The 72,089-nt window shown below is 40.6% G+C and overlaps 4 protein-coding genes and 1 pseudogene across 6 annotated transcripts; 4 read left to right on the forward strand and 1 right to left on the reverse strand.

The window, feature by feature from the left end:
- The first annotated feature begins 7,834 nt into the window (after positions 1-7,834).
- Positions 7,835-30,010, forward strand: LOC122017309. The gene is made up of 12 exons (XM_042574886.1): positions 7,835-8,453; positions 8,736-8,852; positions 8,965-9,154; positions 9,275-9,441; positions 9,542-9,716; positions 14,988-15,049; positions 16,901-16,982; positions 28,968-29,025; positions 29,117-29,241; positions 29,320-29,412; positions 29,485-29,555; positions 29,683-30,010. Exons 1-12 carry the CDS (start codon positions 7,981-7,983, stop codon positions 29,807-29,809), a joined length of 1,740 nt encoding a protein of 579 aa, XP_042430820.1. The 5' UTR covers positions 7,835-7,980; the 3' UTR covers positions 29,810-30,010.
- A 904-nt stretch (positions 30,011-30,914) lies between these two features.
- Positions 30,915-34,841, forward strand: LOC122017307 (protein NRT1/ PTR FAMILY 5.2-like). 3 transcript variants are annotated; one of them, XM_042574883.1, is made up of 4 exons: positions 30,915-31,190; positions 31,366-31,575; positions 31,679-31,896; positions 33,337-34,841. In XM_042574883.1, the coding sequence occupies exons 2-4, from the start codon at positions 31,443-31,445 to the stop codon at positions 34,765-34,767; spliced, it is 1,782 nt and encodes a 593-aa protein (XP_042430817.1). In that variant the 5' UTR covers positions 30,915-31,190; positions 31,366-31,442; the 3' UTR covers positions 34,768-34,841. The 3 variants fall into 3 exon arrangements, with proteins under 3 accessions (XP_042430817.1, XP_042430818.1, XP_042430819.1); XM_042574884.1 differs by having other exon boundaries at positions 31,391-31,575; XM_042574885.1 differs by lacking the exon at positions 30,915-31,190 and having other exon boundaries at positions 31,229-31,571.
- Positions 34,842-34,938: 97 nt separating this feature from the next.
- Positions 34,939-44,201, forward strand: LOC122017310 (annotated as a pseudogene).
- A 793-nt stretch (positions 44,202-44,994) lies between these two features.
- On the forward strand, positions 44,995-47,458 carry LOC122016729 (NAC domain-containing protein 43-like). Its single transcript, XM_042574117.1, has 3 exons — positions 44,995-46,338; positions 46,474-46,736; positions 46,834-47,458. Exons 1-3 carry the CDS (start codon positions 46,167-46,169, stop codon positions 47,359-47,361), a joined length of 963 nt encoding a protein of 320 aa, XP_042430051.1. The 5' UTR covers positions 44,995-46,166; the 3' UTR covers positions 47,362-47,458.
- A 14,047-nt stretch (positions 47,459-61,505) lies between these two features.
- Positions 61,506-64,314, reverse strand: LOC122017506 (probable lysophospholipase BODYGUARD 3). Its single transcript, XM_042575141.1, has 3 exons — positions 63,125-64,314; positions 62,836-63,035; positions 61,506-62,109 (listed from the first exon to the last, which is right to left on the reverse strand). Exons 1-3 carry the CDS (start codon positions 64,070-64,072, stop codon positions 61,788-61,790), a joined length of 1,470 nt encoding a protein of 489 aa, XP_042431075.1. The 5' UTR covers positions 64,073-64,314; the 3' UTR covers positions 61,506-61,787.
- Between the last annotated feature and the right edge of the window lie 7,775 nt (positions 64,315-72,089).

Raw genomic sequence — 72,089 nt, forward strand, 5'->3', positions numbered from 1 at the left:
GGCTAATGCTGAATCTGAACTGTATTCACGTAACTGATTTGTGAAGTTTTGAAAACTATTTTCATAATAGATAAAAATAATAATCATGTTGCTGATGGGCCCGACAACTATACTTGTTATGCGCGCATCCCTAACTAGACCCGAGATAGCTAGTCCCGAATCTAGTAGGGTTTACTAGGTTATCTAAACCTAGGGACGACTATGGGAGCCCAACCCAAGGACAACTGAGAGTCCAGCATACTAGGTTATCTAAACCTAGGGACGACTATAGGAGCCCAACACAAGGACAACTGAGAGTCCAGCACAGTGCCACTAATAAAAGTAAAATATTGATTTATAAGATGATTTATCTTAATTACTTCTTCTTTAAATGCGTTGGCATTTTAACGAGAACCTTGTGTGCCAAAATCCCTAAAGTTTTGACTTTGGGATCTACTTAAGGCCTTGACCTTTTTCTTTCTTTTCTTTATCTTTCTTATACTTGTTAATACCTCTAATAAAAGAATGCTTCTTTAGAAACTGAAATGTTTAAACAAATTCTAACTTTGAAATGCATAAACAAAAATCTGCATACTATGCTAATGAAAATTCTGCATAGTATACTAATCAAGATTCTTTATTCTATGTTACACTATTTCTGCATACTATGCAAACATAAATTATGCACTATAATCTTTTTCTTTAAAAACTGCACTATAAGTTCCACAAAAAATCGGTACTACAAGTTCCAAAAAAAATCTGCACTATAAATTCCACAAAAAATCTGCACTACAAGTTCCACAAAAAATCTGCACTATAAACTTTAAAGAAATTTGCACCATAAGCTCTTAAGAAATTTGCACTATAAGCTCTAAAGAAATATGTTCTAAAGAAATCTGCATTTTAAGCTCTAAGAAATATGCACTACAAGCTTAATTAAAATCTGCACTATAAGCTTACATAAAAATCTACACTATAAGCTTAATTAAAATCTGCACTATAGACTTAATTAAAATCTACACTATAAGCTTACATAAAAATCTGCACTATAAGCTTAATTAAAATCTGCACTATAAGTTCCATCAAAAATCTGCACTATAAGCTTAATTAAAATCTGCACTACAGGTTTAATTAAAATCTGCACTATAAGCTTAATTGAAATCTGCACTACAAGTTTAATTAAAATATGCACTATAAGCTTACATAAAAATCTATATTATAAGCTTAATTAAAATCTGCACTATAAGCTTAATTAAAAGTCTGCACTATAAGCTTAATTAAAATCTGCACTATAAGCTTAATTAAAATCTGCATAAAAATCCGAATTTCTAATTACAAGGAAAAACAAATCTTGGATCTACTCTAAATTCCCAAGCAATCACAATCCTTTACAGCATATTCCGAAAACTAAAAGAAACACTAAATCAAAGCTCGAAACTACCCTTATCGCAGGTGAGTAGCACTTACCTTGCTTCTTGGACTCACAACTGAACAAGAAGGGCTTTTAGGACCTTGGCCGGCCGCCGGAGACGATGCCCTAACTCCCTTTTGTTTTCTGCTCGAGCTCCGCCGTCGCACGCAGAAGAGAAGGAGAGAATGGTTTAGGTCACGGGAATAAAACCCTCTCCTAACTTATCCCTTTTATAACCTAGTATTTTTGTTATCCCTTTTTTTTAAACAGAACCGCTGCTTAGATTCTTGGTTAGCCAAATCTTTGACCGGGTCAGAGGTCACGAGTTCGATTCCTCAGCCGAACCCTTTTTCTCTTATTTATTTCCTATTTATTAATTACTGCTTAAATAAAGTTCGTTCCTTCTTTTAATCAGCATCGCTCGTTGGAACACTTGGTCAGCCGTGCTTTTGCTAAATTAGAGGTTGCGGGTTCGATTCCTCAGCCGCCCTTTTTATCCCCATTTATTTTTCGTTTCCTATTAACTATTACTTAAATAAATTTCATTACCCTTTTTAATCAGCAACCTTCGCTGGGACACTTGGTATGCTGCACCTTACTTAAGGTTTGGCTCATGGGTTCAAATCTTGGTTGCAACCTTTTTCTTCCTATTATTTCCTGTTATCAATTTCTACTACTTAAATACATTTCATGCTTCTTTTAATCAGCAATGACTGCTTGCACACTTGGTCAGCCGGACTCGCTTAAAGCTTGGTTCGCCCAGAGGTCTTGGGTTCGAATCTCGGCTTGGACATTTTTTTGTCGAAACTTCTTTCGTTTAGTAAAAATACCAAATGACCTCCAAAAATTACATAAAAATACTCTAAAAATCTCTAGAATATTTCTAAAGTATTTCTAAATATTTTTAACCACTATTAGGACTCGTAATGAGAAATTTTGGATTGTTACATACGAACGCTCGACCCCGAACGGGGGAGATAGAATATTCGAAGCTGGTCCGAGACCAGTGATGAACGCTTGACCCCGAACGGGGGAGATAGAATATCTGATAAGTCGGTCACTCAACCCCGAACGGGGGAGATACATGCTCTGACAAGCTCGACCCTGAACGGGGGAGAAAGGACATCCGATGAATTGGTCCATGAAGTGGTCTTCAAGCCGGGGTTTTTATAGTCGCCGGTTCGACTATAGAGTTTAACGTCGCCGCTCGACGGTCTTCAAGCCGGGGTTTTTATAGTCGTTGGTTCGACTCTAGAGTTTAACGTCGCCGCTTGACGGTTTTCAAGACGAGGTTTTTATAGTAGCCGATTCGACTCTAGAGTTTAACGGTCTTCAGGCCCAGCCGATCGGCAGGGGGTCTTCGACATCGAGCCCGTGACTCAGATAATATACGCTCGGCCGATCGGCACGAGGTATTCGACATCGAGCCCGTGGCTCGGATAATATACGCCCCGGCCGATCGACGCGGGGTCTTCGTCAACGAGCTCGGGGCTCGGATAATATACACCCGGTCGATCAGCGCGGGGTCTTCGTCAACGAGCTCGGGGCTCGGATAATATACGCCCGACCGATCGGCACGGGGTCTTCGACATCGAGCCCGTGGCTCGGATAATATACTCCCCGATCGATCGACGCGGGGTCTTCGTCAACGAGCTCGGGGCTCGGATAATATACACCCGGCCGATCGGCGCGGGGTCTTCGTCAACAAGCTCGGGGCTCAGATAATCTACACCCGACCGATCGGCATGGGGTTTTCGTCAACTAGCTCGGGGCTCGGATAATATACAACCGATCGATCGCGCGTGGGAGTCCTCAATCAAGGAACTAGGGCAGATCATATAACTGAAAGAGGAAAGATAACGCAAAAACTGACCAAGGTCATGAGGATGGTAGAATTTTCCGGTGTCGTCCATCATCACGTTCCCGACTAGGTGCGTTCCCACAAACAGCGCCAATTTGATCCTGTCGGGAATATGAGAAAACGAACCTGTCGGTGTGACGTATCTGGAAGGTTGACTGCATCCCTATGACCCAGTGGGTGAGCTGTATCCCGTGTTGACCAAGTCGCCTGGAGTTAGAGCCGTCAATTTGGGTTGGGCCCGTCGGGTTGGCCCGCCCCGCCAAATAATTTAAGCGGGTTGGGTTGGAATTTTATCAACCCAAGTCCGCCGTTGGCCGACCCACCTAGGCCCGCGACCCGCGCGGGTCGGCCCGCTCGGGCTTGGGTTGGCCCGCGGGTTGGAAAACATACGTAAGTTAAGTTTTAGATTAATTTATTATCTTTCTTTGTTATAATTTTGAAATAAAAATAGTAATTTTCATCCAACATAAGTACTCGTTCATGTTCATTTATATTTAAAATATATGTTTATGTATACATTTAATTGTAGAAAACTTTGTCGAAGTAAAATATTGAAGATATGAAATATTTTTTAATTTTTTAAAAAATTTTTGATGGGTCCGCGGGTTGGCCCGCCAAACCCGCAACCCGCCTTAGAATGGGTTGGGTTGGAAATTTCCCAACCCGCCAATTTGGCGGGTTGGCCCGCCCCGCCCCGCCAAATGATTAACCTGCCACGGGCCGACCCGCCCCGCCACGGGTTGGCCCGTCTGACAGCTCTACCTGGAGTCCTCTGGTCAACAGTACCTGTAGCCAGTGACCAGGTTGCCCTGGTCTCTGGTACCTCGATGCTCGAGGTGGGTCCCGCGAACATATGAGCAGCCAGATAATAATAGAGAAATAAATGCATGAATAAGGAGTACGAGAACGTACCCTGGCCCCGGGGGCGCCCTCGGATGGATGAGTGAGCTGGTCGGGATACTGACCGTGTCGTCGTGACCCTGAATAGTAGATAAATGTCCACCAAGTGAGTAGCTGGCTGGCTTCGGTGGCTTGGAACCGGATGTGATATTGATCCGTAGGACGACGCACTATCCGACTACAGCCTCGGCTCATAGGCCGGAATGCAATAGCGGCACGAATGCCGAACACTTCATCGGCTCGCAGGCCGGGATACAATGGCGGCATGAAGGCCGAACACACTCTCGGCTCGCAGGCCGGAATATAGGCATAGTACGATACCTGAGCCCTCGGACGGCGGCTGCTCGAAGGATGACGACGGCTGCCAGGAGGTGCCGGCAGCTGCAGAAGTGGCTGCTAGAGGTGACGGTGCTAGACTCTGGAGGCGCTAGCCACTAGAGGTGGTTGTGTCCGTGGCGGCCAGAGGTGTAGATGTTGGCTGCCGGAGGCGGCTGTGGCCATGGCTGCAGCGGGAGATGCCGGTGACGGTAGCAGCGGGAGATGCCGGCAGTGGCAGTCCCTGGAGGATGCGCACGACCGACGGGAGGTGCTAGCGGCCACTGAAAGCGGTGACGTCGGCCACCGGAGGTGGTGTCCGTTGGAGACGGAAGCGACCTTCTCCGACAGGGTCTGAGTCGGCGAGGAGATGAGGTAGCAGAGAGGGAGAGCAGGGGAGTTATGCGGCAGCGACGCGTGCGACTAGCGATGTCGCTGGCCTCTCCCTGTGGCGGCTCAAAACCTCCCTGTGGTGTGGCGGCAGCTGGCGCGAGAGGTAGAAACGACGGCAACCGACGTAAGGGAGAGAGGCGATGGCGCTGGCGCCGAAGGAAAGGGGAGGAGGCGTCCTTGAAGAGGTCGTCGTTGGTCATGCTGTTGGCGATCTCCGACGAAGAGTGTGAGGAGAGAATACTCCCTTGGCGGCAGCCAGAAGCTCGACCCCCCCCTCTGTTGCCCCGATGAATAGTGATGCTTTATAACATAAAACCTAATCACACTAAAAGACCAAAACACCCCTCTACTTTTCCTTAATTCCTTTTGGGCCCCTTAACATATCCGCATCAATGTTTAATTGACTAACTACTAAAATATTTAATTATAATTAATGCTTTAAATAGTTACTCAAACATTTTTTTATTTAGAATTTTTTTTTACAAAACTTAAAGTTTCTAAAATTATTTATGTTGCATTTTTTTAAGTGATATCAAAATTATTTTCAAAGTTTTCAAAAACTTGATAAGTTTTTCAAAATTGTTGGAAAACGAGAGTTTTTTTTTAACTCTCTTATTTTTGAAAGTTACCTTTAAATTTTTTTTTGTATCCCATTTTTTTATGTGATTAAAGGGGGAGAAGTAAAAATTAAGTCTAGGGGGAGGTAGCTTAATTTATTTTTATTTTTTACTTTTTGCACTTAATTTTAAAATTTATTGCTTTTACTTTATGTTGGTTTACCCTAACTTAACTCGGGTTGCTCACATAAAAAAGGGGGAGATTATTGGTATCCTAAGGTATTTTGATGTGATCAACCAAGTTAGGTTATGTCATGTTGTGTTTAACTCTGTGTCTAAGTGTGCAGGAACTTAGGAGCACAGGGCGTCGAGCAAAAGATGCAACTAGCGAAAAAAGACGGCACAAGGGAGAGCCGACGGGCTCGGTGCGTTTGAGGGACGAGGTGCTGCGGAAGAGTAAGCGGGCGAACGAGAATGAGGTGCACGACGTTTCCGAGGGACGAGAAGTCAGAGCGGAAACTTGCTCGAGAAGGCTGGAAGTTGGGTTCGTGTGAGCCCTATTCCAGATGGCCGAAATCACCCAAGCGAGTGGAGTAGGAGCGGAAGACCCGGACTGATGTGAGCGGAATTGAAGAAAGAGGTCGGGATAAAAAATCAGCAAAGGGCTGATTTTTGGCCCCAGGGTGCTTGAACTTCAGGTGCCCGGAACGCTTCCGGGCACTCGGAACTCGATTCTTAGCCATTTCGACGTAGCGTTTAAACGTTGCGTCTGAGATAGAATTCTATCATATTCCGGGCGTCTGGAATCCTTCCAAACGCCCCGAGCAAGGCTGTATAAGCAACTCTGCTCCCAGAAGCCTAGAAGAACAAGAATTACAAAGGAACAACACTTGTGCTTGAGTTTGTTTAAGTTTAGCTTTGTTTTGTGAGCTTTGAATGCTGTAAGAGGCTTCTTCACCCAGAGGAGATTTTTAGTGCGTTTTTTTATCTGACTTGGATTAGCAACCTCCCCGGTTGTAACTAAGTAAATCCTCGATACCTCTTTCCTTTTAATTTCTTTATTAGTCTTATGTAAGTGTTCTTTTAATTAAGTTATAAGTTCGAGAAAGGTTGTGCTTGCTTATTTTGTGCAGGGGTTATTCATCCCCCTTTAGCCGACCGCCAAGGGTCCTAGCAGCATATATCTGATATGACAGTGGAAGCTTCGTCGTTCAATTTATCGATGGACCATGCCCTGTTGTTAGCAACACTAACTCCTATAAGAATATGATGAGCTACGCAAGGGGTCCCACTGTTTGGCCGAGCGAGGGAGCCGCTCGACTAGGATTCCCCCGCTCGATCACTCAAGGCTGTTCTTCTCCATGGTTGCTTAACTCAGTAGGTCGTTCCTCGCTCGACCGGATAGGTGGTCAGGTCGGACTAGCCTTCATTTGGTTACTGTTTTGAGCATTTTATGTCATCTTTATAGTCGTCACGATCGGACGAGCAACCTACTTAGATAAGCCTCTGGGTCGATCGGACCCTTCAGGCCGACTCGATTTGTTGCTACTCGCTCGACCAACTTTGATGACTCGACGATTTCTTACCTTTGAATATCTTGACTTGACCTCTGTGTCGACAATTGTTCCTGCCTTTAACTTATACTTGGTAGAGTTCCTTTACCATCGCATCACAAAAAAGTTCATTATTTGATTTTGCTTAGACAATTTTCTAGGAATTGTTATTAAGTTTTGTCAATTTTAGAGTTTTGTTTTTTTATTTATTTACTTTTTTTATTTCACGGATGATGATGATGATGATGATGAGTTAAGGGATAACATTATTCTTTTTATTTGATCCTATTTTATTCCTCTTATTTTTTAATTTTATTTTATTTAAAAAGTCAAAAAATTTAATATATATATATATATATATATTAAAAATTAATATTAATATATATATATATATTAAAAATTAATATTTAGATTTATTTTAAAAAATAAATCAGGTTATCAGTTTCAAATCGATAAAAAGTGAGGAATTTATTTTAAAAATAATATTAGAGATCTATTTTTTTTCCGCCTAAATCCTTAAATAAATTGGGGTTTGATTAAATGGCTCAAATAACTATAATACCAGTTTACTAGTAAAATAAAATGAGAATAAAAATAGAAATAAAATCCACCTCTTATATGAGTTTATCGTATTCCCATAAATCTAAAATTTATTATCAAATTATCTCCAAAGTCCATAATCTAAATACGCCATTCCATTCTCCCATTCCTAAATTCATTAATCAAACACCACTTAAGTCGGCCATGTGTAACAAAGATTTTCACGAACCAAGTATCCTCTCTCCTAATCTCCTTCATGTGCTTCGCAGCGACGCTCGAACGAAAATATCTTATATTTAAAAAAAAGGTAAAACGCAACAAGAAAAAAGGGTCAAAAAAACATAAAATAGAGAAAGGAAACGAGAGAAGCTGCCTCTGTGGACTTCGGTGAAGAGAAACCCTAATGGCGATTCCCGACCACCGGAATGGGCCGACTCCCCCATCACCCTAGCCGATCCTACGCGATGATCCATGAACGGCGGCCGGGTCGTGCAGATGTTCTCCTCCTCTATGGCCCCGGCTCCGCAGTCGCAGCCGCCGCTGCCGCCGCCGCTCTCGCTCCATTCCCATCCTTCTTCCTCCCTCTCGCTCGGCCTCCATCCCCTTCCCCTCCTCCCTGCTCCTGCCGCCCGCCACCCTTCGGGGCACGACTCCGTGGAGCACGTGGCGCCGCCCGTCGCGAAGGTGAAGTTGGAGGACATTGTGCCGTTCGAGGGGGTAGCCGATGGGGTGTACTCGAAGGCGGTGGAGGAACTGTCAGGGTCTCTGATGAGGCACAACGCCGTGCTGATTGAGCTTGGTTCGGACGAAGCTGTGATTTTGAAATGTGCGTTGGACTCGGCGAGGACTTGCTTCAAGGCCAGGGCCATGTGCAATGGTGTGGGCGTCGGAGTTCATGTTTGTGGGAAGTCAGGCAAGGGTGTTTATACCTACCGTGCTGGAAGGTGAATACTTTATACAACGTTTCACTGTTGAATACAGCTAAATATGACTGGACGAGTGCACTCTATTGTACCAGTAGTGAGGGATGTTATATTTTGAGCTCTCTTACATATTTTAGAACAATTACTATGCATTATTTTGCTTCGATGCCTTCTTCATCTGCATCTGACTCAATTACCACGGCGTCCTCTACATCATTGATTGATAACTCAGTTCTAACTCAGTTATTTTATCTCAACGCCGTATGATCTTGTTAAGTCATAGTTTATTATGAATTTTATTAGGACTTTGGAAGATGGAGACTTAACTCCTGCATGCATGGGAGATGCCTTTAGATGTATGGGAAAGGCAGCTCGTGCTGCACTTTGTGCGGTAGCAAGACATCTTCGGCTCCGAAGCGAGTAAATGCCCTTTTTGTTTATATTAGTTTTCTACTCTAGACTCTAGTGTCTCAGCAGGTTGCTATATCTATCCGTGACTCATTCAGTTAATACTTGCTGAAACAACTTTCAGTGTTTTTAACCATTTGCTTGATGATACACCCTTGCCTGCTACTGAAGTTTCATCATCAGTTCTGATTGCCTCCTGTTCTCAAGCTTCATACTGTAATGGCAAGGACCAAGTTGGAGGTGGAAAGTCTTCCATCACTGAAGTTGAAAAAGGTTTTTTGACATTAATTGCTTCTGACAGTCCTGGGATTCAGGTAATTAATCTTATTGTTTCTGTTAATAAGAGCAATATAATTTGTATTGGCATATTTGTTCACTTGGATATTCCTATTCTGCCATACTTTGGCAAACTCATCTATTTTACCTTTTGGTAGGTTTGTGATCCAAATGATCGTTGGTTCTTAGCTGATGGGAGTTCAGGACCTGGCAATCTATTACTACTAACTGGAAGGGCTCTAAGCCATGCTACCGCTGGACTTCGTCCAGCTGCCTCATATAGAATGGTTCCTGAGTGTTTTCCTAGCACCATAAGCCGGGGAAGGTCTGAATCTCTCTTTCATATATTTGTAATTTATTTTTATTATTTTTTGCATTTGTTGTTTGGGTTCCCACTTGTCATCATGGAATTGCTCTGTTTGTAGGTCATCACTGACATTTAAGCTCATGCCTCAGCGTAATGCAATATTGGATTGTTCACCAATTGCTGCAGCTGGACATGTTATACCACAGAGTTACCAACCAATATTAGCAAGCCAATTAATGGATGACTTATCTACCGAAGATGATCTCATGTGCAATTATCCTGATAATGTCTATGTGAGTTAACTATTCATGTATTAACTTGCTTGCCGCATATAATGTCTATGTGAGTTTTCTACATTAGTATTTGAACAATAATAATAAAAAAAAGCCAGCTCGGTGCATGAAGCTCCTGCCAATACGGAGTCGGGAAGGATTTACGCAACCTTACCTTGCTTTGTAAGAGGTTGTTTTTGAAATTTGAACTTGTAACCTCTAGGTCACATAATAATAATTTTACCGTTGCGCCAAGGCTCCCCTTCAAGATAAAATTTTGACCATCTCTATTACTCCAACTGCTTGGCATGTTTACCCGCACAAGAAATATATTAATTTCAGTGTTAATCTAGATAATATTGCAATGAATCAACAATAATATTTTGAAAATTTGCTAACTTATTTGTTGGAGAAGCCTCTTGTAACTTTTTTTAGAAGAAAGTCTTAATAATACCTGAAGAAATCTTGCCATTGTGTGAGATTGAGTTTTTTGCAAGAGTGAGGTTAATCACATTTGTCTTCAAGGTTCATATCAGACATTGTTTTCAAGTCATTCAGTAATGGAGTTGGTTGACATCAATGTCTGTTGGTTGAAGTTTGAAGCCTTAACTTGTACTAGCATGATCAATAGTGATATTGACCAAGGTTTAAAATCTTGACTTGTGTTGAGGTTTTGGTTCTAGACCGATACATTTTCAATATCATGCCGTACCGATACGGTTTTAATATTTTTTTTATTTATATATAGTAATTATTAGATAAATATGTTTATTGTGTATAATTTTAAAATAAATTGTATATTGATTTTATATAAATTTTCCATTATAGAACAATTTAATATTGTTAGAAAAAATAATTAAATATATATTTTTTAAAAAAATTGATCTATTAATGAGTCGAATTAAAATTGATACATCATAATATATTACCTTAATAATACCAAAAGGAGTGGCGTGAATAAGAAGGAAGCATTGATTCTTATAATATTCTGCTTAGGTTAACTTTATAGTTCTCCAACGTTGAGATTAAATAATCATGTTGCGTTAGGTTGCCGGCCAACGTCAAAATTATGGCAAATATTCAATGAATGGATCCATTAATCTATTGTGTTAATGCTAGGTTGTTCCCTGGAAGGAACCCGTTGCAGGGTCCGACTGTAACGTCTCCGCAAGGACCGCTATATCGCCAGAACTCGGGTGTAGTGCTAAATATGCAAGAGTTCGCGTTACAGGTTCGACTGTAACGTCTCAGCAAGGACCGCTACATCTCCATGAGAACTTGGTGTAGTGTTAAATAGGTAAGAGTTCTCACATCATAGGTTGGATAAGAACAAATATGATAGGAAAACTAATAATCTAAGATTTGGAACATGGAACATAGGAACTCTCACTGGTAAATCAATGGAGGTAGTAGATATGATGATTAGGAGAAGAATTAGTATTTTGTGTGTACAAGAGACAAAATGGACAGGCAAGAAGGCAAAGATGAAAGAGAACTCGGGTTTTAAGTTCTAGTACACTGGAAAGAGTAAAGCAAGAAATGGTGTGAGTATTATTGTAGATAGTTTGTTAAAGGATGAAGTTGTAGGAGTAGTTAGAAAAGGGGATAGATTTATAACCCTTAAGATAATAGTGACGAAAGAAACTATGAACATAATTAACGTATATGTACCACAGATAGGATTAGATGAAACTACCAAATCAAGGTTTTGGGAGAACTTAGATGAAATATTATAAAATATTCCACTAAATGAAATGATTTTAATAGAAGATGATCTAAATAAACATGTCAGAGTGAAAAATGAGGAATATGAGAGTACATGGGAGTTATGGGTTTGGAACGAGGAATAAAGAAGGGAAAACTATATTAGATTTTGCGATAGCATATGACCTTATATTAGCTAATACGTTTTTTGAGAAAAGAGAATAACACTTAATCACATTCAAAAGTGGGAATAATAAATTGCAAATTGACTTTCTTATGGTTAGGAAGAAGGATATAAAGATTTATAAAGATTGCAAAGTCATCCCTGGAGAAAGCTTAACTACCCAACATAGGGTAGTAGTGTTGGATATATGCCTCAAACATAGTATCAATAGAAAGAAAATGTATACGGTTCCTAGAATTAAGTGATGGAAGTTAAAGGATGAGAAGCAAAATATATTTAAGGAGAAGGTAGAAGTACAAGCATTAGGTGAAATATACAATGACTCTAATACAACATGGGATAAGATGGTATCAAAGTTGAAAATACTAGCTAAGAGTGTACTCGGTGAGTCAAAGGAACATGCACCACTAAGTAAAGAATCTTGGTGGTGGAATGAGAAAGTACAAGAGAAAGTGAAGGAAAAACGAATAGCATATAAAGATTATATATTTGTAAGAACGAGGAAAACTTAAAAAAATATACAATAACAAAGAAAAAAGCTAAGAAAGTAGCGAGGGAAGAAAAAAATGAAACTTTTGAACGATTATATCAAAAATTGGATACAAAAAAGGGGAAGTAGACATTTATAGAATAGCTAAAGTGAGAGAAAGGAAAACAAGAGATCTTAGCCAAATAAAATGTATTAAAGATGAATGTAATAGGGTATTAGTAAACGATGAAGAAATAAAAGAACGGTGGAAGAGATATTTTCATCAACTTTTTAATCAAGGTTTAGGTGACCAACTTAACTTAGGTAATTTAAGTAGGTCAAATGAGCATAGAAATTTTAATTTTTATCGTAGAATTAGTAAAATAAACTTTAAATGAGATGCATAAGGGAAAAATCGTTGGACCAGATGATATTCCGATAGAGGTATGGAAGTGCTTAGGGAAACAAGGTATTGAATGACTTATAAAATTATTTAATATGATATTGAAAACGAAAAAATGCCTGATCAGGAGGATAAATACTCTAGTCCCCTTATATAAGAACAAGGGAGACGTACAAAATTGTGCAAACTATAGGGGTATTAAACTAATAAGTCATACTATGAAACTTTGGGAAAAAGTAACAGAAAAAAGATTAAGAAAGAAGACCATAGTGACAGAAAATCAATTTGGGTTCATGTTCGGAATATCGACAATAGAAGCTATACATCTTCTTAGACAATTAATTGAAAAATATCGGGAGCAAAAACAAGATCTACATATGGTATTCATTGACTTAGAAAAAGTTTATGATAGAGTCCCAAGAGAAATTATATGGAGAATTTTAGAAAAGAGAGGTGTTAGCGTAACATATATTGAACTAATTAAGGATATGTATGAGGATGTAATGACCAGAGTAAAGACTTCAGGCGAAGTAACTGAAGTTTTTCCAATAAAGATAGGGTTACATCAAGGATCAACTCTATGTCCTTATATTTTTATACTAATTATGGACGAACTCACTGCGCACATTCAAAACACAGTATCGTGGTGCATGTTGTTTTCCGATGATATTATTTTGGTAGATGAAACACGTGAAGGAGTAAATGTTAAACTAGAATCTTGGAGGGAAACACTAGAAGGGAAATGTTTTAAGCTTAGTAGATTAAAGATAGAATATATGGAATTTAAGTTTAACAATATTAGAAGTAATGAAACAATTGTTAAGATAGGAGAGGACGAGTTGCCCGGAACAAAGAGATTTAAATATTTAGGATCATTTTTTTGTAAAACGATGGAGGGATTGAGAGAGATGTCTTACATAGAATACAAGCAGGATGAGTGAAATGGAGGGGAGCGTCGAGTGTTTTATGTGACCGTAAAGTATCTCTTAAACTTAAAGGTAAGTTCTATAAAACTGCAGTTAGACCTGCTATGTTATATGGAGCTGAATGTTGGGCTATGACTCAAGCACATGAGCAGAAGATGAGAGTTGCAGAGATGAGGATGTTAAAGTGAATGTGGGGACATATGAGGCTGGACAAAGTAAGAAATGAGAGCATTAGAGAGAAAGTCGGAGTTGCATCTATAGAGGAAAAACTACACGTTTAAACGGTAGAACATGTATTTAGACAACCAATAAATGCTCCAATTATACGATGTGAAACTATGATAAATATGCATATCAAACGAGGGAGAGGAAGACCAAAAAAGACTTGGTTAGCAACAATAAAACAAGATAAAGTTTATTTAAATATAGGTGATGATATAATAGGAGATAGAGCTCAATGGCGTAAAAGGATTCATATAGCCGACCCCACCTAGTGGGAAAAAGTTTGGTTGTTGTTGTTGTTTGTTGTAATTATATAAATTAACTATTTATTCATTTAATTAATTATTAATTTAAATAATATATATTTAAAATAGAAGGGGAGCCTTGGCGCAACGGTAAAGTTGTTGCCATGTGACCAAAATGTTACGGGTTCGAATCCTGGAAACAACCTCTTACAAAAAGCAGGGTAAGACTACGTTCAATGAATCCTTTCTCGGGACCCCGCATGGCGGGAGCTTCGTACACCGGGCTGTCATTTTTTAAAAATAATATATATTTAAAATAGTAAAAAAAATATTAGAATATCAATTAAATATTAAAATAGTAAAAAAAAATATAAAATAATAATAATTAAAAGTTATGAGAATATAAATTTGATTTATTATAATTTTTAAATGAAATTTAAAACAGTAAAAACAATTTCAAAATATCAATTAATAAAATTAATATATTTTTATATATTTTATTGGGATAACTTAATTAGGATTTATGAAAACCTAGTTGGGAATTGTTTGAATTAAATAAATCACAATTTTAATTTTGCATAATGATATCACTTGCGGGCGCCTGCGCTGCCGGAAACATCCTGCGATGTCTTTGGGACGCTCTATCGCGTGATGCGCGTGAAGCACACACGCGAAATTAGGGAGCTTACTGTGCCAATTTCGCTCCCCAAGCGGAATGGTAAAAATTATCTGTCCGGCACGGAACAGTATTTCAATTGTTGGCATTGACACTATGATGTGCATAAAACTCAGAGCTCAGATATGTGACACGCAGCATTAATTGATGAGTTATTTGTAACTACTGCAGTCCTAGTTGTAAGTGTTGTAATCCATCTATAAGTATGCAATGAACAAAAATAATGAGATGCAAGTTTACAATGTCATCTTCTTTGTTATTTCCTGTCATATTTATCAATATTAACGGGTTCTCTCATAGACAATGATTCCATGGCCTTCTTCACTCGTGATTGATCCCGTGTGCTCGAAGCAATATTCCTTTCTCCTTGTGTATGAAATATGATTTTGCATGCAATTCAGCATGCCAATTTGTAGCTTTTTGGTATTTTGATTGGTCCTTATTTTAAGCTGTTATGTTGCAGGAAACTCAAACCGACCTTATTAAGGAACCATCTCTCAGAAGCATACTTTCAGATCCTTTGTCGTAGGTCTCCAGTCTCCTATATTTCCATCAGTTATACTTCCTTCATGTTTGAATATTGTGTTTTAATCTAAATTATTTTTGGATTGTTATAATTTGAAATGCTATTTTTTCTGTTTTCATCTGCTTATGGAGGACCAGTTTGATGAGTTTAATAACCACTTAAAATAGTTGATATTGGTTGGAAAGAGTCTTTAATTTTGAACAGATATTTAGGGAGAGAATTTGGTGAATAAAAAGATATGCATAGAGGTTTTACATTTGTGAAAAGCAATAAAGTGGCTAGTAACAAACATTTTATAATGAGGTTATATTTGTTAGAGATATTGCAATTTATTTTTATTACAACTGAGCGTAATTTAAATCCTGGTCCTTTTACCTAAGTTTTTCATGAATTTACTAATCACTTAATAATTAATTTGTGTTGTATGTGTTATTTGCAAATAATATTGCATTGAATGATGGGATTTTAGTAAATTATAAATTTGAGAACTGAATTGTGGAAATCAATTCAGAAAACATATAGATAAAGTAGATAACAATAGCACAAAACCTTGAGTCCTAACTATTAGGAGTCAGTTACATAAATCATAATCCAATTATACTCAACATAAGGGGAGCTAAAGTTATTGTCATGTGACCAAAAAGGTCATGGGTTTGAATCCTGGAAACAGCCTCTTGCAAAAAGCAGGGTAAGGCTGCGTACAATGGATCATTCTCCGGAATCCCGCATGACGGGAGCTTCGTGCACCGGACTGTCCTTTTACTCAACATAAGGCTCCTACAACACCAATGGCAGCCACATGTTTAAATCACATTATTGTCTGTGAACATGTTTATACCATCTTAGCCCATCAGAACATGCCTATACCATATTAAATTATTTTTTCTTATTTTATCATCTACACCTAATTGTTCCTCAGTAATAGTTTTATGATTTATATTTATAGTAACACTGGGCATCTATTTTAGCATTCTTATCTCTGCATAATAAGTTAATGAATTGTTTCTTGCGGCTTAACTCTCTTGATTGATAAAGTATTACTGGTTATATTATAGTCTTATGTTTTTTCCTTTTTTTTTTTCTTTTTTGCCTAAGAGGTATACTATCATCACGCAAGACTCTAAAATTCTATTTTACATCTCTTTATGCTATGAAGGAATATTAAGATAGATGGACAACCTTTTTGCAAGAGTTTTAAATTAAAACTGGAAATTTAGAATGGAGAGTTTTCTGGGATCGTTACATGCCTTCCAAGTTAGAAGGAAAATTTTTAGATAATAATTTGATTTAACATATTATGTATCTGAGTTTGGATGGTTAAGATTTAAGAAACAAGTAGTGATGTTCAGGTTCTTGCGTGGATGTGTGTGCTGATTAAAAATGGAATATTTTTATTGACAGTAGATAGTTAGGCTCGATAGATTATAAAATGAAAAAATGGTGTTGATGATATTGATGTGTTCAAAAGAGGACAAAATCTATAGTTAACAAGCTAGATCAAATAAAATTGAGAGAATTCTCTAAATTTGGAAAATGTTGAAATTTGTCACTCTCATCCATCTTACATCTAATTTTGATAATTGTTCACTTTCCATTATAAATTTGGCAAAATTAACATTTCCCACCTTTTAATGGTTTTCACAAGTCCAACAGTTGCAATGCATTTTATTGTGTTTTCTTCACCATTGCTTTGAATGTAAATAAAGTTGCTAATGTTGTTTCTCCTCAACGCTAGTACTATTTTTTCCTTCTTTTGGTTGAATTTGAAAGTAGTTTTCTTTTTTCCGTACTTCCATATGTTTGTATTTTGTTAAGTTTCCATACTCATGTTTTATCTTTTTCTGCGTCAGAGGTGCATTTCTTGAGGATGCTATGGTTGTTTCTTGTGGGCATTCTTTTGGCGGTCATATGCTGAAGAAAGTAATAGAAATGGTATGCATAGGTATTCCATGTATTTTTTTATAGGAGCTTCTGAGGCAAACTAGCTAAGTTATTTCTAAGTAATCTAATTGTTTTTTTATTGATCTTTTAAGTTAGGAAAAAAATCTAAAGCTTGCAACTCTGTTTTGAATCAAATTGTTGAATCTTGAAGTCTTGATATTGTCTTTTTTTGAGAATCTTATGGTAGTGATATCCATGTATTAAAATTTTGAGCCGTTTCGCTTGATATAGGCGAAACTTTTCATTCTGCATGTCGACCGATATCGTCACTCCTCCGGTGCTAGCGTCCCTGGAGGCTCCGCGGGTGCGTCGCGCAAGCACAATGACATGTCCAGAAGAGTAACAAGAGTTCGACGACGTGTCTGAATGAGTCATGCGATCTCGACGATGCTTCGAGATGCGTCGTGTGATCCTGAACACACCTTCGGACACGTCTCGCGAGCACGGCGATGCCTCCGGATGCGTCGCGCGAAGACGGTGGAACAAGAGTGTGATGCATCTGGATGTGTCGGGCGAGCCTTGCGACACTTCGCGTGAGCCTGACAATGCATCCTTAAGCATCACGTGAGCCTAGTGACGCTTCAAGTGGCGTGGCACGATCTCGGGAGCCTCGTGGAACACGGTGGAACAGGAGGGGTTTAGTGTTTAATTAAAAACTTAGATTAATAAATTTAATTAATTCCTAGATATGATTGGGATAATTTAGATTGACTTAGTTAAAATCTAATAGAATTATCCCATTATATACAACAACAACCAAGTCTTATCCCACTAGGTGAGGTAGAATATATAGATCCTTTTATGCCATTGAGCTCTATCTCGTACTATATCATCTCTATACTTAAATAAAATTTATCTTCTTTTATTGTTGATAATCAATAAAGAGAAACAAGAGGAAGACCTTTTTTGGCCTTTTTCTTTCTCGTTTGATATGTATATTTATCATAGTTTTACATCGTCTAACTGAGCATTTATTGGTCGTGTACATGTCCGTACCATATTAAACGTGTCTCTCGAAGTTTTCCCTCAATATATGCAACTCCGACTTTCTCTCTAATGCTTTCATTTCTTATACTGTCCATCCTCATACGTCCACACATCTATCTTAACATCCTCATCTCTGCAACTCTCATCTTCTGTTTATGTGCTCGAGTTATAGCCCAACATTTAGCTCCATTTAGCATAGCAGGTCTAACTATGGTTTTGTAAAACTTTTCTTTAAGTTTTAGAGGTACTTTACAGTCACATAAAAGAATCGACCCTCTCTTCCATTTCAATCATCCTGCTTGTATTCTATGTAAGACATCTCTCTCAATCCCTCCATCGTTTTGCAAATATGATGCTAAATATTTAAAGCTCTCGGTTTCGGGCAACCCATCATCTCCTATCTTAACAATTGTTTCATTACGTCTAATATTGTTAAACTTAAATTCCATATATTCTGTCTTTATTCTATTAAGTCTAAAACCTTTCCTTTTAGTGTTTCCCGTCAAGCTTTTAGTTTAGCATTTATTCGTTCACGTGTTTTATCTACTAAAACAATATCATCTATAAACAACATGCACTATGATACCATATATTGAATGTGTAGTGAGTTCGTCCAGAATTAGTGTAAAAGATAGAGACTTAGAGCTGATCCTTGATGTAACCCTATCTTTATTGGAAATGCTTCAGTTACTCCGTGAAGTTTTTATTCTGGTCATTACATCTTCGTAGATATTCTTAATTAGTTCAATATATGTTACGCTAATACCTTTTTCTAGACTTCCAAGTCAATGAATACCATGTATAGATTTGGTTTTTACTTTTGATATTTTTTAATTAGTTGTCTAATAAGATGTATAGTTTATATTGTTGACCTTCCATGCATGAACCCAAAAGAATTTTCGTAATAGAGTCATCATATATTTTACCTAATATTTGTACTCCTATCTTCTCCTTAAATATATTTTGCTTCCCATCCTTTAACTTCCATCATTTAATTCTAAGAGTTGTATATTTTTTTCTATTGATTTTATACTTGAGGCGTATATCCAATACTACTAACCTATGTTGAGTAGTGAAACTTTCTCCAGGGATGATCTTGTAATCTTTATAAATCTTTCTATTCTTCTTAACTATAAGAAAGTCAATTTGCAATTTATTATTTCCAATTTTGAACGTGACTAAGTGTTCTTCTCTTTTCTTAAAAAATGTGTTAGCCAATATAAGGTTTTATGCTATCGTAAAATTTAATATAGTTTTTCTTTCTTCATTTCTCGCTCTAAACCCATAACCCTTGTGTGCTCTCTTATATTCCTCATTTTTCACTCCGACATGTCCATTTAGATCATCTCATATTAAAATTGTTTCATTTGATCGAATATTTTATAATATTTTATCTAAGTCGTTCCAAAATCTTAATTTGGTAGTTTTATCTAATCCTACTTGCGGTGTATATACGTTAATTATGTTATTTTTTCACTACTATTATCTTAAGGGTTATAATTCGATTCTCTTTTCTAATTACTCTTACAACTTCATCCTTTAATAGACTATCTATAATAATACTCATTTCATTTCTTGTTTTACTCTTTCTTGTGTACCATAACTTAAAATATAAGGTCTCTATCATTTTTACCTTCTTGCCTACTCATTTTTTCTCTTGTACACACAAAACACTAATTTTTCTCCTAATTATCGTATCTACTATCTCCATTAATTTACATTGAGAGTTTCTATGTTCTATGTTCTAAATCTTAGACTATTAGTTTTCCTATCATATTCGTTCTTATCTAACCTATGGTGTGAGAACTCCTGCTTATTTATTACTATACTTAAGTTCCTATGGAGATGTAGCGGTCCTTATCGACACGTTACAGTCGGACTCTACAACGCGAACTCTTGTATATTTAGTACTACACCTAAATTTTAGGGATATAGCGGTTGATGCGGTGATAAAGGAGGGCCCACTAAGTGCGGGTCAAGGACGGAGGTAGCAATCAACGTGGAGGTCAAAATCAGAGCGGTTAACGCCAGAGAACCAACGGGCTTGCCAAAGGTGGGCCGTGCGGAGGCTTACTACAGTTGCCGATCGGGCATGAAATGTCTGATCGACAAGTGGCTTGTCCGAACAGAACGCCTGGACAACCAAGAGCACTAGGGCTAGAACATCAGATGCTCATCACGAAGTGGAGGAATGCTAAGGCAACTAGAGTGCTGGTTCGGTCAGGCAGAAACAATCAACCAAGCCAAGGGATTATGGAGAAGATCGATTGACGTTGACAGGGCGGGGATCCCCGGCCGAGCAGTTCTCTCGCTTGGCGAAATAGTGGGACCCCTTTCATATCTCTTAATATTCCTTTGGGAGATAATGCCATTGACAACGAGACATGATCAATATGCGGATCATACGACAAAAGCTTCTACTATTTCATCAGGAATTTGCATGCACTGTTAAAGTATGGTGTCAGAGATACTTTTCTGATAGGTCCTTTCATAGGACGATTAGGGAAGCGTGTTAGCGCCTTGAGATGCGTGCACGTCTCCTACTCGGGCGCTATATAAAAGGGGGATCCATGCACCGGCGGAGGTACGCATTATTCACTATTCACGCCTGTGCTTATTGTTGCTTCGCTTTCTTTCATTTTTCTGATGACTAACTTGAGTATCGGAGGTCCAACATCAGGGACCTCTTCCCTAGCTCGGTACTAACATTTCTTGTGTTGCAGAGCGGAGCGTAGTCTACATTTGGTCAACTTTGAAGCCACATCGCTAGCCAGCCTTCTTCATGATTTTCGGATAGGATCATATTGGCGCCATCTGTGGGAACGTAGTCTGTATTCGAAATGCGAAGATGGAGGACACTGGACGACTCACAACGGTGACATTGACAAAGGAGGAATTAGTACAGAGATCGAGCGGAACATGTATTCGTTCGGGGGTAGAATAAGAAGCCGATCGACATATATGGGGACGCGCCCAATGTACCTATCCCCTTTCATTGCGCGTTATTCCAGACTCCATCAGAGGAACAGTGCCGAGCGGATAGGGATCTAGATTCCTCCTTCGACGACGCACCCGTTTGGGATACACGGAAAGGGAAAGCACCAAAAAATGATGATTTGCCCGAATATATCAACCGATAGTTCTCTTAGGGGATCTTAGATGACCCCTGTGGAACAACTGATCCAGATGACCATCTGGCTAAGTTCGATAACGCGGCCACGTCCATCAATACACCGACAGAGTGAAGTGCCGGGTCTTCCTCACCACTCTTTTAGGATCAGCGCAACGCTGGTTTAGACGTCTGTCGATTGGATTAATTCATAGCTTCAAAGATTTCCGAGCGGCATTCTTGCATCACTTCGCTAGTAGTCGCCGTTATCAGAAGACAAGTGTTAGTCTATTCGCAGTGAAGTAGGGGCCCAAGGAGGCATTGAGGGCCTATATCAAGCGGTTCAACCAGGTGACTATGGATATTCTATTGGTCTCCTCGGAGATATTGGTAAATGCCTTCTCCCAGGGGCTCACCGAAGGAGAATTCTTCTGCTCCCTCATCCGGAGGCCACCAAAAGACTTCGACCACGTACTTAGGCTGGTCACTGAATATATAAACGTGGAGGAAGCCCGAGCGGCGCGGAGGAAGTGCCTGTCGAGCATACTGCTCCCTCGGAACAGCGGCCGACCACCAATCATTAACCACCAAAGGGCCCACGATCGGGAGTAGCACAACCACTCCAGGAGCCAAGAACGCATGCCGTGTAGCATGTAGCAACAGGTCGGTCCAAAGCCGCGAAAGGCAAGACTTGGGTGCCGTTGTTTTTCTCGTTTCATCAATCGGCGATGCATAAGACTCAGGACTGTTATGACTTGAGGTCGATTTCCAGCCGATCAGCTCCTCCAGGATGCCGTCGTCGCTCATCGACTCTCGAGCGACGACATCGACGTCTGTCTGACGGGCGAAGAGAAGAAGACAGACTGGCGGACGAACAACGCCATCGTCAGTCTCAAAGAAGAAATAACATAAGTCTCGTACGAACTTCTACTAAGTGGACTAGATCCTCAACTCGGGAAGAGGAGAATCGAAGTAATGGCACTCAGGGCGAAATTGGAATGATCGTCTATGGGCCAACTGACGATGATTCCAGTCGAGCAAGAAAGTCGCACTCCCGATGACTGGAGATACACGCTGTGGGATGCAGCAAAAAGAAGGCCGAGGGATCAGAGATCAATTTCGGCCCTTGAGACATAGAGGGAATAGAGATCCCTCACGATGATGCCTTGATCATCTGGGCAGTAATAGCTAACTATATTATTCACTGAACTTTTGTTGATACAGGTAGCTCGGTGAATATAATATTTAAGAAGACGTTCGACCAGCTGCAAATCGATCGGAGCGAATTGCAGCCTGTGACGACCCCGCTCTACGGGTTCACTCACAATGAAGTATTGCCGATTGCCCAGGTTCGGTTGGCCATATCGCTCGGAGAAGAACCTCTCAAGAGGACTACAAATTTCATTGTGATGGATGCGTCCTCCGCCTACAATGTCATATTGGGTTGAGCGGCCCATAATGAGTTCCGAACTGTGATGTCCTTCTGCCAGAAGAGCATGTTTCCGATAGACAATAAGGTGGGCGAAGTTAAAGGCGACCAGTTGGCCGCTCGGCGGTGCTACGTCGAGATGGTCAAATCCGAAGAAAAGGCCGCACGGAAGATCCCGTGTCTGGAAGTGAACACCATCATAGAAGAACCTCCCGCGCTGGTCTATGAGGAAAAGGAGGAGGTTCAGATCCATCCTAGCCGGTCGGAAGCCACTACATTTGTCGCTGTCGACCTGATAGATGAGAAGAAGGTTGTTTGCCTTAGGCGAAATCATGATGTGTTCGCTTGGTTGAACACGAGCTCCCGGGCATCTCTCCAAGTGTGGCTCAACACGAGCTTCATGTCCGACCAAACGCTCGGCCGGTGAAACAGAGGAAGAGGTACATGCCTGTTCGGAGCAAGGAGTGGCCGCTTCTTGGGCTATATCGTCACCGAATGGGGGATCGAGGCGAATCCGAGTAAGGTGAAGGCACTGCAGGACATGCCCCCACCCCACAACTTAAAAGAGGTCCAACGGTTGATCGGACGGATCACCGCAGTATCGAGATTGATCTCCAAATCGTTCGATCGGAATCACCCGTTCTTCAAGATATTGCGCCGAGAGACGAAGTTCCAGTGGGACGCGGAGTGCGACAAGACGCTGGAGGAGCTCATGGAGTATCTTACCTCCTTACCTGTATTGGTGAAACCTAACGCCGACGAGCCACTCTGGATTTATTTGTTATCCACAGAGCATGCGATTGACTCGGCATTGGTGCGGCAAAACGGCCTTGAGCAACAGCTTGTATATTTTCTAAGTCATATATTAAAAATCCCCCTACACTAACTTCGAAAAATTGGCATATACGCTAGTACTCGTCGCTTGGAGACTTCATCCATATTTTCGCTTACATCCGATTGTGGTGATGATCAATAGTGCATTGGGAAGAGTTCTCCTTAACCCAGAAGCGTCCGAACAGCTGATCAAATGAACCACCGAGCTAAGCGAGTTTGACATACAATATCAATTGCGAACGACGATTAAAACATAGGACTAAGCGAGTTGGATGTGACTTGGAAGATTTATGTAGATGACTCGTCTATCCGGCGAGGTAGCAGGATCAACATCCTTTTGATTTCACCGCGGGGGGACATGATGCAATTGTCCGTGCAGCTGAATTATCGGGTTACAAATAACGAAGCTGAATATGAAGTCTTGATAACTGACTTACAGGTAGCTCGGCATGTAGGAGCCACAAAAGTCTTCATCCATTCGGATTCTCAGTTGGCAACTCAGTAGCTATTGGGCACGCTCGAGATAAGTAATGCTCGACTCAAGCTATACGCTGAAATTTTCTAGAAGCTGAAGGCAAGCTTCCAAGAAGTGGTTATATAGAAGATCCCTTGGTTGGACAACCAGGCTACTGATGAGCTGGCTAAGTTAATCAGTTTGTTGTCGTCGATCGTCATTGATAAGCCGATCGAACAAGTCTCATTGGTGACAAACATCAACAGGACGGACGGAATAGAATTCCCGAGTGATTGGAGGATGCCATTGATAGAGTTCCTTCAATCGTACGTCACACCAGTCGATCAAGAGGAAGCTCATTTGTTGAAGAAGAGGGTCCGACGGTTTACTTTGGTTGGCGACCAGTTATATAAAAGAGCTTTCTCAAGGCCGTTGCTCAAATGTGTCGAATCGGATGACATGGAGTACATCTTGCAAGAGGTTCATTAAGGCTCCTGCGGTAGTCATTCGGGCGGCAGATCACTAGCCTGAATGATCTTGTTGGCGGGGTACTTTTGGCTCACATTGTAAGATGACGCCGCTCGGATGGTTGTCACTTGCTTGTCATGTCAGAATATCATAACATCCCGCATCGACCCACCGAGGAGATGAAAGCATCCATGGTGTCATGTCCGTTTGACCGGTGGGGCATGAACATTGTTGGACCATTTCCATTGGCGACCAATCAATGAAGATTTCTACTCGTCGCAGTAGATTATTTTTCAGAGTGGGTGAAAGTCAAACCGCTTGCCAAGATAACCGAGCATATGGTTATCAAATTTATATGGCAAAATATCTTGTGTTGGTTCGACATCCCTCGTCGGCTAGTCTCGGGTAACGAAAGATAGTTCGCAGGATGGAAGCTCAAGGAGTGGTGTGAAGGTTATGACATTGCATAGGTTTTCACCTCAGTGGCTTATCCCAGAGCAACGACCAGGTGGAAGTCACCAATTGGGAAATTATCAGAGAGTTGTGGGCTCGGCTCAACTACGTTGGAGGCAACTAGGCCGATGAACTCCCCAACGTATTGTGGGCTCATCATACCACACCAAGAGAAGCGATCGACGTCACCCCGTTCCATCTGGTGTACGAAGGTGAAGCAGTGGTTCAAGTGGAAGTCGGAGTAGAGTCCAACCGTGTGCAGCTCTACGACGATGAAAACGCCGAGCGTAGACTCATGGAGCTCAACCTAGTAGATGAAGTACGGACTTTCCAGCTCATGGCGTACAGACAGCGCATGAAGCAGAGCTACAACCGGAGGGTAATCTCGAGGTTGTTCCAGATCGACGACTTGGTATGGAAAAGAGTGAAGTCGGTCGGCGACGTCACTAAATTAAAAGCCTCGTGAGGAGGATCCTACAAAGTCATTCAGAAACTCCGCTCGAGAGCTTACTATCTGCAAGATGAAGATGGGAAAAAGCTCAAGCAACCCTAGAGCGCAAACTATCTTCAGCCTTATAGGGCCGGGTGAGAGGTGCATCATTAAATTCAAATTAAATTGTATAAACGTATGTTATTTACAGGTGAACAATGAATAAAATTCACAAGTGTCTCAGACTTTGGCATCGATCGGCCAAGTTAAAAGTCGAGCGACGACTATAAATCCTTATCTACGCAACCAAAAGTTGAGCGGTGACTATAAATTCTTGTCTATGTAATCAAAAGTAGAGCGACGACTATAAACCCCCTGTCGACGAATCAAAAAGTCGAGTGACGATTATAAACCCTTGTCTATGCAATCGAAAGTCGAGCGACTACTATAAACTCTTGTCTACGCAATCGAAAATCGAGCGGCGACTATAAACTCCTGTCGACGAATCAAAAGTCGAGCGATGACTATAAACTCTTGTCTACTCAATCAAAAGACGAGTAGCGACTATAAACCCTTGTCTACGTAATCAAAAGTCGAGCGACGACTATAAAAAAAGTCGAACGGCGACTATAAACCCCTGTTGACGAATCAAAAGTTGAGCGGTGACTATAAACCTCTGTCGATGAATCAAAAGTCGAGTGACGACTATAAATCCGAGTCTACGCCAACTAAAGTCGAGCAGTGACTATAAACCCTTGAGTCTACGACAATAGCTGAGCGACGGCTATAAACCCGATTTTATGCCAACTAAAGTCGAGCGACGACTATAAACCCTTGAGTCTACGACAACAGCCGAGAGTCGACGACCACAGTAGAGTGGCGGCTATAAATCCGAGATTAAAATTAGTGATAAGTCATTTGGAGACTATGAACACCGGTCCTACTACCGATTGATAGATATGATTTTCGATTACAAAGGCAGAGAGGTCGTTCGATATATGCTGAGATGAGCGGTTGAATGTCTCGGTGACTAGTTACAAAGACGAGCGGAAGCGCGAGAATTCATACTTTGGAAATTTTCACATAGAATTACAAGATGGTTAAAATGTCGGACAGCTTCACGGGAGCCGAACGGCGATGCATGGAAGGACACTGTAAAGTATAACGAAAGCGGAGAAGCGCCGAATGGGTGTAGATTCATTGACACTTAGAAATTTTTTTACAAAAACTCAAAAGGGGGGAAAAAGGATGACAAGGAAGTAGGAAAAAAGCTACTCCTGATCTACAACAACTTCTTCATGGAGCGAAGCCACGAGCTCGTCCTTTCAAAAGGATTCAATGGAAATGTTGGCAGATAAGTGGCCGCTGTCCTTTAGCTGTTGGACGGTGTCCGCTATGCCCAAGTCAAATAGCCATAGAATTCGATCGGAGAAGAGCCGGTTGAAGCCCTCCGAATGAAGGTATTTGCTTGGAAGTCTTTAAGCCGGGCGGGCTCATCCTCCTTATATTTGGCCAGTTGGGCCTTGGATGCCTCCATCTCAGCCTGTAGAGACTTCAGCTCGGCTTCTTGATCTGCGATTTTCTGCTCCGCCGATCAACCCAATTGCTCTTGGGCCAAAGCTGTCTTGGTCTCCTTCAGTTTCTTGTCCAGGGCCCGAGCCTCCAGGTTTTTCTTCTCTAGGTCCTCTATTGTGTGAAGTTTGCGGGTGCTCGTTGATCGGACCATGGAGCCAAAATCCCTGGCCTGCTTGTTGAGCCGCTCGAGCTGTTGAGCTTGCTCCTAACTCTTATCCTTCTCCCAACTGTTCGGAGGTCTTCTCCAGATGCTCCTTCATCCAAGCAACTTCAGTGGAGAGTGCTTCAGCAGCGTCTCGGGATGCGCTTGCTCCGCCAGTCGAATCCCGCAACTTGTCATGCTCGAGGAACGCCAGTCTTTGGCACAAGGCCAAGCTCTCCACCTAGTATTGCACAGGATGTAAGTCAGAGCGGCCACGTACAAGAGGATAACTATATTTAGAAAACGTACCATGGTGGATTTCCGTGTAAAGTCGTAAGCTAACTCCTCGGGTGGGATTGCCAAGGCCCTGCGTTGAGTGCCCGCCCAAGTTTGAGCCAAGAGACCCTAAATGTGGATAGTGTGCTCAAGTGCCCGGGGCGTGGCATCCTCGGGAGAAGGCTCGATATCAATGGGTAGGTGGATCAGAGCGGAGATGAGTCAGCGACCGACCGGACCATAAGGCTCTGAAGTTGCCTGACCTTGGGAGTTGGACTTTGAGGTACGGATGGTGGAGATTGTGGTCTCCATACTGGCAGGTGGTGGAAAGAATGATGCCGGTTGTGCCAAAATGGTGCTGGTCAGCAGTTCCAAAATTGATGGAGTCCAATCGGATGATAGGAGCGTTGGCAAGACGACCGTCTTCATGGGAGCGACAGAAGACAAGCTCTCGCCCCACTCGGACGGAGGCCGAGAGGTAGGCACTTCTATCAGCGCTGGTGTCGAGGCGCCCTAGCGGGAGGTCCCTTCTGAGCTAAGCCTCTTCCTCCTCTGTCTCTGAAGCAGCGGTTCCCTTGAACTTGCCGAGTCGGTTGGCTGCGACTTCGAAGGCACGGTTACCAGGACCATGGTGGGCCGAGCAGACGGAAGCTCACCAGTATTAATGCCCGCACTACTTCCTGCCGCTTGCCTCGCCTCGCCTCATCAGTCAGGTCCGCTGAATTGCCAATTGGCGTGATCTCGCGACTTTCCAGCTCGGCGGCACCGCGAATGTTGATCTTAGTGGTAGGGAGTTTGCTTTTGCCGCTCAGTAGGGACTTCAACTTGACTTCAGCTGCAAAAACGAAAGTAAAATTAATTAGATTTTAAGGTGATAGAGGAAGAAACAATTTACCTAACGAGCCGGGCAGCCTTGAGCGATGGGGACTCAGTCCAAAAATGTATAGAACGCTTTCGTGTAGCAGCTTGTATATATGATATTTTTTACTGAGAATAACCTTGCATTTTCATAATAGTTTAATGGATCCATTCATTGAATATTTGTTATAGTTTTTACGCTGGTTGGCAACCTAACACAACCCTCCTTTATTCGGGCTTGGGATCGACTATGACTAGTTCGTCATAGGCAAAGCTAATTATCCCATTATATATACACACACACTAAAGTTAGCCAACGGACCAAATTTACGGACCTGCCGTATGGACCATGCATTTCAATTTTTTTTCCTTTTGTTTTATTTTTTTTAAAACTTTTGGTTATTCCAATAAGATTTTGCCTTTAGAGTTTAGGAGTTTGATTATGTATAGGTTTGCTATTCTGCGCACCTCGCTTGCGCAATAGAGTGAGGCAGTAAATTTTTTATTTTTAATTAATATATTTTATATTTAAAAAGTATGGACACGATACGGTACCAAAATTATATCGTTATGGTCCGAGACCGAAACCTCGATATTTATGATTTTAAACCAAGGTAATATCATTCTAAGCCTCATAAAACTTCACAGTAAGTTAAAATTTTTAATTGCTTGTGGTATTGGATTAATTAGTAACTTCTAGGAAATATGGATACAAATAATTTTAAATAGAAATAAAAGTGGTCTTTCTTTGCAATAAAAAATACTCTCCTCAGTAATAGTCACTGCTAGTGCTGGTTTTCTGATATCGATTAGCGTGATCTGTATCATTGTTTAAAATTGGGGATGTTATTTGGTTGTCTTGATTCCTTATACTTGTGCAACTTTCTTACGAGCTTTTTTGATTAGTCACAGCAAGTAATGATGATGACTATCATTTGTTCTTTGTTTGTTTTCAAATCAGGCCAGATGTAATATATGCAATGAAGAGATAGAGGCAGACACGTTGGTCCCTAATTATGGTAAATTATGCTCAAGTTTTAGGAAATTCTATAACAAATTGAGCCTCGTCTAAGATATAAATGTATTATTTTTTTGGACGTTTCCTTTCAGCTTTGCAGGCTGCAGCTTCGACAGTAAAGCTGGAGGATGATAGGAAACTCTTCCATAATGCTACTCTGCGCAAACGTAGGAAGGAAGTTGGTGAACAAATGGAAGCAGTGAAGAGATTATCCAAAGTTCATGTCTTTTGGATTAATAATACCCATTCATTCATTTTTTCTTTCTTTTCCTATATGTTGGTAATTTGTCTACAGGACAATGGGGAGATTGCGACAGAGTATGACAGTACCAGACACCTGAAGGGAGTTCAATATCCATTTGTAGTCAATGAGAAAGTTTTGATTAAAGTATAATCATCTCAAACGTCAAATTAACCTACGCTCAATATGGAAATGAAACTGATGTCACCTTATATTCAGGGAAACAAGAGAACTCCTGATAAATTTGTGGGACGGGAAGCAATAGTTACGTCTCAATGTTTGAATGGCTGGTACGTTCCCCGGTGCCTCCAATCTTTTTAAATATAGATGGCAAATATTCTAATAAGCAGATCTCTGCTGCATAATATCAAGTCTAGAAATTCTTGTTCGGTTACATTGCTAGTATGCAATCTGCAGGTACTTGCTCAAGATTCTCGGCAGTGGAGAAAGTGTACGTTTACAGTATCGCTCTCTTCAGAAACTTCGAAGTTCTCATAGGGATGATAGAGCACAATCACAACCCTTGATGAAAAACAGCAGCTGAGTTACATGACGTGAAACTACTATGGTTGCAACTTGGCTAAGGCCTTTCTGATATAGCGTTTGTTCGCTTGCCTCCCCCCCTCTTTTCTTTTGTCCAGGTTTCACGTGTACACTAAGCCTGAAATCTTTGTCTTACAATAGCAACGGAAATGTTGTGTCGAAGGGCAGTCCTCATTATATAAAGAAGCAAATATGTTGATAAGTGGGCAAACGGTGTTTGAAATTGCTAATGATTCAAACCTATATTCTATTACTAATGGAATCCTTTTACACCCGTTGTGCTCATTGAGCACTCGGGTGCTACCTAGGATGCCAATAGAAAATACAAAGGAAGAATAGGAAAGCTTGCCCGTGCCCTTCTTTCCAGTCATTCGATCAATGTACGGAACCAGTCGGGAAGACCATTACATATTCTTGAGCCGGATGATCAGCTGTGCGGCGTCAGGCTTCCAAGCTCAACCTCACATAGCCGGTCGACCAAGGGCAGGTGCCAATCTCATCTATCTTTTTGCTGATGCCGCCACCATGCTACTCGCCTCGCATGTTCGATATGACTGAGATGGACAGGTGGAGAACATTCTGCGAACTTCATTTATGATCCTTCAAAGGTGGATGACGAGTCAGGTTCCAACTGTCTGATGGTTAGTCTGGAAGTTGTTTAATTGTAGCCAGAATTTATGGGATTCCTTTGGTTGTTTCGGTGGTGTCCGTATCAGTTCAGAACAACTCGCTCTCATCTATAGTTATAGCATTGTTCGATTAGTGTTCTACACTACACTGTAATTTGACTTGAATTCAAGTGTCAGAAAAATGAATGGTGTGAGATGATTGCTTTTGCTTTATTATATTCGTTATTCCATTGAAGAAAGCAGGAGCATATGACCACAACTGTGATTAGTGCTATTCCATAGTTGACTGAAGGCAACGTTTCAGCAGCAGATCAACAGATGATGTGGGGTTACAGCTCATCCATTATACTTGCAATTAGCTATCGCCAGTGTAAGTCAATTTACTTTACTCATCTTGTAATTGAGTGGTGCCACTAACTTCGTCTCACGTGCATACATATATTATCATTGGTCCCCTTTGCCATTTTTTCCAATAGCGTGCAGGGTGTTGAGCTTGTCAACCCCTGATTAAGCTTAGCTATAGCTTAATATCCATATTCAGGTCTATAAATAATAAAGCAGGAAGCTAACAGCACTATACAGCATATTGACCATGTCCTACTTATTCGAGGTTAACAACAGGGTTTTTCATCACCAACCAAAAGTATCAGCAGAGAAGGATTACGCTCAGGATGGCTCAGTGGACCTCCAAGGCAACCCTAAATATCTTGCGATCCAAGAAGGGACGATCGTTTGCTTGTTATTTTATTACAGGTAACATTTTATATATCTTCATATGTATCACTTTCTGTGAAGTGGTGCCATCTTGTCTAGTCCCTTGTTTTTGAGTGGTGCCATCGACTGTACCCACCGTGCATTTACATTATATTGATCATCTCTGCCAATGTTTTCAATAGCCCATTAGCTATGACTTAGTATCCATATCCAGGATCTATAAATAATGAAGCCTGTAGGTAACAACATTGTACAACATATCGACCGTAGTCAAATCATTGGAGGTCACCAATGGCGGGCTTATCATCATCACCAAAAGTACCAGCAGACAAGGATTACGCTCAGGATGGCTCTGTTGACCTCAAAGGCAACCCTGTTCTACGATCCGAGAAAGGAGGATGGTTTGCTTGTTATTTTATTGTAGGTACGTTTATACTTAACATTTTTATATTGCATATGCTGCTTCACATCGATAGCTTTTTTTTTCATTTCTGAAACAGACGAGCCTTAATTTAAAATCTGTGCAGTTTATGAATTTTTTGAGAGGATGGCATACTACGGGATAGCATCGAACTTAGTTCTATACTTGACGAGGGAGCTGCACCAAGGCACCGTGGCTTCTGCGAACAATGTGACTTATTGGGTCGGGACTACGTTCTTAATGCCTGTTCTTGGTGCCTTTGTGGCAGACGTATATCTTGGGCGATACTGGACCTATCTCATCTCCGCCGCACTTTATTTTACGGTAATAATTAATCTATCTTCACTTATATAGACAATCGCCATAATATAAGATAGATTCTTTCGTGTTTCAATTGTATTATCGAGAGATTTAATTTCCATCTAAATATAAATGGATATCGTACTTGCCCTTCTTAATTAATTTCCATTTGCTAGACCTAGAGCATCCACGGTAAAAAAATGTATCTCTTAAATATCTATGATCCCACTTTCACGCCATTCAAATATTCGACTTTTTAACTTATTTTAAATTTTATAATTAAATATTTAACCTTGATGCAGTCGTTTTTTTTTATTTTTTAAATAAAATTTTCCGGACATAAAATTGTGCTGGTTGAATTTAGGGAAAATTTACATGTAGTCTCCGTTAACAAACATAACTTTGCATGGAGTCCCTACTTTCCAAATTCTTTGTTTTCACTTTCTAATCAAACATATTTACCTAATTACCCATGATATTTTTAGGTATAAAAACTTCAAAAATCAGTATAATTCATCTTAAATTCAGTACATTAAATTTAGAATCTAGTATATTTTTTATCAAATTGAGTACAATTCTTTTTTCATCTTAATTGGATGGAAAATATATTAGATTTTCTTTAAATGATACTCAATTGGATGAAAAATATATTTAAATGATAAATAGTGCTGAATTTAGGAGGAATTATATTAAGAAAAAAGTTGTGCTCAATTTAATAGAAAATATACTCGATTCTAGTTTAAAATGCTGAATTTAATAGGAATTATACTCGTTTTTAGACTATTTGTATCTAAAAAAATATGAGTTAATTTTGATAGAAAATATACATGATTTTCTTTAAATGATACTCAATTGGATGAAAATATATTAAATTTTGTTTAAATGGTACTGAATTTAGGAGAAATTATATTAAGCAGGGAAAAAATCATGCTCAATTTAATAGAAAATATACTTGATTCTAATGTAACATACTGAATTTAACAGGAATTATACTCGTTTTTAGATTTTTTATACCTAAAAAATATGAGAGATAATTTTGATAAAAAATATACTCGATTCTAGTATAAAATGCTGACTTTTAAGAAGAATTATACTCATTCTTGGACTTTTTATATCTAAAAAATCTGAGGGCAATTAGATCATGATATTTACATGAGGAGAGTTGAAGCAAAGGAAACTTTACATTTAGGGAGTGAAAATAAAATTTTTTTGGATAGAGGGACTACATGCAAAATTAAGAATGAGATTAAAGATTTTTCTCCACTTTACTGTTAATTATTTATAATGACCTTCAAATTAACTAAGAGCAGGAGGGATAAAAATTAATCCCTTACTTTATTATAATAAACTTATCGTGAAATTCTATCTCTTTCACTCAGATCCATGGCCGGTAGTTTAGAGATTTTCTTATCATTATTATTTACAGAGGTGTTTGAATACTCACCAAAGTTAATTAACACGTAGGGGATGTGTCTCGTGACGGTGGCAGTTTCTGTCCGGTCTCTAAGGCCACCACCCTGCAACGTTCATGGCAATGAAGCCACTGCCGAGTGCAAGCCAACCTCCACATTGCAGCTGGCCGTATTCTTCTCCGCCCTCTACATTATTGCATTCGGCTCCGGTGGAACCAAGCCCAACGTCGCTACCATCGGCGCCGACCAATTCGACGACTTCGACCCCAGAGAACGAGCTCACAAGATCTCCTTCTTCAACTGGTGGTTCCTGAGCACCTTCCTCGGCTCCCTCTTCGCCCACGTCTTCCTGGTTTTCATCCAAGACAACGTCGGCTGGTCCGTCGGCTACGGCATCCCCACCGCCGGTCTCCTTCTCTCGATCTTAATCTTCCTCGCTGGCACCCCTTTCTACAGGCACAAGAAGGTCCACGGCAGTCCGCTCACTCAAATGGCCCGAGTCCTCGTGGCCGCCACCAGAAAATGGAGCGTGACTGTCCCTGAGAATTTGGTCCAACTCCATGAACTGAATCATCACAAGCTCAGAATCCTTCCCACGAATTCCTTGAGGTTTCTGAACAAAGCCGCTGTAAAAGTTGTTGGTCAGATGAGGACGCCATGGATGCTCTGCACGGTTACCGAAGTGGAGGAGACCAAACAGATGCTGCGCCTGCTTCCCATATGGATTGCTTCCCTCATTCCGTCCTCCATTGCGGCTCAAACGCACACTCTCTTCGTCAAGCAATGCACCACCCTCGATCGCCACATCGGCAAACACTTCCAAATCCCTCCGGCCAGCTTCGCCACGTCCGTGACAATAGCCATGATTGTGACCACTTTCCTCTACGACCGCTACTTCGTCAAGATCATGAAAAAGTACACTGCGAATCCGCGAGGGATCACCCTGCTGCAGAGGATCGGCTTCGGATTCTTCCTCCATATCGTCGCGATGCTAGTCGCGTCGCTCACCGAGAACCGGCGACTGCGGGTTGCGAGGGATCTAGGCCTGGTGCAGAGCGGGAAGGAAGTAATCCCCCGCACCATTTTCATCCTGCTTCCGCAGTTTGCGCTCGTGGGAGTAGCTGATTCCTTCACGATCGTTGGAATGATGGATCTCTGTTACAGCCAAGCTCCTGAGAGCATGAAGAGCCTCGGCACCTCCTACTCCTTGACTTCATATGGAATTGGGAATTTTCTCAGCAGTGTTCTGCTCTCCTCTGTCTCTAATATCACCGTGAAATTCGGCGCTCGAAAGGGATGGATTTTGAACAATCTTAATGCTTCGCACCTGGATTACTACTATGCGTTACTGCTACTTCTCAGTTTCTTCAACTTCCTCTTCTTCCTCTGCGTCAGTAAGCTGTATGTCTACAAGGCTGAGGTTTTTGACCAAGTAGTTGAGGAGGATTGCTCAGCTTATGCGGATAAAGTTATTGGTGCTTGAATCAGATCATATGCGAGTGCTATGTAATTACAGATTTCTGGAATAAGAAAAATGCTCTTTTGATTTTCTGCCAATTATTTTAAACTATAGAGGCATTTTGTAAAATGTACGTGATGATTTTTTTTTTTTTTAGAATTTATAACATTATTACAATCTCGCCCTTTTCCGCCTTCCAGTGTTTCGCTTCGTTCTCTGCAAAGGCCACCAACGGCGGGGTAGGTAAAGAGGGTGCGCAGAAAAATAGCGAGAAAAAAAGCAGCAGCGATGGAAAAGGAGGATCTGACGGAGCAGCAAGTGGTGTCGATGAAGGAGGCGTTCAATCTGTTGGACGCGGACCACGACGGCCGGATCGCAGCGTCGGAGCTGGCCATTTTGATGCGCTCCCTGGGCGGCAACCCCACGCAGGCCCCGCTCAAGGACATCGCCGCCACCGAGGGCCTCACCGCCCCCACCGAATTACCCCGGTTCCTCTAACTGATGCAAAAATACCTCCGCCCCGAGCCATTCGACGGCCAACTGCGCGACGCTTTCCGCGTCCTTGACAAAGGTTCCACCGGCTAGGTCGCCGTATCGGATCTCCACCATGTCCTCACTAGCATCGGCTAGAAGCTAGATCCCAACGAGTTTGATGAGTGGATCCGAGAGGTCGAGGTCGGCTCCGCCGGCATCATATGCTACGAAGACATCATCCTCCGAATGGTCGCTAAATGATCCCTCTGTCTGTGTCGGCGTTTGAACGAGGTGATTCCTGGATCTTCTTTCGGGCATTTCTTCTGTTTATTATTGATTGATTGATTTATTCATTCATTTTTCATGATCAATTCGTCTTGGTTGGGATTTGGCCTTTTTTCAGCATGTTTATTTATTCTCTCTGAGATCCGTATTTGTATCCTAGACAAACCTCAATTGTCTTTCGTTAGCGTTTCAATTGTTAGATGATTACAATCTGGCTTGCACTTTTTTAAAGTGTCATAAAGGAATGATTTTCCTACAGTTTCATTAACAGATGTTTGGAATAGAGTGTTAGGGTTTTCAAGATAACCGAGTTTAGTTTGACGTTTCAGGAAGGTAGTCCGTGATTTGCATCAATGTTTCTACTTGATTGCACCATTGTGTTTCTAACAATTAGGACAATGGTTTTGCAACTTAGAAAGATGGGTTTGTGTATGAATTGCTTGTTTTGACACAACGCATTCATTTTTTCTCCGTTTTAATAAGGTTTTGTGATCATGTGATGAATTATTAGGCTTATCTCCAATGCTAATACATATCTCAATTTTTGAAGATACCAACCTTTTACATTTTAGAATTTATTTGTGCTACATTCACTGGTATATAATCTAATATGTAGGATCTTCAGTATCATAAGAACTATGTTACATGTTTAGTTTAAAGATATAAGAAGGACAAGAGACAAACAGGGACGGATCCATGAATTAGAGTTAGGGGGGGGGGGGCTTTGAAGCCTTAAACTTAATGTAATAAATTATATAGATATATAATAAAAAAAAGTTATTACATTATACTGTTCAACAAAGTTGTGCCTTACGAGATTTTGAAACATAAAATTCATCTATAATAGAACCGATATCTATATCCTTAGCTAAATCTCATTCAATATAGAGTGTCAAACAATCTTCAAGAAAATCATCCTCCATGTTATTGCAAAGTACCGTCTTCACATGCTTCATTACTGAAAAGGCTCGCTTAGTAGTGGTAGTAGAAACAGATAACATCAAAACGAGATGAATCAATCTAGTCAACATAATGTAAACCTTTGACTCAGTCAATTGCTGACACAATTCAACAAGTGTAGAAACCTTCAAATTTTGCATCACATCAAGTTTATAATGTACCAATTCATATTCTAAAGTAATGATGTCTTGATTTGTGAAATCTTTAGGATAAAACTTCTTTGCAAGTTTGCAAATATCATCACTGTTAATTGAGTCAAATGGATTTTTAAGATCTAAAGCCGTACTAAGAGAAAGAAGTCCCACTGATGACTCATTGAACTGAGTATTTAACTCCATCAGGATAAAATCTATTGCTACATTAAAAATATCAAAGTGGTAATGATGCTCAACTGTAATTTACTGACGAGAATGACTGATCTTATATAGGCAATTAAGGTCAGGCACATCAATATCATTTCTCGAACAAAAAACTCACTTCATGAAAAAATTCTTCCCACCCGCATTCTCTAAGTTCTTGAACGATGATTTTAGTAGTAGAGACAAATGTAATAGAAGTCAAAATGTCTTGAGATTTTCTTTGAAGAATTAGAGTATTTGTTGTTCTCATAATTTTATGCATTAAGTGCAAAATGAACACAAATTCAAAGCTTGCCATGTTTATATAAATTCCCTGAACTTCAGCCTCAGCTCTTCCATTTGGAGAATAATCACTAAGAACTTCAAAAACTTTGCAAGTTGCATCGTACTTACCAATCAGGCTTTTTACTAAGTCATAGTGAGAACTCCAATGAATGGCTCCTGCTTGCGGCAAATTACCAATCTGATTGGCCCCACTTCTATAATCAAGTTTTCCAATTGCCAATGTTCGATTTCATTTCTTTGTGCAGTATGTAACTCAGCAATGCACTTAATAGAAGAAGTAACAATATTAACAATATTGTCCAAATAAGGAAAGAATTCTCAAGTAACACTGACATCCTTAGCAGCAGAAACCAATGTTAGTTGTAGTCGATGAGCAATACAGTAGACATAGTATGCATAAAGACCATCTTTGAGACATAATGCCGGGAGTCCATTCCACGCGCCACGCATATTGTTAGCATTAGCATATCTTTGGCCTCTGATTTTCTTAACTTGTAGGTCATGATGAACAAAAACATTTGATATTTTTTTTCCAGATTTAATGAGGTATTATCACTAACACTTTTGATGGCAAAAAATCTTTTTGTCAAAATCCCATGATTGTTCACAAACATCAAGATAATGATCATTTGCTCTCATTTAGATATATCTTGTATTTCATCAACAAGAATACAGAAGAATTTATCTCCAACTTCTTCTCAAACCATCTGTCGTATTCTATTGGCCATAATATGTAAAATATCTTTCTAAATTTCTGGAGCGATATATTGGGTATTTTTTTGAAGCATTCTCAAGTACAATTTTATCAATTTCCGTACTCATTTTTGCAAAAGCCTTCACCAATTTAGGAAAATTCCCATGATTAGATGAATAGAGAGATTCATCATTACCTCTAAAGGCACAACCTTGAAGTGCTAGCCATCGAATAGTGACAATTGAGGTCCTCAAATGCAAAGGATTTTTCTCCTTTTCCTCTTTAGCTTGAACATGTATCACATTATCAATATGCCGACATAAAATTTTCAGCCCTTCTCTCACACATAGTATGAGGTGAAGAAGCTGCAAAACCAATATGGGCAAGAAATGCACATGTTTTTCCTTGGTTTACCCTTTTCCATTTATCAAATCCTTCATTGACTAGTGCTGAGATATTAGATGAATTAATATAATTCAGAAAAAGAAAACAATAAAAATAATACGCCTTGTTTGTTGAAGGCAAATACTCCAACTAATGAAATTTCTGAAATCGACGATTTTGACTTCCAAATTTTGTAGTCGGATACTCCAACATATCTGATTGATAATGCCTCATCCTTAGATATGAACGCCTTATCTTATCTCGTATATTAACATAATATTCATATATTTGTTTTCTTTTTCCCGGATCTCGTTCAATACAAGCAGAGGATGATTGATGGTCTTCACTAGGAGAAGAAATTAAAGGAATTTGGACACTAGGAATGAAAAGACTTTCACTAGATTGATTTTCCATTGTAGTAGGAATTGAAGTGCTTTCACTAGTTTCACGATTTCTCTTTTTAAAGAAAGATGATATTAATGTCTTTCCTTTCTTTATAGCAGATTGATGTTCCATCTTGAAATAATTCAAATTAAATCCCTAAATAAATAAACAAGTAATAGTTCACTAATGGCTCAAAGTACAATGAATTAGGTAGGGAAATAGCTTGAGATAAAATGTAAATTATTATCTTATTCTAAAATAATATGCTAAAAGCTAAAGCCAATTGAAAAATATTGATAAAATCAAATCGTCAAATAGTGTTATTGTAAAATGATTTTATGTAAAATAATGAGTAATGACAATCCATAAAAAAACAAATTATAAATCAACACGGCAACGTCATTTCACTTTCACCAATAATGTGATTTATGAAGCTGGCTTTGACAAAATGCCAAAACCAACACGACAACGTGACCAACGCCATCACGCCAATACGCAATGCTTTGGTAGTGAAGCCGGCAAGCCACGACATGCTTTGGCTACTCAATGGTGGCCACGACAACGGAGTTAGGATGCGATTGCGAACATACAGTAGAAAGGAGAAGGAGAAAATAGTTAGGGATTTACCATTTAGGGTTACCTGTCCAAACTCCAGTTGTCTGTCCTCTAAGAGATATCAGATGCGCATATGCTGTGAGGGCCGGTGCGGCGGTGCCGATGCAGAGGAGTCACTCTGATGTCGGACGGTGTGCCTTTGCGGTGGCATCAGTGATCGAATGACACACACGTGTTGGAGATGGGAGCGAGTCGAAATTAGATATGTCATATTACACTTGTTTTTTTTTTGGGTTGGTAGGGCTGGGCTATAGCCCAGTATAACCCTTGAATAGATCTGTTTCTGATGACAAATAAAAAGACCCATCTAGAGACCTCCTTGGAAAATTCATCAATGTACCCTACTTTAATTATGCTCGACAAGTTTTCATGTCATGCCTTGTATGAGCTAGGCTTGCCATGACATTAGCTTCGCTTTCTGTACATGAATTGTAATAATATTAGAGCAAAATATAGAAAAAAAACTAACTAAACTACATGCATACCTCTGAAGTAACTCTACTAATGTTATAGCACTAACCTAAAGGCCAAAGAAAAAAAGAGAGTGAGTACAAATTACAAAGTGGAGATAAGAAGACGTGCATGAAAATATAATCAAAGAGAGCAACATGATTTACAAATTATATTTCCATATCATTTGTCTTTTGATTCTGAAGCGGAGCCTTGACGCAACGGTAAAGTTGTTACTTTGTGATCAAAAGGTCACGGGTTCGAATCCTGAAAATAGCCTCTTGCAAAAAAGCAGGGTAAGACTGCGTACAATGAATCCTTCCTCGGGACCCCGCATAGCGGGAGCTTCGTGCACCGGACTGCCCTTTTTTATTCGTCTTTGATTCTCTTCTTAGTTGATTTTGTTAGTTATCCTTAATTTCTCATTTTTCAACATTACCCATATTATGGTCTTTTTTTATCCGACAACTCAATATACTTTATTAAGTTGGTGAATCACATATGTAATATATTCATCAAGGAGGTACCATATAAATAAAGATGAATGACCTGCAATCCACTTAATACGAACACATTATGTATAAATAAAAACATCGAGGTGAGCGACCTACAACCCACTCGAGAAGGATGTATTGTATAGGAGAGTGAACAACCTGCAATCTACTCATGACGACAATGTATCATATGTATGCACCTATACATACATAGATTGGGTGAATGACCAGCAATTCACCCGAAAGAGATGTATTGTATGTACATGGGGTGAACGACCTCGCAATCCACCCAATATGAAATACATGATCATATGAATGCACATATACAAACACATATATATAGGGTAAACGACCTGCAATCTATCCGAAAAGTGTCTCACATATAAAATATAGGATGAACGACCCACAATCCATCTCATGAGGTGCCTCACATAAAAATAGGGTGAACGACCTGCAATCCACCTTATGAGGAAAGAAAATCATATTAATTTGATCGAAGCCTATGAATGTGTGAAAAGACTCAAAAGTCCTCTTTGAGAACGGAGCCAACTGCTCTATACTACAAATAATCACACAACTCTTAATGAGGAAAGCCGAAGCTCAATAATGTAAGTAATACATTTATTATCTTAACAATTTAATGTCAAGGGTAATGCACTTCTTTCAAAACGTAAAGTCAAAAACTCTAAATATAAATATCATATCTATTATTTTGTTAATTAATATCAATGTTAGCGTAACTCCTTTTGGAGGGCAGTGCTAAACTTTATGATATAATTTGTTTATCATTTTATTAGTCAGGGACGAAGCCCACGAACACACAGAAAGATTCGAAGGTCATGTTTAAAACACGAAGCAAATGCTCTTTGTGTTGCAAGATACAGAGTGGATGTTTCTCACAAGTAGTATCTAGGTAAAAGGTGCCATCAAACTTTCTAGCACATGAGATGGATAGGAAAACACATCTCCGCAACATCGATACATGAAACACATCATGAACTCCTCTTGCTAGTGGACGTGGTAGAGCAAGCCTATAAGCCATCGGTCAAGAATCTGAAAGGGTCCAATACATCTAGGTACTAACTTTGCCCTTAACACCAAATCTCTTTACACCCTTAATAGGCGATACACGAAGAAATACGTGATCTCTTTGAAGAACTCTAGTTCTCTACGTCTCTTATTTGCATTGCTTTTCTAACTACTCTGAGTTGTCAACAACTAATTTGTCTAATCATCTTCACCATTTATGCATCCCTTTAATCGTACTTTTGCAAAAAGGTCTAAATTTTTTTAAAAAATTTCAAACGCACCCTTATTTTTTTAATTTTTTTAAAAGATATAACATTTCATGTCTGAAATAATCTAGAATCCTTATCTTTTTGGTCATGATTAACATCATAATAGGCAACTGTATGAAAATTTAATTGACTACTCGGTAAACAAGTAAAATGTGATATAGAGACACTGCACCTTCAAATTTGCTCTCTTCATGTTCTCATGAAGTTTAAAATTTTGGAAAGCAATTAAACTCTTCTGCAAAGTTTAAAATCTCATTCCAAATTGGAGTTTCGGCTCCTAGTCACAACAAAATTGCTTTATGTCAATGATGTCCATCAAGGAAGGGGAGGGGAAAGACAAGAAAGTGATGCAGGGCTAACGTAGGAGTACCCAATTTTCAACGAGTCAACTTTTTACTCATTTGCTCTCACGCGTGCAGAATTTAGAGATATATATTTGTTACGGGGAACCGTAACTACCAAGTTTCGTGCAAAAAAATACCATTTAGAACATTTTCGGAGGATCCAAACATCTTTTTTCTATTTTTAGTATTTTTTGTTTTTTATGGTATTTAGAGTATTTTTGGTATACGGGAATTTATGAGTTAGGGTTTTTCTATATAAGCGTTTGTTTAGTTGTTTGAGGGATTATCCTCTATTTTTAATAAAATTTTCTTTTTTTGGTAAAACCTAGAGAACGACGAGTTTCTCTTCATTTTCAATGGTTTCTCTTCTTGTCTTCTTCTCAATTCCGGATAATCACTATCCTGTCCGACCTCAAAGAGGGGGAGAAGGAAGAAGAAGGGGAGTAGCCATTTTTGATGTTAGAGAAACATGAGTTGCAACATGTCTCGAATCTCCCTAGCGAGTCAATGCTAGAGGAGGAAACTTAACTAGGTTTCAACATGGAGGAGGAGCCAACGTAGAGCTTCTTGTGATGAAGGATGAACAATACAGAGCTACTAGTGGCGAACAATTCACTTCTTCTCATGGAGGACATCAGCAAAAGATTGTGTAACACTGAAGACTGGGTTGAGTGATCCAGAGGCACAAAGCTTCTTGCTTAAGTCTTTGGCAAAAGATTGAGAAACTCAGAGCTTCTCGTAATGAAAGCAGCCATTAAGTTCCATTTGTATACGTGGGGTTTTAGTAAGCATCTTGCCTATTAATCAGCGGAAGGAATAGAAAAATTCACTCCTATTGGTTGACGTGGCTCAAGATTTTAATCAGTAGTCTTTTGTCATGCTAGTCTTTCACGGAGCGTACAAAAAACAAAACCTTTACAAGGAGAAATCTCATTTTCTAGCTAAATTCTCATGTTTATATAGCTGAAATTATGAATTTAATATAGTTGATGATACAATGTGTAATTAGTCTAAAGCTTGAGAATGGGAAGGGAATGAATGGTCAGATGCTCATGAAAATGCAGTCTTCGGATGCCCAATACCCCACTATTACTCTCTGCCAAAATAGTTGCATTGCACTCTTATGAACCACATGTAAATAGTTTTATAAAATATGGTGTCAGACATCTAGATCCAATTCATATTGGATATTGGTCTCCTAGTTCAAGTACCAATTTTTTTTTGTCTAAGTTTTATCCTGCAGATTCTCGTGAAAAAGTCAGCTGACCCCACTTAGTAGGACAAAGGGTTAGTTGTTGTATTGTGAAAACATTGTTTGCTATAGTTTTTAGTGGTTGTGTATGCATATCCAAAAGTAAGCTTAGTTGTTCGACCTGTCTCACATATCTAGGTTTTATCCTAACATCACTTTGTTTAGGAGTTCGTAGGAGTGTCTCTGCTGCATTGCAAGTTACTTCATAGGAGATGGTATACCATGGGTCTGAAGTTACATTGGCTCGACAGAACTTGGCATGAATATGATATTATCTAGAATAGGAAATTTTTCTTGGGATTATACTTAGCAAGAAGATCGACTATGATGCTATTCTCACCTAATTGCTTGCGTTTTAAGTTTCAATTTTTTTATGTTCATATGATTGGACTGTAAGATGCATCTCCAATTTGATTTATCACATATATTCCTGCTATTTGTTCTTTTCCTCTTGTCTTCACTGTTTTTCTCTCACTTTTTGTTTATATTTATTGTTTTTTAGAAAATAAAATTTAAAAGTAATTTTAAAAAAATTATTTGATGTGAATGATGCAGCAAATAATTTTTTCCCCAGTTTTAATGATTTTTTTAGTGTTCTAAAAAGTGAAAACTAAAAACAGAAATTTTTAATGGCTCTTCCATACAAGTAGGTCGTCCGCATAGTTTGGATACGTCAAATATTCATTTGCTTTTGTTATCTATGCTTGAATCTTGCTTTGTCATATATTAATGTCCAAATATCTGTTTAGCAAAAGGATTTTTTTCTTGATTGACTTGGTTCAGTAATAGGCTAATCGCATCTTAATTGTTAAATCTAGATATGTGACATTGTATCTTTTATTTACGTTTTTTTTTTCCCTTTTCAAGCTGTCTTAATGATTATATAAAACAGCTTCATCATTAAATTTACCCTCCATTTTTTTTTTCTTGTTTACATCCCATTTACAAGTGGAATGAAGTTGCTGAACCTTGCTATTTTTTTCACTACTGCAGATTTTTCTTGGGAGGCATAGAATTTCTGGAAAAACTACCGGTTATGGATGATGTTCCCATCAGGTTGGTTGATTAACTTCCGTATTTTATGATGTGGAACTTTTTAAGCAATAATTTCATTAACAATGGTCCAGTATTTGAAAGATTAAAATTTGTCGGGTTCTTTTTTCTTATAATTATGTACCATGCCTCGTTTTTTTTTTTTTTTTTTTTTTGTCTATGTCCCTTAGAAGGGGGTAATTTAGCCATAGTATGAACCATACTTCACAGAATTGTAATCTTATGTAAAATCGATTTAGGGTCAAGATTAAATCGATTGGAATTAGATTGTCGATCTTATCAAAAACTCTTGAAATTTTATAATATATGATTAATAATTAAAAAATCTAAAAAGATCATTTAGATATAAATAGATTAATAATTATATTTATATATATATACCCTCGACACATTATGATATTATTATATGTATAAATTTAAATTAACTAGTAATTTAATTTTTTTTCACAAGATGATTAAGTTTAAATGCCAATAAAGTAATTGACGTAGTAGGTATTGAAATCTTTGATTCGAACATGAATATCAAAAAATAATTTTCTAAATATCTATTAATACCACATAATATTAGGTAATATATATTTAAAAACTCATCATTTGAGAGAAAATAAATAACAAAATATTATTGCTAAAAAACTAACTAAAAATAACAAAATAAATGTTTAAATAGTTTCTAAATAGACATTTAAATAGTCTCATAACCCTAACTTAACTTTGCATTGACGAAAATAATCTAAATTATAAAATTATCTAAAAGATAATAAAAAAAATTAAAAATTTTTAGGTTTCCAAAAAAAACTTTAAATAATATTTTTTAGATCAAAAACTAGATGATTACGTGTTTCATTCAGTAATTAACTCTAGATCTCTGAATAGATTTTGATTTGATATATTATAAATTTTGTAGTTCAATTCGAGTCAAAAGTTATGATCTCTTAAAACTTCTACCGATCTTATCGATCCTGCTCATCCCGATTCTACTATAAAAAACGATCTATCTATGATCAATTTGGTGTTCCTGATTATAGAATCGATTTATCGGGGATGACGATTTTGCAAACATAGGCATGAGCGTAGTAGATCATCTAGAAACACGTTCTTGATTAAAAAAAATGACTTATGCCTTTGCTAACAATATTTTTGCCTCGTGCGTCTACCTCTACAAGCCGACCTGCCAAATAATTTTGGGACAAATTGGTTGGCACATGCAATCAATCAAACAAGAAAGTGTAATACTAGCCATAGCCATATACACACAGACTCGATGGCCGTGTACTTACGTGAAATAATCAAGTGTGTTTGTTATCACCTGATCTTGCCCCATATATCAACGCATACCAGTGGACACCCCGAAAGCGCTGTTCCTCCGAACTCCCCATCATCTCCTTGGTCTCTCTTTCTAGAACGCCTTTTCTCGTTTCTGTGGCTAGCTACTCTCCGGCTGCTGTCGTTGATTGCCATTGCCGTTCTTGTCGTAGTTGTTGCGGAAGTTGTTGTGGCACCGGAGCAGCTGTAGATGATTACGATGGGATCTTATTCTTCCTCATGCCCCTAATTATGCTGGTAGTTTCGTTTGTGCTTTTCGTGGAGATTATAAGGTCAGCTGTCATGCCTTTCAGATGTTGCCACACTTTCTTGAGCTTGCCCTGCTGCGCGCACTTGCACGTGCGCGATCGTTGTATGCACAGGTTGGGCAGGGGCGGTGGGTGGCTTGGCTTCTTCTTTGTAAACTAACCCCCACCTCCAACCACAAAGTAAACCAGCTATACTAGTGACCAAGACATGGAGTATTGCTAATTCATTGTGGCAAAAGGCGAATATGTTTGTATAGAGTCCCCGTCCCAAGATCAACACGGAGGAGGTAAATCACGGACGACTACTAGCCTTTGGAATAGTGACTAGCACATAAGGGAGGTATTTACCTCGACTTTGTCGAGATTCGAACCCCAGACCTCATTGTGACAACACCTCATGTGTTAGTCACTAGATCCATCCGAGAGGACGAGTATTGCTAATTCATGCTCATATATATGTATGCACTCTCCTGTGCAGCTGTGCTCCGCCAGTCCTAACAAAATTTAATTAGTTGCTGAAGATGAGCATCACAGTGAACGGGCAGTCGTGGGTGCCGCCGGGCTTCCGCTTCCATCCCACAGAGGAAGAGCTCCTGAATTACTACTTGAGAAAGAAGGTGGCGTGCGAGAAGATCGACCCCGATGTCATCTGCGACGTCGACCTCAACAAGCTCGAGCCATGGGACATTCAAGGTATATATATATATATATATATATATATATATATATATATATATATATATATATATATATATATATATATATATATAGATTGAGGCATCGTGCATCTAAAGCTTGATTAATTTGATGAATAAATGAACTTTTTAGAGGAATGCAAGATCGGAACAACGCCGCAGAACGACTGGTACTTCTTCAGCCACAAGGACAAGAAGTACCCGACCGGGACGCGAACCAACCGAGCCACGGCGGCCGGGTTTTGGAAGGCCACCGGCCGCGACAAGGTCATCTACGCGGGCGTCGGACAGATCGGGATGAGGAAGACGTTGGTGTTCTACAGAGGCCGCGCTCCCCGCGGCCAGAAGTCCGAATGGATCATGCATGAATACAGACTCGACGATGACTTAATCAACGTACGACGCCGTAAATACACAATTAGCTAGCATTTTACCAAAATTAATTAAGAGAATACAGAATTAATCTTGATGTCCTTGTTGATTAATTGATCAGGCGACTACTGGATTGGCTGGAGAAGTGTCGGCAAATCAAGAAGACTGTTGGGTAGTATGCAGGGTGTTCAAGAAGACGAACGTCGTCGCCAGCAGCAGCTGCCAGCAGAAGAGCTTCGACGTCGTGAACTGCGACGGCGGACTGCGCCGGATACTCCACTACATGGACAGGTCCTGCATGGAAGAGTCGACGTCGACGGCGAGCGAAGTCACGAAGCTTCCGGCCGCGCTGCAGAGTCCGACTCCCCTTCCGTGGCTGATACCCGACGACGACTGCGCCGGGCATGAAATAGTTCAAGCGGAGGAGCCTGCGGCCGGCATCAAAAGCTACGGCGGAGTCGCCGGCGGATCATGGTCCGCTCTCGACCGGTTTCTTTATACGTCGTCGGAGATGGATCACGCTAACCAAATCCCCTCATTTGAGGGCGCAGCGGGTTTGAGTGGAGTTCTGCGCTCGCCTCCTCCGAGCTTCTTCGCCGTGGACTACGACCAGCTTCACATTAATGGCGATGCGTCCCTTCAAAATTAAGCGATCGTAGCATCAATCGCTCGTCAGAGTCCGCATTTTGTTAGTTGGGCTGGCGTTACGTTGTTAGAGAGCTTTAATCGTACAGCGCTTGTTACCCACCGTTATATATATATATATAAATAAAGAATGCTGTTAGAAGAAGAAAATAAATCTCTAATATTTAAACTAGTAAGAAAAAAAATTGAAAAATACATTAAAAGTTTTGGAAGATAAAATCAAAATTTCACAAATCTTTGGTTAGATAATTAATGGAGTGCGGTGTGGATTCAATAATTTATTCCGTCCTTTAATGGTGTTGACGAAGATAAACATTAATATTTTTATCTTAAGTTGAAGCAAAATTAAGGTAAACAAGTTGATTGGTATTACGTTTGCTATGATGTCATGTGACTATAACGAAGTTGAAAGAATGGGAGGGACGTGGAATCGGTTTTGTCAATTTTTTTAATATTAAATAGAGCATTCATAATCCACTTTTATTATAATATTCACCATCTCATCAAAAAGTAAAAATTTATTATCACATATTCATTATAACAATATAAATTTTTTACTCACATACCTTTTAACATTAACACTTATTATTTATGGGTCTCACAGTCCATTCAATTATATTAAAATTATATCATATTAAATAAATATATTTTTAAAATATTTAAATTATTATTATTTTTTTAAACAATAATCTTACTTTTAAAAAATAATTTTAAAATCAAATTTTTATCGCTTAAAAAAAATGAGAGAGGGATGAACGACGTTCCCTCTGAACATCCCTCTCTTTCTCTCTCTCTTATGAGTCGGTATTGTAATTACTTATTCATAATGGAGAGGGGAATTAAATACGTATTATAATGTCCATTTAATATTTCATTGGGGGTGTCCTTAGTTGATTCAATCGATTTAGCATCAATTTGTGTGCTAGAGGTCGGTATTGAATTTAGACATCTAAATTTAATTTATTTTTTTTTAAATCAGCATCTCTTAAAAAAAAATACTATAATTCAGAGGAGTAAAATATAAATCCATTATAACTCAACCCTTAAATTTTAAATACATATAATATATACTCCATGAGAGAAGTCTGAAACTAGAGAGAAAATTTTATCGACTCAAATCCATTATAACTCAACTCCTAAATCCTAAATTTTAAACCATAAATACATATAATATATCTAAAAAGTAAACAAAAAATAAAAAATTATTCTCATTGAATAAGGGCGCTTGGATTTAACCTAGGGCATCTGGATTCCAGGTGCCCTGGATGCGGCAACGAACCCGTAATATATATATATATATTGAGCAAAAGGCGGGTCCCGCCGCCCAGCGGCCCCCTAGGCCTGGCCCCACAGGGATCCTAGGAGGAGGTAAATCAGCGGTGAATGCTGGCCCGGGTAAAGCGTGGTGTCTCCGGAATTTAACACAGCCGGCCCAGATTATTCATCCAGTGCGCGTCCGTGGACCTTCGACCCTACGACTCATTGTGCAAGGATGCCACGCCTTAACCGGTTGATCCAGCCCGCGGGGGCTATATATATATATATATATATATATATATATATATAGAGAGAGAGAGGAGAGAGAGAGAGGATATATCCATACTTATTATTTTTTAAAAAAAAAAAATCAATCCTGAACAAGCATATGTTTTAATTTTCTGGGTCCAAATTAAACAATCGCACAAGATCATTCACCAAAGTTTTCTAAACAGTTCGGTAAGTGTTGGATGGTACGTGACGTTCTTAAAAAAACTTAGAACTAAGATTTTATTTTAATGTAAAAAGGTAGAGGATTGAATGGTAAATGAGTTAAGTTTGTTTGACTTGATTTTTTTCAAATGAGTTGTGTTTGGTTCCAGACTTAAGTTTAAATGTTATCAAGTTTTTAATTCAAAATTATTTAATTATTTAAATTTTTTATTTTTAAATATTATTTTATTAATTATTAAATTTGATAATAGAAATTTATTTTATCATTCTATTTTTTTATTTATCATATTGATAAAAGTTTATTGATGAACATAATTTATAAATTTTATTAGTAAATATTCTTCATCAATTATTCATAATTTTTATTTATGAATATCAATTATTCATAATTCATTTCAAGTCATGGATGGCTCAGATTGTTGACACCGCTAACGGAGGATATGGCCTCAGCCTATTAGGTCGTTGGCTGGTCTAGGCAAGGGCGTTGTTACTGGGCAGCAATATCGGCCTGTTGGCCTAACAGAGAGCCAGAAGCCCAAAAATCTTCACCCAGCGAACTGCTGCTATGTTGCTTTTGTCTTTCATCTGATGCTCTAATATTAACCTTTTCTTTCATTGTGATTTAGGCAAGACATGGCCTCGCGGATGTAGCCGTATTATACTTCGCAGGACTTGTTATCAATGAGCTATGATTTGATTCCTGATAGATGTAAATATAGTTTTAAATTATCCCATGCCCCATGTTTAGAAAAGTCACTCGGCTAAGGTTGAATAGACTTTATGATTTATGATCGATGTGGTGATTAGGATAGGGTTCATCCTACTATCATGGCAGAAGTCAAAGTCAACGGATGAACGGTGTTAGCCGATCGGGTGAGTCATAGGTTGATCGGAGATTAAACACCGATCCATCGTCTTTGACATAGGGAGTAATCATACCGACACTCAAAGGACGCGCAGAAGCTGAGCCAAGCGGCTACTCCGCTCAGACTAGCAGCAGGCTAAACATCAGCTGAGCATGTAGATAGTGAACTACCCACTGAGCGGCTATCTCGCTCGGCCCGTCAATCGAGCATATGGACAGTGGGCTCCCGACCGAGCGTCCTTCCCGCTCGGCCCGGCAACGACCGATACGTGGACAGCGGACTCTCGGTCGAGCGGCTATCTCGCTCGGCGTGACAGCAGACAGTGCGAGGATAGCAGAATTCCGGTCGAGCGGTCATTCCGCTCGGCCAGACAACAGACATAGCGGGATATCCTTCGACATCCTTTTGGGAGCTAGTGTCGCTGACAGGCGGCATGGTCAGACAGAGGATCGTACGGCGGAAGCTTCCACTATCACTTTAGATATATGCTTGACCCGTTAAGGTACTGTGTCAGAGATACTTTACTGACACATCTTTTCAGGAAAAACTTTGAGATGTGTGCTCGTCTTGGGAAGCATGCACACGCGCTTCTGGGGCTCTATATAAAGGGGGTCCAGAGGTATGTTTTTCTCGCGATTTCTACTGTTGCGCTACAGTTCTTGCTTCTTTTCGTTTCTTCTTGCTTCGTTGGAGACTGACTTGAGTGTCAGAAGGTCATCGTCGGGGACCCCTTCCCTGGCTCGACACTGACGTTGCTTGTGTTGCAGGTAGGAGCGAAGTTCACCGGAGGTTAACAAGAGCGCCACGTCCCCAGTATCCATCTCTTCGACTTTTAGACAGAATCATATTTGGCGTCGTCTGTGGGAATGTCACCTGAATCCGAGCCGAAAAGATGGAAAACGTTGGACAACTAACCATCGTGACATTCACTCAAGAGGAGCTGAAGATGCTCGTGCAAGCACGGGGCAACAAAAATGATAGAGCAACAACAACAGCAATAAGCGCTAGCCGACCGACCAGCGTCGCAACTTGCAACATCGGCGGTCGATAGGCGAGCGGGGCAAGAAGACCGAGCAGAGCAACTCTCCGTATGAGGGCAGAATCAAAGGTCAACTGACACCCAAGGGGAAACGCCGCCTGCGCCGATCCCCTTCCATCGAGCTCTGTTCCAAACCCCCTTGGAGATAGCCCAAGCACATCAAGAGCGGGGATCATATTCCGACGATGCGCCCGTTTGGGATGCGTGGAAAGGAAAAACGCCCCGAAGCGCCGTGTCTCCCGAATGGATCAATAGGCAGTTCTCATAGGAGATCATATAAAGACCCTCTGTTTCGGCACTACACCCCGTTAGCGATCGGGAGGTACAACGAATCGACCAACCCAGATGATCATCTGGATCGGTTTGACAATGAGGCTACGCTGCACCAGTACACAGACGGAGTGAAGTGTAGAGTCTTTCTCACGGCTCTCTCCGGATCGGTGCAGCGCTGGTTCAGAAGACTGTCGGATGGCTCGATACGAAGCTTCAAAGACTTCCAAGCCGCCTTCCAGCACCACTTCGCTAGTAGTCGGCACTACCAGAAGACAAGCGTCAACATCTTCGCCCTGAAACAAGAGCCCAAGGAAGCGCTCTGAGCGTATATTCAGCGCTTCAACCAAGTGACCATGAACATCCCCTTGTTCTCGTCTGAGACCATGAATGCCTTCACCCAGGGGCTCGCCGAGGGAGATTTCTTCCGATCACTCATCCGGAAGCCACCCAGAGACTTCGACCATATGCTCAAAAAGGCCAACGAGTACATCAACGTGAAAGAAGCCCAGGCGACCAGGAGAAAGGAGGCGCCGACTGAGCATTCGGCGCCGATTAAGCGTCGACCGGCTAACAACCATCTGCTGCCCAAGGAGCCGAGGGCTGAGGGAGCACGATCGTACCGGGAGACCAGGGCACATATCGTACAACGTGTGGCATCCGGTCGGCCCAAGGCATCGAAGGGCAAGGTATGGACGCCTATGTTTTGTTTATTCCACCAGTCGACGACGCATAACACACGGGACTGCCAAGAACTGACGCCAATCGTCGGTCGACCAATCCCCAGAAGATATCATTGTCGCTCCCCATCGCCTGATCGACGAGATCGTCGTCGCTCAATCGAGCGGCGAGAGGAAGAAAGATGGGAGCCCGAGCGTCATCGCCATCAGCGAAGGAGGAAATTGATCCCTCCAGGATCCCAGCCGAGTGCAACATGTCATCCGCTCGGGAAGAGGAAAACAAGAACAACACTTCCCGGGGAGAGATAGGTATGATTGCAGGAGGGCCGACCAACGGAGACTCCAACCGAGCCAGAAAGTCATACGCTCGGTGGTTGGAGATCCATGCCGTGAGGTGCAGCAAGGAGAAGGCCGAAGGGCCTCAGATCAGCTTCGACCCCAGTGATTTGAAGGGTGTCAAAATCCCTCATGATGATGCTTTGATCATCCGAGCGATGATCGCCAACTACACCATTCACCGGACCTTCGTCGACACGGGGAGTTCGATGAACATCATTTTCAAGTAAGCATTCGATCAATTGCAGATCGATCGCAGCGAGCTGTTGCCCATGGCGACCCCGCCCTACGGATTCACCAGCAACGAAGTTTTGCCGATTGGCCAAGCATCTCGCTGGGAGAAGAGCCGTTGAGGAGGACCCGAACTACTAACTTCATAGTAGTAAACACGCCATCAGCTTATAACGTCATCTTGGGTCGACCGACCCTCAACGAGTTTCGGGCAGTAGTGTCGACCTACTAGCAGAAGGCGAAGTTCCCAGTGGACAATCAGGTGGGTGAGGTCAAAGGCGACTAACTGGCTGCTCGGCGCTGCTATGTGGAGATGATCAAAACCGAGGCCAAACAGCTCGGAAGACTCCACGGCTAGAGGTAAATGCTATTACCGAAAAACCTCCCACCCTTGTATATGAAGAAAAGGAGGAGGTGTAGATCCACCCGAGCCGGTCGAAAGCCACGACCTTCGTGGCCGCCGACCTGGAGGAGGAGAAGAAGGTCAAGCTGATCGCCTGCCTCAAACAGAATCATGATGTGTTCACGTGGTTGACACATGAGCTGCATGACATCTCTCTGAGCGTGGCTTAACACGAGCTTCACGTCCGACCGGATGCTCGACCGGTCAAGCAAAGGAAGAGAGATTTTAGCACGGAGCAGAACGTGATCATCCGGGCGGAGATAGAGAAGCTATTGGAGGCCGGGCATATCATGGAAATCCAATTCCCGAGCTAGCTAGTTACTATGGTGCTAGTCTCCAAGCGGGGCAACACATGGCGGGTCTGCATCGACTTTCGTGATCTCAACAAGGCTTTCCTAAAGAATTTCTATCCGCTGCCCAGGATAGATCAAATGGTAAACTCAACGGCGGGATACGAGCTGATCTGCATGCTCGACATGTATCAAAGATACCACTAAGTGTCGCTCGCCCGGGAGGATCAAGAGAAGGTCAGCTTCATTACGCCCAATGAGACATACTGCTACAATGTCATGTCGTTCGGACTGAAAAATACTGGAGCTACCTACCAGAAGCTAATGAATAAAGTATTCAGACGGCATATCGGTCGTAATATGGAGGTATACGTCGATGACATACTCATCAAATCCCTCCGAGTTGCTGACCTATGCGTAGATATCGACGAGACTTGTTGGACGTAAAGGGCATACGAAATAAAGTTGAACCCGAGCAAGTGTCTGTTCGACGTAAATAGGGGTGGGCATCGACCGATTTGGTCTGGCTTTACTCTACTACGGTTTGATTTTTTTGGTTTCGGTTTTGAAAATCTTTGATCTAAAACCAAATCATATTATTATGGTTCGGTCCGATTTTTATTGTAATACGGTCCAATTTATATGGTCGGTTATATACGGTTAATATAATGAATTAAATTGATTTTGTGCGACTACAAATATTAGTTTAGAGACCAAGAAAAAGTATCAATTTATTAAAATAATTATGAATTTAAAGTAATACTAAAATTTTGTTATCAGATAACAACAAGTAAATATATAAATATATAATTTGATTGTGCTATTATATTACAAATGATTACAGGCTTAATCCACTTGTATGACCCAATATCCATAAAATCATATTTTAAGTATAATACGGTCGGTTCAGTTTATTCTATTTTTTGGGAGTCAAAACCATAAACTGAACCGAATAATCGAATTTTAAAAACTTAAACCGAAACCGACTGAAACACCGAAAAAACCAAAAAATTTTAGTTCGGTCGATTTTTCCGTGTTTAACCGAATTATGTCCACCCCTAGGCGCAAAGAGTGGTCGCTTCCTGGGCTACATCGTCGCCGAGCGGGGCATTGAAGCCAATCTGAGCAAGGTCCAAGTTTTGCAGAACATGCCTCTGCCTCGGAATTGGAAGGAAGCTCAGATGCTAACCTGTCGGATCACGGCGCTGTCCAGGTTCATGTCCAAGTCGTCCAATCGGAGCCTACCATTTTTCAAGACACTGCGCCGAGCTACAAAATTCCAATGGGACGCTGAGTGCGACCAGGCGCTGGAGGAGCTGAAGGAGTATCTAAACTCACTGCCTATCTTAGCCAAGCCAGTCACGGGTGAGCCGCTCTGGATCTACTTGTCATCTAATGAGCATGTGGTCGGGTCAGCTCTAATTAGGCATAACGGTCCAGAGTAGCAGCCTGTGTGTTTTTTGAGCCACATATTAAAAGATGTTGAGTCCCGCTACACTAGTTTTGAAAAGTTTGTTTATGCATTAGTACTAGCCGCGCGGAGGCTTCGCCCGTACTTCCTGGCGCACTCAATAATAGTGATGACTAACAGCGCTTTGGGAAGAGCCCTCCTCAATCTAGAAGCGTCCGGACGGCTGATTAAGTGGACGACAGAGCTCAGTGAGTTCGACATTTAGAATCAACCTCGGTCGGTGATTAAGGCTCAGGCCTTGGCAAATTTCATCACGAAAATCCAAAGTGATGAGTCGACAGCAACATGGAAGATATATGTGGACGGTCCGTCTACTCGGCAGGGCAGCAGGATCGACATATTGCTTATGTCGTCTCGAGAGGATCGAATGCGGCTGCCCGTTCGGCTGGACTACAAAGCCACTAATAACGAAGCAAAGTATGAGGCACTGATAACCGACCTATAGGTAGCTCGACACGTGGAAGCAGTTAAAGCCCTCATCCACTCGGACTCCCAGCTCGCCGCTCAGCAACTATCCGGGACCTTCTAAATAAGCAACACACGGCTAAGGCTCTATGCAGAAGATTTTGAGAAGCTGAAGGCCAACTTTCAGGAGGTTGTCATAAAGAAGATCCCCCGATTGGAGAATCAAGCGGTGGACGAGCTAGCAAAGCTAGCCAGTTCGTTATCGTTGATCGTCATAGGTCAGCCAATTGAGCAAGTCTCGCTTGTGGCGCACGTCAACCGGATGGAGGGAATCACCTTCCTGAACGACTGTAGACAACCCTGATAGAGTTCTTGCATTCGAAAGCTACACCTGCCGATCCGGAGGAAGCTCGCTTGCTAAAAAAGAGAGTCTGACGGTTCATGTTGATCGGTGACCAACCTTACAAGAGGGCCTTCTCCCGGCTCCTCCTCAAGTGCATCGGACCAGAAGACGTTGACTACATCTTAAAGGAGGTGCACTAAGACTCTTGCAGAGGTCATCCGGACGGCCGCACATTAGCTCGAAAAATACTCCTAGCCGAATACTTCTGGCCGACCCTCCAGGAGGATGCCGCCTGGACAGTAGCGACTTACTTCTCCTGCCAAAAGTATCACAATCTGTCGCACCGATAGACCAAGGAAATAAAGGCGTGCACGGTATCATGCTCGTTCGACCAATGAGGCATGGACATCGTTGGGTCTTTTTCCATGGCGACCGGTCAACAAAAGTTTCTACTCGTGGCGGTGGACTACTTCTCGAAGTGGGTAGAAGCCGAGTCGCTGGCAAAAATCACCGAGCAGATGGTCATCAAGTTCGTGTGGCAGAACATCCTTTGCCGATTTGGCATCCCACGCCAACTCATATCCGACAATGAGAGACAGTTCGCTGGCCAGAGACTCAGAGAGTGGTGTGAAGTCTATGACATTCAACAAGCCTTCACCTCGGTAGCTTACCCTTAGGGCAACGGGCAGGCCGAAGACACCAATCGGGAGATCCTCAGAGTCTTGCATGCTTGGCTCGACCACATGGGAGGTAGCTGGGTCGACGAGCTCCCCAGTGTGCTATGGGCTCTCCGCACGACCCCGAAAGAGGCGACCGGCGTAACCCCATTCCAGTTGGCATACGACAGCGAAGCAGTTGTCCCCGTAGAGGTCGGGATAGAATCTGATCTGGTACCGCACTACGACGAAGGGAACGCTAAACGAAGGCTGATGGAGCTCAATTTGGTGGACGAAGCAAGGGTAAAAGTCATCGTTCAGCTAGTGGCGTATCGGTAGCGAATGAAGTAAAACTACAACCGACGAGTGATCCCGAGGTCCTTCCAGGTCGGCGACCTCATCTGGAAGAAAGTGAAGCCGATCGGCGACATCGCCAAGCTCAAGGCACCATGGGCAGGACCATTCAAGGTCATGCAGAAGCTCCGATCGAGTGTGTACTATCTGGAAAATGAAGAGGGGAGGCAGCTCGAGAGGCCATGGAGCGTGAACCATCTTCAACCCTACAGGCTGGATGATAGCTGCGCAAATGAATCCTGTACTTTGTATCTATGGTATGTTTGCCAAACGCAAGGCAAAGTTTGAATAAAAAGAAAGCAAAGGTGTCTTAAGTGCAACTCCTACAACGGTTGAGCGACGACCTTAAACCCGGGTGTTAGTCCCCACCAAATCGTCTAGCGGCGACGTTAAACGCGAGTCTGCACCAAATCGTCAAGCGGTGACGTTAAATGCGAGTCTTCACCAAATCGTCGAGCGGCGACATTAAACGTGAGTCTCCACCAAATCATCGAGCGGCGACGTTAAACGCGAGTCTCCATCGACGGTCGAGCGACGACCTTAAACCCTTATCTCCATCGACGGCCGAGCGACGACCTTAAACTCGAGTCTTCGTATATTCCTCAACAATGGTCGAACGACGACCTTAAATCCTTATCTCCACCGACGGTCGAGCGACGACCTTAAACTCGAGTCTTCGCATATTCCTCAACAACGGTCGAGCGGCGACCTAAAACCCGGGTCTTCATCAACAGTCGAGCGGTACTAGTCATGGATCAGCATACCAAATCTTCTATCTCCCCTGGTCTCGAACCAACATGCGGGATTCCTTGTCTCCCCGTTCAGGGTCGAGCAGTCTTTGAAATCTCAGTGAGTAGGCGAGTGTTGTACAGCCGACCGTGAACCCGAGCTGCTCAAAAGCTCGAAGTCTTCAGAATATAGCGGCCGCTCGACACTATTCTTTCAAATACTCCTAGGGCTGAGCGGGAGATCGCGGAATCACAGACTCTGAATAACAGAGGGGTCGATCGACTGATAGAAAAATTATGAACAAAGCTACGAGCTTTGGCAAATAATCAGAAGTCGAAAAACATGCAAGGAGGTAAAGCTCGTCCGAACGGATGAGCATGCATTTCAACTTCAAAATTTTTTACAAAACATCATAATTACAGGCACTCTCAGCATCACTCAAGATAGTTTAGGGCGTCGTGTGGCAGAGCAGCTGGTAAATTGCCCTCTTCTTGGAGCTGGCTGATCGTCCCGTCGATCGCCAAGTCGAATAGTCGGAGGGCTCGATCGGTGACTTTTATCACAGAATGCGTCTGAGCGGATGTAGGCTTGCTTTATGGCCTCAAACCTAGACCCTTCGGCATTCTGATAAATCCTCAATGCTTCCCGGGAGCCCTCCAGCTCATCCTTGGCGGTGGAAATTTGGCCGTGGAGGGACGCTTCTTCTGCCGAGCGGTTGTTCCGCTCGACAATCAAGAAATCCTCGGCCTCCTTATGCTTTTGGGTGAGGCCCCGAACCTCTTTATTCTTCTCTTCGAGGTCGACGATGGGTCTGTTCTTCCGCGTGATCGCCGACTCGATCTTGTTATCAAAGGTGGCGATGTGCTCATTCAGTCGCTCAAGCATGGTGGCCTGCCCAACACTCTTTACCCATTCAACTTCGAGCAACTTGTCACTCTTCTCCAGAGCGGCTTGGAGTCGAGCCACCTCAGCGTCGATCCTTTCCCGAGCGGCGGAGGATTGGCCGCTCGACACCTTCAACTACTTAACTTCCTCCTCCAGGAATGTGAGCCTGTGGCACATGACCAGACTCTCCACCTAGTACTGCAGGCAAGCAAAAAAGAGTTTGTGATGACCGATCAGAGATAGATTATGAATTTACATTAAAATACTTACTTCAGTGGACATTTGAGTGTGACTATCCGCTAGCGCCCCTAGGGGCATCATCGTCGCGCGGGCACGAGCGCCCGCCCAGATCTTCACGAGCGGGCCTTGGATGTGAATCTGGTGCTTGGGGGCCCTAGACTTTGCGCTCGACTCACGGTACTCTTCGGTCAACAAATGGAGGATCGTCGTGATATGGTGCTGGTCGCTTGGGGCCGACTGCGCCGAAGTCACCCGGCCGGATGACCGAGAGGTGGATGCCGGACGGATGTCAGACTTCTTTACCTTTGAGGGCTTCAAATTCGGCGACATGAAGGACACCGGTGGAGCGGCTAGAGTCCCTTGCGGCAGCTCGACAAGGGACGGTGTCTGATCAGATGACACGGAGGCCACTATCTGTTGAACCGGGGTGGGGGTCGAAGTTTCGACCCGCTCGACCAACTGAGCCGCCGAAGTAGCAATACGCAATGAAGGCTCGGCCCGTCGCCTTTTGCACCAGTTCAGTGGCACATCAGAGGAGGCCGAGCCTGATGGTTCCTCGACGGGAATAATGGGGCGTTGCTCAGCTGGAGGCTGTGAGCCTGGGGCGGCTCCTCCGCTCGACGCGCGGCTAGACTCGCCTTCGCCCACAACCACTGGCATCTCCTCGCTCAGGCCGAGCGGATCTTCGTGGGAGCCGACCGATTGCAGGCATCGGCTCGCTAGTTCTTCAGTGGCCACCGCTTCGATCGCGGAGTCCTTGAGCTTCGCCTTGCCCGTCATACGAGCTCGCAACGTGACTGTGTCTGCAAGAGAAAAAGAGAAATCAATTAGCATCAAAGGAAGAGGTAAAGAAGCTTCATACCTAAGCTGGTCGGCAGCTGGGTGCGGATCGGACTCAGGCCGAAGATATGTACAAGACGCCCTCCAACAGTAGCTTATGGATGTCGTACTTCTGACCGGCTAACATGGAGGCTGCGCTCAAGTAGTCCGAGCGGCTCTTGTAATTTTTCAAGGGGGTTGAGGTGCCACTTCGAGCTACCAGCTGGTCGAGAAATCTGATTGCTCGGGAAGACCCATGAAGAAGAAGTATTCCTTCCAGTGCTTGTTGGAGGTTGACATTTTGTCGAAAAAGACTAGACCAACTCGCAACTGGAAGAGGAAGGTCTCCAGATCGGATAGTTTAGGGTAATAAAAGTGGTGAAAGACCCGGGGATAAGGGGAATGTCGTGCAATACCAAAGTCCAGGGACAGGAGCAGGCGACTGAGAGGAGTTGACCATCACAAAAATAGACAAAAAAAGGAGTCGAAGGGAGAAATGCGATCGAAATAAGAAAAAAAGGGCAACGGAAAGTCGCCAAAATAGGAAGAAAGGCCGAAGAGTTCAAAAGCAGATTTGATTAGGAAGAGAGCTTACTGGGAGAGGGTCACCGAGGAATGAGCGCGGAGGATCGCTGGAGAAAATCACACAAAAGCAGAACACGAAGGTTGTCGGGAGCACTCGAGGAAGACAGATGCGTAGAGGAGGTGGTGAGGTGACGGGTTTATAAGGCCCGGGCTCGGACGACTGGGGTCGTACGATCTAGGTCACGAAAACTCAGGCCAAGATCTCACCGTTGAATTCAAACCGCCAAACGTCATATCACGCATGTCGCGTTAGGCGTGTAGCGATTGCGGGCGTGACACGTGGTGCACCATCACAGGTTGGCAATTACGGAACATGTGGGAACATGTTCAGCTTTAATGAGCGGGGGATTGCACGATTCCCAAAAAATCTGGGTGACGTTAGCCTTGCCCGCGCTCGCCCGAAATAACACAAGGAAAAAGTTCTACAAGTGCAAACCTTTGTCCATCTGATCAGATCGAGGGAGCGTGCTTATGATCGAGCGACAAGCTTCAAAAGGCCGGTCGGCGAGGATCGGGCCTATCTTGATCGGAGTCCATACAACGACGAAGGTCGATCGAGAGGGAATCAACTCGCACAATGGTCCAGTCAATCAGACTACAGCCTCCTTCGACTAGACTTGAAGGGAAGGCTTGTGATGCAGTGATTAGGAGGGGCCTCACCCTGCTGCCACGGTGGAGGTTAAAGTCAACTGGTGGACGGTGTTGACCGGTCGGGCGAGTCATAGGTCGATCGGGGATCAAGCACTAATCCATCGTCTTCGACACAAGGAGCTAGTAATCAGACCGACGCTTAAAGGACGCACAAAAGTCGAGCTGAGCGGCTACTCCGCTCGGACTAGCAACAGACTAAACATTAGCTAAGCACGCAGACGGTGAACTACCCACCGAGTGGCTATCTCGCTCGACCCGTCAATTGAGCATATGGACAGTGGGCTCCCGGCCGAGCAACCTTCCCGCTCGGCCCAGCAATGGACGATACTTGGACAGAGGACTCTCGGCCGAGTGTCTATCTCGCTCGGCGTGACAGCAGACAACGCAAGGATAACAGAATTTCGGCCGAGCGGCCATTCCGCTCGGCCAAGCAACATACACAGCGAGATATCTTTCGACACCCTTTTGGGAGCTAGTGCTGCTGACAGGCGGCATGGTCAGACAGAGTATCGTACAGCGGAAGTTTCCACTGTCACTTCAAATATATGCTCGACCCGTTAAGATACTGTGTCAGGGTTACTTTACCGACACATCTTTTCCGGGAAGACTTTGAGATGCGTGCTCGCCTTGGGAAGCGTGCACGCGCTTCCGGGACTTTATATAAAGAGGGTTCAAGTATCGATGGAGGTATGCTTTTCTCGTGATTTTTACTATTGTGTTACAGTTCTTGCTTCTTCTCGTTGTTTCTTGATTCGCTAAAGACTGACTTGAGCGTCGGAGGGTCATCATCGAGGACCCCTTCCCTGACTCAGCACTAACTCTACTTATATTGTAGACAAGAGCGAAGTTCACCGAAAGTCAACAGAAACATCACGCCCCCAACATCCATCTCTTCTACTTCCAGACAGGAAGAATCATCTTCCAATAGCTAAACAAAAATATATATCTACGTTCTTATGCAACTCATAAAACCATAACATTCTGCCAGGCTAGGATGTTATTAATTGTCAATAGTCAATTATGGTGTTCGATTGACAATGTTAGTCTTTTCTTAATATTTTCTTAAAAAATAATAATAATTTTAAAATCGTCGAGATTTGCTTTTTCTTTTTAAAATAATTCCCCTTTAAAAGTTTAAATTGACAAAATCTAGCGCATCGCCAGCTAGCTCAGACAGCAACCAACTTCACAACTGTAACATTAATTTGCTTATATATTGTATTAACTTTTCGTAGACTTCACCGGCAGAGCAAGCCCCGGCCCCAAGTATCGACACTATTCCCCCTTCCAGATCTAATTAACAGGAGTGGAAGAGAAGAATTAAAATGCAGAATCAAGAAGAGGATTTAATCAGTATTAATCGATTAATTAATTCCTATGAGCAGAGAAAATTAATATAATTCAGACGAGACGCGGCCCCTGTTTCGGCCGTGTACTTCTTCTTCTTTCTCCACCTCAATGGATTAATCAATCGTTGTCCCTCCAAATCTGCTCCAGCTCTCTGGCGAAGGCCCTCTGCTGACCGACGAGGATAGTGACGTGGTCCTTCTTCTGGAAGACCTTGACCCGGGCGCGGGGGACTTTGGCCGCCAGGTCGTAGCTGCACTCGACGGGGAGGAGCTCGTCGCCGTCACCGTGGAAGACCCGGACGTCGCAGCTCAGCTTCTCCCGCACCGTCTCCAGGTAGCTCTCCATCTTCTCCGCGCTCGCGCAGATGACGTTGTGCAGCGTGTGCCACGCTGCGTTGTGCGTGTGGCACATGAACACCTCGATCATGAACGTCCGAATCCTGCGCCAAAAAATTCGTAAATTTTATGGCTGGTGACAGACCTCTCACTCGAATTTCGTGTAGTTAAATATTTGTACGAATTTTGAGAGGGTGCAATAAGTGTGAAGAGCAATAATTTGCCTAGCTAGTCACCGCTGTGAAGTGTGAACCACAAAAGACACAAACTCACTCCTTGCAGCTTCCAATTGTGTTGGTTATCCTTCAATGCATATGGCCCGCAAGAGGGGCCCAATCTCTGGGGAATAGGTGGGTGTGGACCCTAATGGATGTTGCTTCTTGCCATGTGAAGTCTCGCTATTATATTAACCCATTCAATCAATGGATCATCAGGTGGAGGTTAAGTGCTTAAATGTATCAGATTGATCAGTTAAAAGGTCGTAAATAAAGTATAATCCAATCAAGATCAACTTAATCCTCACTCTCGCATTGAGTGTAGCATCAATGGGCGTTAATTGCCCTCATTTAACTGCCGGCTTATATGGTTGACGTGAGCCGGAGGGTGTACTTAATTGAGAATTAATGAAAGCAAGTGCTTTTGTGTGGGGCTGTTGCTCCGGCTCTGATGATCTACTGGCGAGTTTGGTGAGAGCGTTTAATTGGATCCATGAGTGGATTCAATAATTGCATGCGTGGTAAATTTTAGAAGAATTGAAGAAGGACGAATGATGATGAAGAGATTGTGAAAGGTAATTATTTGAAAGAAGAAGCAAAAAAAACAGAATTTACCGGTTTCGGGTGAAGAATTTGAAGAGGAAGTCCCAAATCCGGTGGTTCTTGCAGATGAGCAGGCAAATTGTCCTGCTCACGTGCTCGTACCAGCATGCCATGGAGGCGCCGAAGGCGATCGCCGGCCACACCCGGCGGGGCGCCACCTGCCGCATTACGAACTGCGTCGGCTCCTCCCCTCTCGGCACCGGAAAGTATGGCTGCCGCAATTGTATCGGATTCATGAGTAATTGGATGGTATAAAATATGGAGCAGTGCTTAATTGGTGGATTGGTTATGGATTGCTCACCGGCGAGAGCAAGGTGAGGGACTTGACGGCTTCGGGGTGGCGGACGGCGAGGGCGAGCGCGATGATGCAGCCGAGAGAGTGGGCGACAATGTGGAAGGATTTGATGTCGTGGACCTGCAGCACCGACTTCTCGATCATGTCGATGTGCTCTCGCAGAGTGTAGAGGGAGTCCGCCGGCTTGGGGCTCCGACCGAAGCCGAGCAGGTCGACGGCGAAGAGCCGGTGACGCGACCGCGTCTCCTCGGTGAACTCCTGGAACACCGTCTCGGTCCAGAACGTGGAGGAGGAAATAAAACCGTGGATGAACAGCACGTCGGTGGACGTCGTCCCCCGCCGGCCGTCTCCAGGGCCGTCGGTGTGGACGTAGAGCCGGGATTCGCCCCCGGAGGAGGAGGAGCTGCTCCAGGAGTTGCAGACCTTGCAGTCGCAGTCGGACCAGAGCGGAATGGGCTGGGGCCGCCGATGCCGTCGGCCGTCGATTTTCCCCCGGAGCATCTCTATCACGTTGGCGCTGACGGCGAAGGAGGCGGCCGGCGGCGCTGGCGATTTTACCGACATGCTGGTGTTCGCGGCGACGGCGACGGCTGCCTTGCGGGAAAACTCGGAGACGCGGGAGGGGCGGGAGTAGAGCGTGTCGGAGACGTCCTCGAGTTGGAGCTTGGCGGAGCAGAGGCGGACCACTTTGGGACCTCTGTTGACGGACAAGAGGAAGCTGCTACCGCCGCCAGCGACCATGCCTCCGGCGTAAGAGCTGCAGCAGTAGCAGGGCTTCCACTCAGCTTCGATGAAGTAGTCTATGAGCTTGTAGACGAGGCAGAGGACGACGTCGAGGACGTCGAGGAAGGAGAAGACGAGGAAGCTGACGCCAGCGTTGAGCAGCTCCCCAGCGAGAGTGAGCAAGGACTGATCACCGCCACTCTTGCCGCCGCCGCCGCCGCCGCCCTTCATCGCGCCTCCTCCGCCACTCCCCTCGCCCTGCTGCTAAATCTATATTAGCAATGTGGCTTGCGGGTTTGGGTTTCGGGTGGCTTGTGAGGTTCGGAGCTACAACCACCGGCAAAGCAGAGGAGAGGAGAGGAGAACAGAGCAGAGGGGAGGAAGAGTGAGGAGGCAGCCCACGAGAAGGGAAAGGAAGAAGTAAATAAAGAGTGATCTAATGCTAAATGGTAGTAATGGGATGGGGTGGATTTAAAGAAACTGCAACGTGCAATTAATCGAAATCGGGCGAGATTAAAAAAATTTAGAAAATAGGGTTAGATAGTTAACCCTAGTCGGGAGGTTTGATTGATTATGTGGAGAGCGAGAGAAGAGTGGAATTGATTGTTTCATTTAAAGGGTTTGTTGGGCAAGGAAAAGAAGGTGGGTGGTAGTTGAATACCGCGTTTAACAACGCCCTATTTTTATGTTTTGCGATTTGGCCTTTTTCTTTTTCTATTTTTCTATTTTCTATAAAAAAAAATCAGCAGCAATGTTAATTCTGGGGTCGCCTCTAGTGCGAGTGTGACGATGTTATGGTGCCATGGGCGCTGAAGCTGATCAGGCACTGAGTCCACAACCCTTTACAACAAGTTCTGGTTTGGCATAAAACCAATATAGTTACAAAGAAAATGACATTAGTGTGTACGACTATTGTTAATTAGGCTCCTACATAGAGCATACATATTGCCGTACTAAAAGTGCTATCATGTCACATAGTATATGAAGATCGTATTCAACAAAGAGCACCTTAAAGGATCTCCTATTAATAGTATGAATAGAGTTGGGCATTGATTTGATTGTATTCCCAAGTATTTGATCATCCTTCTCCTCACGATCATGTTGTCCATTTTGAACCTAAATTATTTTAGATTTATTTTTTGATTCTATAAAAAAAAACTTCAAATAAAGATATCTTTCTTCTTATAAATCCTAATGATTATTCCATCTAAATGTATTATTAATTTGGAGTAGAAGTATTCGATATGAATTCACAAGCAGCTAGCATCAAGTTTAGCATGCAAGAAAATTGCAGTGAGTGTTTTTGCATTAACTACCATATGTTGACTACTTCTTCAAGCTCAACCGTTTTGTCGGCTTCATAACTTACACATACGTACACGGTACATCAGATTATTTAATTGGTGGACTTTGAGTTCCATACGTCCACATCCAAATTGTTATATCTATCTATCTATGTGTTTCATTCTTGACTTTCATCATCAACCAAACTCAATCAACTCGATCGGCCTATGTAACTAAAGATAATAACGAAAACACAAAACGTATATACGTGTATGTGTTCCATGCATTACATGAATTATAAACCTTACATTGGCTTGGTTTCGTTGCAGGGTAATTAAGTTTTGCCGACATTTGATTTGAGTGAGCAAGTACTGGCGAAGTGAATCTATCTCTCGGTCAACTGTCTGCCGCTTGAAATTAAGGCGTTCATAGCAAGTTTAGATTCTGGTCAAAGACGAAATACAGTCACGAGATGCGGTGGCGAGAGTCATGCGCATGTTAGAGAGCAAGAACACAATTACTTTGGACTATTACGAGCAAAAATTAAATATGAAAGAAATATGCATATATTGTCGATGAGTCCAAAGGCTGGGAAGGAAATCACAATATTACTTGATAAGATCTTCACAACCCTCTACAACAAGGAAATTAATTAAGAGAGGGAAGAACTGGAGAAAAGAAAAATTTAGCCAAAAAATTAAAATGAAATTCCAAATTAATGCATGGGCTCGTGCAACCATTTAGGGCAATTAAGAGCTTTCTGACAGACTGCCGTATAATTGCCCATGATTTATAATGGTGTCATGGGTGAGATTTTGCATTACTATATATATATGGAAATTAAGATTAACTTAAATCAGAATTAATAAGTCAATTCCATTGAATTAAGCATAGAAAAAAAGTAAAGGAGGGTAAGTTTGAGTTCAACCAAGATATGGTACATGGTTGGTGGATATCTATATATAATCATAGATCTGCCAACCCTACCTATTTAATGAAGGATTTCAGGAGAATTTTAGTACATTCGCTTGGACTTGCTTTATAATTATGGAGTACCTTTCTTTTCCCATATATAATTATGGAGTACAGATTAATCTCTTCTTTAGAGTGAAAAATGGTAAAGTTAAACTTGTAATAATAATTCAAACTTAATTTTTAATGTGGAAAATCTTAATTTATTTGAAGTTTAAAGGACCTATTATTGACTTTTCTTTAGCTTGGTCCTTGAGTTTATCTCTAATTTAGTAAAAACATTAAGACCCCTAATGGCATTTTGATCATTCTTATGTCACCATTATTGGTCAAATATATGAAAACTCAAAAATTTTCTGAAGGGTGTATAGTGACTTCTCATCTAATTCATGGGCTATTAAATACATTCATAAATTTAGACTATATATATATAAAATTAGCCAACACTAATTATTTCAGCATGGAATCAATTTTAGCTAACAAGCAATACATTAACCGCAGGTCTCTTTCAGTGAAGTCATATATATGAGCATGAAGTGTAAGAGAAAACAGACACGAATCTCTGTTTAAATTCAAGCAAAATTCATTACGAAAACAATATTTCATCCCTTAACTCAAGAAGCATTGTTTTACATAAGAATGTTTATAAACATAATTATCACTACTTGGAGGAGGTTGATATCTTAGAATCCGCAAGTGAATATTTAATTAATTTTGTCGTTTTAGATTATATTGTCCTTAATGAACTTATTTGTCACTATTATAATAATGATATCAACTTTCTCCAACATTGATTATAACGATCGATCTTTCCTCCTTTATTTCCAAGAAGTTGCCCTTATGATTAGAGAAAAGATGATATCGTTCATCTCAAGAGATTTAATATTCTCAACTCACGGGTAAATATAGAAAGATAAATGAAGAATATTTTATCCTAGCACAACAACCTTTTATATAGGAGAGATCAAACACCTTGATATCAACGCTCACACCAATTTTACCTTAATTTTGATAATTCAAATGTTTAGATTTGATTATCTATTAAATAAATTTGAAGTTTAACATCCAAAATATTGGTAGCATTTGAGGTTCTAATCCGATCCTTTTATGTTTCTTTAGACTTATATTTTTATATTCGATATTTAGATTTTACACTGATTAATCTTTAACAGATGACCTGATCATAATATTTCACTCATCAAATAAATTTACAAAACTAATTGAAATAATTAACATTGACCATTCTAAGCAGGATTATAAATGAACTAAATATGCGTGAACAAGTTTAATGTTCAATTTGGTAAGAGTTTATTTATATTATTTCAATATACACAAGATTAATTAAATAAATAAAATTGAATAACTCGTTAAATTAAATAATAAATTTAAACACATATGTGTTTAACTCATTAATATTCGTAAACAATGTTCATAAACTATGCTCATTAATAAAACTTTTATTAATATGCTAAATAAATAAAAATAAATAAATAAGTTTAAATTATCAAGCTCAATAACCAATTAAATTAGTAAAAATTTTAAATAATCAAACAAGCTTGAATTGAGGAATTGATAACATCTAAACGAACCAAGTTCGAATCAAGCTTGAATTGAGAGCTCGATAACATCTAAATGAACCAAGCTCAAGCTAATTTTCAAATAAGCTCAAGGTCATAAAAAATAAACTAAGCCAAGCTTGAACAATCATTTCAAAGGCTTGATTCATTTTAAGCTCGGCTCGACTTGGCTTGATTAACTTATTAAACAAGCTTGAATACCCCAAATCTCGAATAGGCTCGACTCATTTACAACCCTAGTTTTAAGGGAAATGGGCAATGATACTCTCACCCCCGGGGCATAGTCAAGACGATCACTATGACGTAGATTTATAAAATTGAATAAGCACCAATTCTTAATAAAATTGTTGAAAATACCCGTCTCATATGACTTATTTCAATTTTATGATTCTCTTAATAATATGGTGTAATAGTAGGAGAACTGCCATAGGCTTCACCTCTTAGAGCATTCATATCAGCTACCCTATCTAAAAATTTTATCCTAAATTTAGATTTGATAAATAGTGATTCTCTAAATTTAAGAAATGAAACATCTATTCTAAAAATAAAATAATATTTTTTTTAATTTTTCTCCTTCCACTAACTCTTTTCAATCTCTCCTTCCATCAATTTCATAAATATAATAATAAAAAATAGAAGAAAGAGAATAAAATAATAAAAAATTAACGATGATTGAAATTTTAAGATAATTAATATGATGTACAGTGAAAATAATTATCTAAATTTATTAAAATAAATTATTTATTTTAAATTTTAAATATAATAATAGAAAAATTGATAAGGATGGTCTCACACACAATGTGCAGCAATGCACTCAACGCAAGCGTCTAATTGTGAAGGTACAAGCGTTTGACTTTTATAGCGCCTTTGGCATGTAAAATATCCCCATGCTTGCCACTATGTATCATTCATAATGCACCTCTCTCAGTAGGTGCGTTATAAATGTTCGATGCCACCCCCACGTCAATCACATAACCACATCTATCACGCGGGTGGCTTGGCTTGGGCGGCCCGCTCAATAAATAAATAGATAAGGACGAATTATTTGCATTTTAATAAAAAAGTTTGAAGAAATCTTGATTTTTTTTTTCTTTTTCCTTTTTGGTTTTGCAAAGGAATATGGGGCTCGAGCCGCTTAAGATGATAATCAGAGCTTTTTCACTGAGCTTTTGTAGGAGGATTAAGACAAGTTTTGGATGCCAAAAAAAAATGTGGAGATTGCTTCGATTCATGAATAGAAAGGATTGAGAAGGAGGCATTGATTGATCTTAAATGTTGGAGACAGAGTAGTATCAAAGCTTGTTAGGACAGCTCAATTGAATAGAACTATAGAAGGGATGTGTCGTTTTGGTTACTATTTGAGGTAGACCATACTCGAATTATGCTCTTAATGATGAATTGACCACTCAAACGAATTTTCAGCTAAGTGTAAGTATAAAAGTCGAGAATGTAAGTTATTTTAAGGAAAGAAATGTGAGTGAGGTATGATGGAATGATCGACAAGAAAGATGAAGTGTTTTGCATTGAATTGTTGAAAGAGGACAAATGGCTTTGGAATTAACTAAAACGTATGAATTTTTAAAAGTTACTTTCTGAGTATTGTATTAATTACGTTTTAAATTTATCTGATAAGTAAATTAAAAAGAAAGCTTCAGGAAAACTTAAATATTTATTAAAAAAAAATCATTCATTCAACAGTTGTGAACCCAAATGGGCAATATTGAATTAACAACGATTTTAACAACAAGAAGGGTCGGCCAATGACAACGACCATCCGATGGCAATGAACTTCTGTCAGTGAATCGTGTAAATCGTATTTAGAAATCATTCAACGTCGTGATTCAGAAGGGTAATGAAGAGGCCCGGGGCGTGATCAAGGCATCTTCTCGCGTCTCAGTTTTTTGGATCAAATATAACTTCCCTAATTAACGAATAACATTTTTTAATAGATGATTGATCTAAAAGCACTGAATTGACAAACTGTCCGTTATGAACCCTTCTTAATTTATTTTAGAGGTCGATAAAAAATTTTCATATCAAATTTTAACTTACCGAATTAATCAATAATTTTTTTTAATAAACGATTGATCTAAAAATACTGGACTAACAAGCCGTCTGTTACCAGGACCCTCTAAAGGTTCCATGAGACCCTAGGGTAAAAAAAACATTTAGGTCTTTAATATTTTTTTTTAAAAAAAATAAAATTTTCTTCGCCCTTTTTCATTCGGACTTGGGGCCGACAATGACGGATTTATTTTTTTAAATAAAATATTAATTTAAAATAGATTTTATGTAAAATTTAGTTTTTTAACTTTTTGAGATGTAAAATTATTAATTAAAATTTTATATTCAAGTTTTGATAATATTTTTTTCAATTGATAAAATTACTAGATTATTTAGGTGGTGTTTGATTAAATGATGGGAATGACTATGGATATGTGTTTGATAGTAAGGTGGAACGAGAATGGGAATAGAAATAAAACTCACCTAGTTATATGAGTTTTGTTGATCCCATAAATCTAGAAATCATTCTCAAATTGTCATTCCCAAACCCACAATCTAAACATTATCTTTTACTATCATTCCATTCCCTCATTCTCAAACCCATCAACCAAACATCTACTAATCTTTCTTGAGACATTGTTAAACATAAATAAGACTTTATTAATTTTAATTTTAAAAAACTTCTTTCGGCTAAACACTAACAAGTATAGTTAATAATATTTTATAAGCTATTCATACATTAGGAAAAGAATTTAATTTTTTTATAAGGTTCAATACCTCAAGTGTGGTTTTTAATTCTAGATTTATTATTATTATTTTTAAAACTTTTAATTCTAAATAAATTTAAACCATCAATATCAGATAACATATCATGTATTAAAAAGTTTTCAAGATTTAAATATTTTATTTTTAAAAACTACTCATCATCAAGCAATAACTTTTCCACATCATATAAAAAATTAAAATTATCTTCATATATTTTAAATTGTTCAAATCTACTTTGAAGTGAAGAAATAGCATGGTCAATAATATAATTAAAGTAATTAATTTTAAAAAATTCTTCAGATGAAAGCTTCACCTCATTAATTTTATTCTCATCAAATTATTTACTTCTTTTAATTATACGATTTTCATGAAATTTTGGTTCTATATTCATTTCATTTGTAATCTCTTTGGCAAAAATCACAACATATATGAATCTATTTTCTCTATAATCATTAAAAAAAAGAAATAAGACATTTTAACAGATCTAATGCAATAATAACGTTCATATCTTTATATTGTAAAAATTTACTAACAATATTTATAACCACAAATAATATATCATACCTAATAAAAATTTAAAAATTTCAAACTCATATGTTGCTAAAGAATTTGCTTCGCTTTTTATTTTAGGATCATCACTAGTTTCTGTAAGTTTATATAAAACTTCTTTTATCTGCGGAGCTTGATATTTTATTACTTTTAACACTTTCAAGATGATTTTCTCAATGTATTGTGATAATAGTTTAAGAGTTAAATTAGAAACATGGTCTTGTAAAATTTTCTATTTTTTGTAGAAGAAGAAAATAATAAGTAAATATGTTGTATCACACCAAAAAATGTTATATCACTAGTACAAGAATTAGTCATATCACATAGTACTAAATTAAGACTATGATAATCACATGGTGTATAAAAAGCTCTAGAATTTATATCTCTCTTTTATACACCTTGTTGTTTACCTTTCATATTAGCCCTATTATCATCTCTTTGTCCTCTTATGTCATTTACATCTAATTCAATTTTCTTTATTATATTAATAAACATATAAAAAAAGATATTTTTCTGATATATCATCTACTTTTAAAAATTCTATAAAATATTCTTTTATTTTGATTGGACTTATTAAAATATCTACACATCTTAATATAAGAGACATTTGTTCATGAAAACTTACATTAGTAGTATAATCAAGTATAACTGAAAAGTATTTTGCTTCTTTTATTTTTTTTAATTATAATATTATTTACTTCTTTTCTTAATATATTTATTAACTCATTTTGTATATTATGACCAAGATAATGATTATGAATTTTATCATTTTGAATACGTTTAATGTGTTCTTGCATTATAGGATCAAATTCTATAATTATTTCAATTAAGCCTAAAAAATTTCTATTGTTATCTTGATAAATTTTCTCATTTGTATCCTGAAATGCCAACTTATTTTTTTGCAAGATTTGTAACTATAGTAATAATTCTTATTAATACATTCTTCAAATATTTTTTTTCCTTATTTATTTTTTCTTGTAAATTTTGATCAATGGTTTTATTTTTAAGAAATCTCATATCAATATCAAACTAAATATTCATTTGCTAATTTAATTGTAATTGATTTTTGACTAAATAATTTACAATAAAAGTAAAAT

This window comes from Zingiber officinale, chromosome 8B (assembly GCF_018446385.1).
Source record: "Zingiber officinale cultivar Zhangliang chromosome 8B, Zo_v1.1, whole genome shotgun sequence".
NCBI lineage: Eukaryota > Viridiplantae > Streptophyta > Magnoliopsida > Zingiberales > Zingiberaceae > Zingiber > Zingiber officinale.

Coding starts and splice junctions, on each gene's coding strand:
- LOC122017506 (XM_042575141.1), bottom strand. CDS start 64,072: ATGAAGGGCGGCGGCGGCGGCGGCGGCAAGAGTGGCGGTGATCAGTCC. Junction 63,036..63,124: donor CCCTCACCTTGCTCTCGCCG/GTGAGCAATCCA, acceptor CAATTGCGGCAG/CCATACTTTCCGGTGCCGAG. Junction 62,110..62,835: donor AAATTCTTCACCCGAAACCG/GTAAATTCTGTT, acceptor TTTTTGGCGCAG/GATTCGGACGTTCATGATCG.
- LOC122017307 (XM_042574883.1), top strand. CDS start 31,443: ATGGCGGGCTTATCATCATCACCAAAAGTACCAGCAGACAAGGATTAC. Junction 31,576..31,678: donor TGCTTGTTATTTTATTGTAG/GTACGTTTATAC, acceptor AAATCTGTGCAG/TTTATGAATTTTTTGAGAGG. Junction 31,897..33,336: donor CCGCCGCACTTTATTTTACG/GTAATAATTAAT, acceptor ATTAACACGTAG/GGGATGTGTCTCGTGACGGT.
- LOC122017309 (XM_042574886.1), top strand. CDS start 7,981: ATGAACGGCGGCCGGGTCGTGCAGATGTTCTCCTCCTCTATGGCCCCG. Junction 8,454..8,735: donor TATACCTACCGTGCTGGAAG/GTGAATACTTTA, acceptor GAATTTTATTAG/GACTTTGGAAGATGGAGACT. Junction 9,155..9,274: donor CTGACAGTCCTGGGATTCAG/GTAATTAATCTT, acceptor ACCTTTTGGTAG/GTTTGTGATCCAAATGATCG.
- LOC122016729 (XM_042574117.1), top strand. CDS start 46,167: ATGAGCATCACAGTGAACGGGCAGTCGTGGGTGCCGCCGGGCTTCCGC. Junction 46,339..46,473: donor CGAGCCATGGGACATTCAAG/GTATATATATAT, acceptor TGAACTTTTTAG/AGGAATGCAAGATCGGAACA. Junction 46,737..46,833: donor TCGACGATGACTTAATCAAC/GTACGACGCCGT, acceptor TTAATTGATCAG/GCGACTACTGGATTGGCTGG.